The 62,103-nt window shown below is 35.4% G+C and overlaps 2 protein-coding genes and 1 non-coding gene across 5 annotated transcripts; all 3 read left to right on the plus strand.

The window, feature by feature from the left end:
• The first annotated feature begins 3,691 nt into the window (after positions 1–3,691).
• LOC126703573 (uncharacterized) lies at positions 3,692–10,130 on the plus strand. 3 transcript variants are annotated; one of them, XR_007648130.1, is made up of 8 exons: positions 3,692–3,918; positions 5,890–7,721; positions 7,813–7,894; positions 8,069–8,135; positions 8,778–8,963; positions 9,093–9,153; positions 9,453–9,765; positions 9,921–10,130. XR_007648130.1 is itself a non-coding variant. In XM_050402528.1 (7 exons), exons 2-7 carry the CDS (start codon positions 6,254–6,256, stop codon positions 9,647–9,649), a joined length of 2,061 nt encoding a protein of 686 aa, XP_050258485.1. In that variant the 5' UTR covers positions 3,692–3,918; positions 5,890–6,253; the 3' UTR covers positions 9,650–10,035. The 3 variants fall into 3 exon arrangements, 2 of the variants coding, with proteins under 2 accessions (XP_050258485.1, XP_050258486.1); XM_050402528.1 differs by having other exon boundaries at positions 9,453–10,035; XM_050402529.1 differs by having other exon boundaries at positions 5,898–7,721; positions 9,453–10,035.
• A 30,230-nt stretch (positions 10,131–40,360) lies between these two features.
• LOC126703655 (protein LONGIFOLIA 1) lies at positions 40,361–46,921 on the plus strand. Its single transcript, XM_050402684.1, has 5 exons — positions 40,361–41,576; positions 42,205–42,275; positions 42,700–44,826; positions 44,927–45,077; positions 45,872–46,921. Exons 1-5 carry the CDS (start codon positions 41,432–41,434, stop codon positions 46,705–46,707), a joined length of 3,330 nt encoding a protein of 1,109 aa, XP_050258641.1. The 5' UTR covers positions 40,361–41,431; the 3' UTR covers positions 46,708–46,921.
• Positions 46,922–50,138: 3,217 nt separating this feature from the next.
• Positions 50,139–50,210, plus strand: TRNAT-CGU (transfer RNA threonine (anticodon CGU)). Its single transcript has one exon. It is a non-coding gene; the product is annotated as a tRNA-Thr (tRNA).
• The last annotated feature ends 11,893 nt before the right edge of the window (positions 50,211–62,103 follow it).

Below are 62,103 nucleotides of genomic sequence, written 5' to 3' on the forward strand. Positions count from 1 at the left end.
TAACTGGAACCCATCACTTATGGGGTTTTAATTACATGTTTGTATGATCAATTTGAAGAATTTATAATTGGAATATAAAGACCCCCAAATTAAGCTTAAACCTTAACCCTAAAGTTGAACTCCCTTAAGTTTCTACCAGCCCAAGGCACTTAATATTTAGTAAAATTGACATCAAATATTGAAATAATGGATGTTTTACTTTTATTTTTTTACATACTAGGATGGGTTCAATGAATCCACTCAAAAGATTTAAAAAAAAAAAAAAAAACTTAGAATCAAATATTGAAATAATGGATGTTTTACTTTTACTGTTTTACATACTAAAATGGGTTCAATGAATCCACTCAAAAGATAAGAAAAAACCTAGAATCAGTCATGAGAGAATAAGCATAATTAGAAGAGATTTGGTTGGAATTATGGCAGCACGCTGTCCGAAGGCTTTAAATTAAACTAAAGTGATCAAAGTTTTAAACCCTTCAAGTCTTTATTGAGTTTTTGATCCCATTTGGAAACTTTGAAAAGATCTTTCAAGCGGATACTAAAAAGTTAGGTTTGAAAATAAATATGCATTTGATTCAAAATTTAGATGTTAATTGAATTTAAAATACATAAAATAACAACAATTTTATTTATTTATAATAATGTTGTCTTCTGTTATTTCTCATATTTAAAACTCCATTAAATTTTTTTTTTAAATAATTTTTTATCAAATTGGTTACCATCGCGGCGTAAAAACTTTAAGATACTTTATGACTATAGTTTGCCAAGTGGTAACTATTAAAGATATCAAGACCTAATCCTACTAAAGGCCCAAGCTGTTATATAACTTAATCCAGATTCATTGTATCTAATTCTACTTATTTGATTAAAAATAAAGTAATTATAATCTTATTTGGAGTGCAAACAAATAATTATGTTCTTATTTGTTTTGTCAAGAGCTTTGCTGCTTAATTGACACATTTTCATACACAAAGTATTTAAGGGTTTACGTGGAAAAGGGTTGAGTTAATTTTTGTTAGTCTAGGATTAAAATTATTATAAAGGAATATTATTTAACGAGCTCATTGAAAAATATAGATCTTGATAGGAAAAGTGTAGCCATCAAGCATTTTTCTCAATGGATTTATCTCCAAAATCGAATCAGACCAATTCACATTAGTTCATTGTGTTCTCTCTCTGGTCTCTGCCTTCTTTATTTAATGATTATTTTTTCATATTTTCTCATATACCTTGTTATCATATCATAACTATGTCTTGTCTTTTCTTACCAGGAAAGAACCACTTTGAGATAATAGGGGGAAGTGGCTAGAGAGATATCTGAGCGGTGAAAGAAGGAAGGGTTTTATTTTATTTTATTTAAATTATTATATAGGTGATTGTATCTTTGGTAGCAAGGATATTTTTCTGTAGCCAAAATGTAGAAAGGATTATGTATTTTGTTATTATTATATAGGTTATTGTAATTAGGTAAATATTAATATTTTGAAATTTTACGTAATGGATTTGAATTATAATGTATGTCAATTTTTATTTATACAATTTATTTATAAGAAACCATTCACTTTTTGTTTCTATATTTATACTATTAAAATTTAGTTTAATGTAAAAAAAAAAAAGCATTTTACAATTATTCAAATCAAACACAATTTTATTAAACGTAATTGCTTTTTAATAAAATTTTCAACATAATAACTGTAGGGGTGATAGGCCCAAGAGTACATATCTATGTATATATTGAGCCAGGGACCCAACTCGAGGACATGAATAGTCCGAGGACGAGCAAACACCTTCTTAAGAATCCATATTGGTAGGTAAAGAGGTGAGGTCCGATCATAACCATCCGAGAAGGCTGTCTGAGGAGGAATAATTCTTCGACGAAGGAATAATTCCTCGACTGAGCAAAGCCGAGGTTCGAAGGTGTGGTTTGACTCCGAGAGCAACGTTTCAGGCGATTTCACTGATGAGGATAAGTATCCAAAAGGAATAGGATAGAGGAAGACTATGAAATATCTCAAGGGAAAGCTGCTACCACCGCATCAAATGCTCTGCAGCTAACTTTCTGGCTGCATTAATGTGGAGAAGACCCCTGAACAGTGCTGCATTGGCTGCCCCAACGCACAGAGGGCCTGAGAGGGTGTTCGATGGGACAAACACTCAAGTAGTGGCTTAGATGATCAACAAATGGAGGGTCAAGATCGTCTAAAGAGAACTATATAATGTAAGAGACCCTCCATGGAAAAGAGATCGAGAAGTTAAGAGAAAAACACTGTAGCAATCAAGAATTGAACTTGTAATCAAACTTAAGCATCAATATATAAGAACAGATCTCCTCGGACTGTGCCAATGATGATTTTCTTTTAGTTTAAACTTGTCTATCTTCATTTTCTTGTTATCAAGATCTACTTTACTTGTCGTTTGATTCATTAAACCCCAATTTTCCAACTCACTCCTTACAAATTCATTATTTTGGGTTGTTTGGGCCTAAGTCCATCCACCTTTTGGGCTAGAGACTCAAATCTGGTCCTTACAATAACAAACTCAATATTTTAGAAAAAAATCATTTTGTCATAATAAACTTTATTTTGCTTGAAAGCATTACAACAAAATGTACTCTCCAAGTTGGAGTGACAAACACAATCTTAACAACTTAAAAAAAATCTTCAAATTTTAAACCTCAAGCTTATCTTGTACCCCCAAAATTTTTATTTTTATTTTTGGGATTAAAAGATAGAAAATGTTGTACCCCGAACTTAAGGTAAGGATAAAGATACACTTTTTCACAATTTTTGTTACAATTAATTGAAATAGTTGACTATAAGTAATGAATAAACATTTTCACATAAACCAACAACTTTTTATCAACTTCTTAGTTCTTACATCAATTATATTAAAGCCGTGGGAAAAGTTACTAAACAAAATTTGAGTCCATAAACTTTCAAATTAGAAAAATGAGTAATTCTAATACTATACCCTTTTATCGCAAGTAATTATTAGGTATTTTCGGAGTATAGTGATATGTAATGCTCCTTCCTTTTACATTTATGATAGATCTTACTAATTAAATTTATGGTGAGATTTATCATGAATGTGAGACGAGAAAGTACCACATCATTGTCCTTCAAGAATACCTAATAATTTTTCATTTTATCAATTTTCACAACTATTTTATATGACAAATTGTGACTAGTTGCCTATATCATTTTGACATAAATTCAAAACAAAAAAAAATTTGGTAAGTAATTTTTTTTTACTATTCATATTTTGTTATATTAGAATTATGAAAAAGTTGCGACAGAAAATGGTGTGTCATATATTTTATTTTCAAGAAAAATCTCCAAAAAACCAATTTATCACAAATGTGAGAAGAAGAAGTACTATGTCACTCTACTTAAGAAAGCTCTAATAATTTTTTCTTTTGTCGATTTTTATAACTATTTTATTTGACAAATTGTGACAAATTGCCTATATTATTTTTCATAACTATATTATTTTTTACAGTCATATTTTATTACATTAGAATTTTGATAAAGTTGTGGCAGAAAATGGTGAGTCATGTATTTTGTTTTTAAGAAAAATCCCCAAAAACCAATCAATCTTGGAGTTCGAACCCAGAGTTCGAACCCACTAGAAACTGTAAAATGGAAACTCTCATCCACAAGTAACCATATTACCTGGCCGTCATATATATATATTATTGCTTTGCTCTCTCTCTCTCTCTCTGTACTGTCTATGTTGTGCTATTGCTTTGCTTGCAAGTTGCAACTATCAACAAGCTCAGATAAAAGCAACCAAAAAGTCTCCGACCCTTTGTCTCTCTCTCTTTCTCTCTCATTCATTTCCAAAGTCTTCTTTTTCTTCTCCTGATCTAATCACAGCGAGTGCCCTGTACTTATCTGCTTCCCAAAGCTCTTCTACGAGGTTCACTCTCTCTCTCTCTCTCTCTCTCTCTCTCTCTCTCTCTGTGTAACTTTGTCTAGTACTATGATTCTTGTACAGAAAACCCAGTTTGCTAAAGTTTTAGGACATGGGTATTGGATTACTTTATGTGTTTTGGTTGAGATTTGCTTTTTTAAGAGAGTTTAAGTGTTTTTTTCGTCGTTTACAATGATGGGTTTTGTTGGGTTTCGCGTGTTGTCTTCTATTCTTAAATTTTTTTTCATTAATTCTCTGTTTGGGAGCTGAGAAAAAAAGAAAAGAAAAGTGAAGCAAAAGTAGAAGGAAGCACTATTCAAATTAGAAAATGAGATGAAATGGCTCGCTTAAATAAGGCGGTTATTGTGTTGTGAGAAAATTTTGTTTTTAGTGGACATTTATTGTAGTTTGTTTTGTTTGTTTGTTGTTTTTTTTAGCAATGAAACAGTGATATTAGATTGCTTAGATAGTTTAGGATTCTTTGCTTTTATGGAATTCGGTTAATGTTAAGAATTACCTAGGAATGAAATTTGGAAACTAAGTTAATAAAGCCAAATCATGGGTGTAGTACTAGTGCTAGAGCAATTAGATTTATGTTGCCTTCTGTAATTTTTTTTTGATAAGTATTGCCTGCTGTAATTTTTGTTTTGGTAGCACGCGTAAACATGTGTTACGGACTAGTAGGCAATGGGATCTAGCTCAAATTGCACAATCTCTTGTACTTATCAAAAAAAAAATTGCACAATCTCTTGTAAGAATAAGATGAAGGTTGAGGGTGTGGGTTTACAATGAACCAGGTGTGTGTATAATATACCAATAAAAAAAAGCATGTCACCGATATGGACTTTAGAATATTGGTTATTGTGGTACATTTCTTTGGCACTACCCTCCCACCTCTCTGTGCGTGTTTATAAGATATACTTTAGTACTTGGATGTCAATGCTGTTTTAAGTATTCGAAGTAGATTTATGAAAAAACATCAATGACCCCCTAGGTACATTAGCCCATTGGAAGTATTTTTCTTTACCTTGATGTTAGAGAGAGAAATATGTTCTCTTTTGTGCTGAAAAAATCATTTACTATTTCAAATGGTTGAAGTGATTCTGTAAATAGGGAGAGGGGGCTGGTGGGGTTTTGAATCCCAGTGCCTAAGCACCACAATAGATGCTGGAACCATAGGGGTATCGGTCAAATTCCATTGAACAATTAGAAATTACTTCCAGCTTTCCCAAGTATGTTTTTTGCAAAACATTGTGCATTTCTAACATGATTGGAGACTGTGTTTTCCTTATTAGGGAAAAAAAAAAGTAGGAATGAAGGTTCATGATTGGGTTTAATGCTTATTATACTGTAAGTATGGTAAGTGTGGTTTTTTTAGGAAGGTCTTCCATGTCTATATTTTGCATTAGTATATTTAAACTATTATTGATGGCATGAGTGCCTTTTGCTGCATCAAATAGTAGCTTAAAAATGTTTTATAAAACTGTTTCATGCTTACAGTACTTGGGTGATTGGATCTGATTTGTTGTATTCCACTCTATCATTAATGTGTAGTTTTAAATGGTAATTGTTTGAATTGTAAACAAGGAGGGGAAAGGAAGAGAAACTTGCATCTATTTAACTTGTGGCCGTGGCGATCTATATGTGAAGGGGTTGTTTTTGTTTTATGGTGGCGTCACTCATGTTTTTCCTGTCTTTTCTAGTCGTGTAGTAATCTTGTGTTATACCTTCATCCGGATATAATTTATTGGTTTGTAAAGAAACCTAAGATCTTTTTCTATGAGAAATTTTGAGCTACTGCTTTTGGATTGTTGCTTATTTGCATATCTTAAATATAGCGTGCATGATTTTTTTTTTTTTTTTTGGATAAATAAAATACTTGGTCAATTAAATTTAGTGTGTGCGAGACATCTATATACCTATAGTAATCTCTTATACTATTTGATGCTTATTGTTTCTCTTATACTATAAATAAAGGAACACAGAATAAAAGAAATAGATTGTACCTCTTCTCAAACTCACGGGGAAGTGGCCTAAGAGGAGATATTGTTGTGGATATCAATTTGAATGAAAATGGATGGATGAGAGGAAGAATGGTGGGAGAAGAGAAGTAGAATTTCTTCAACGAAGAGATTCATATATATGGCTTCTAATCACTTTTAGCTAAAGATAGATGTGGTGACTGCATAGGAGAGTTCATGTGCAGAAGAGAAGTGTATGAAGAAGATTAGGATTTAGGAATCATGATGTTATTCACAATAATTATGATGCAGTTAAAGAATTTCTAGAGGGGAGTTCTTTATTGAAGCATACTCTTCCACAGCCTTCTGTCAATGTTAGTATGGACTTGGATCAATCAAGGGCCGAAGTTCATGCCATTATGAATCAGTCACAAAAATATAAAAGGAGGTGTTCTAAGAAGTGTGACCACTCTATGAAAATAAATGATGATGGTCTTGATTGTCAGCAGGGTTCTTCTTCAATGAAAACGACTGCTGACAGCGTTTTGTTTGAAGATTCTTCAGTTGCTATTGGTGGAATGACAGAATCCGGAATACCCCAAAGTAATTCAGAGTCAAAGAGGAGAAAGAAGCAGAATGGGGTGCAAAATTTGCTTGAAAATAAAGGTAAAGATTGTGATCGTCCAGAAGGTTCCTCCTTGTTGAATGTGACTCCGCCAGAAATAGATCCATCTTTACAGCTTCCGGTCAAATCCTGTTTAAAGTTGGAGGGAGAAATGGCACAATCTTGTATGGAAGTAAGTTGTTCTCAAGTAAAGATTAAGAGAAGGGAGCAGAACAAGAAGTGTAGTGCCTCAGAAATTAATGATAGAGAGTGTGATCTCCAAGAAAGTGGCACAGATGTTAAGCTTCTTGAGAAAGATGATAATTCTGTTTTGCAACTTTCAAAGATGAAAACAAATGCGAAGGATAACTCTGTCATCCTTGGGGAGGAAATTAAATTTGTGAAGAGTGCAAATACTGTTTTGATGGAGAAACATGATGATGACCTAAATAATAAACATGATTCACTTGACGAGAAGAATCTTAAAACCTATAAGAGGAAATCTGTCAGAAAAAGCAGTAGGAGAAGTGAAAAGTCCTCTGCCTCCTTTAGCAATAGTTCAGAATCCATCGAAGATGGTATGGGTCCTTTGTTTCATTGTTCTGATGAAGAAGTACCTACAGCTGGATTACTGGAGAAGTCAGATGGAGAACTTTTAGGGGAGCATGCTACCCCAGCACAGGTTGTGGATGACGTTTTGATGGAGGAAGCCTCGTTTAACTGTGCAGATGGTGCATCCAGGGACTGCAAGGTGACAAGTGAAATGAAGACTTTTGAAAAGAATTTTTGTGAACTTAGTTTTGTAAATGATGTTTCTGTGCCAGACAAACTAAAAGAGCACTTAGAACAGAAAAATGGGGGAATGAACTGTAAGATCCAAATTGCAGGACGGGATTTGTCTCGTGTAAATGAAGATTTTGATGAACCTGCATTTTCTGGTGAGATAAACACTGCTGATAATATATCTGGAAGTTCTTGCAAGCACCTTAAAAAGGTGGATGTTGAGAGAGAAACCAAGATGAAAGGAAGTGCCTCATCATGCTTAGTAAAAGATGATGCTTATTTGGATGTTATTGACAAAGAGGGAAGTCTTTCTCAAATATCAGACCCTTCTCCAGAAAGAGCTCTTATGGATTCTTCTAGGAAAAAGCTTCTCATCCTTGATGTGAATGGTCTGCTTCTTGATATTGTTCCTTATGCTCCCAGTGGATATGTATCAGATGCAACTATATCAAATAAACCAGGTGAAACTTGACACTTAAACATTGGTTTAGAGTGTGGCATTCAACAGCTCAATTCTAACTTGACTGTTTCTCTGTGTCTTTTCTCCCCCAGTTTTTAAGAGGCCTTTTTGTGATGGTTTTCTACAGTTCTGTTTTGACAGATTTGTTGTGGGTGTTTGGTCATCAAGAACCAAGTAAGATTCACTCTTTGACTGATTAGTACTCTCTTTCTCTCCTTATTTTGATTTTCTTTTTAAAGGGCATTTCGTTTTAAAGATGTAAGCCCTTTACATTAGTGGATCAAAAAATTAGCTTCACTTTATGATGAATCTTGTGCCTTGACCATGTTGCTTATTATCATCTTGTAGAAGGAACATGGACAGGCTGATTGACTTTCTTATGGGAGATTCCAAAAATAAGTTGGCCTTCTGTTGGGTAATTTCCATTTCAAATCTATATTTTCTTTTCAGTAAACTCCCTTTCAACTTGCATGGAAAAAATTGACCGTGGGTATCACTTTCCAAGTTTGATGTTTGTTTGACTGGTACTAAGGTGGTCAAAGTTTTCTTCTTACGCATATATGATCTGCTTCCAAGTTTCAGTCTTCCCTACCATTCACAATTTAATATAACTTTCATTTGTTGTAATTGGTTGCATTTTATGAAGTTCTTGTACCTACTCTTGGAAGCTGTCATTTTGGTAACTTATGGAGTTTGTGAATTCTTTAATTTTTTCCTTTTGGTTTTTGTTTCAATGTTATGAAGCAAATAAAAACTATAAAATTATTGCCCCTCCACACTCCCTCTTAGTGGCACGCCCAAGGCACTTATCCTTTCCCTAAGAGCCACAATACTTTGTCTTTGTGATCGGGTATCCCAGCTAGTTCATAGAATAGGCTTTTTCAAAATTGTGAACAAAGAGCATTTTTAAACTTGCTGTTGGTGCCAGTGTCTTTTGTGAAGGCTGTGACCAGTTAAAATAATTTCTTTCTAGAAAATTATCGTACTGTACATATTATTATTATTATTATTATTATTATTATTATTATTATTATCTATATTGATTGGTTTTCTGCAGGACCAATCACATTGTACCAGTACTGGATTCAATACTATTGAGAATAGAGAAAAGCCTCTGCTTTTGAAGGAACTTAGAAAATTATGGGAAAAGCTTGAGCCTAATCTTCCTTGGGAAAAGGGGGACTATAATGAAGCAAACACATTATTGTTGGATGATTCACCATACAAGGCTTTAGTTAATCCGGTTAGCCAATCAATCCTATTTTCATTTGTTTGTGTCACTTGGGAATTATGACTTGTTTTAAGATGCTGGATTATATCCCAACACTGATATTGTTTATTTTTTGAACTTTGCATGTTGTCATTATTTTAGGTCAACACAGCAATATTTCCACATACATATCGGTATACTGATATTAATGACACATCATTAGGTGAGCCACTCTTTAGAGTTGATAGAAAATTTTTGTTCTTCTTTTTCTAGTACAGATTATTTTCAGATTATGGCCGATTTTAAAGTTCCTTCTGTGTTCTTTACATTTTTGCTGCGGGAAATTGTATAATGTTGCCTTTGTAATTGAATAGTGGGTGCGTCACTTTGTTCGTCTTGGGATGTTAATTGTTGCACTAGTTTACTGTTACATTGATTAACTTGTTGGTCATGTTTGTTCATTTTTATGAATAATACTCCTTAAACAATAACCTGTTAGTTTTGAACATGCTTTTGCCACAGGACCCAGAGGCGATCTTCGAGTTTATCTGGGAAGGTTAGCTATGGCAGAGAATGTTCAAAAATATGTTGAGAAGAACCCATTTGGTCAACGTGCCATTACAAAATGGAACCCATCTTGGGGATTCTATCGTAAGGTCATAGACGCAATTGCATTCTCAACTCAAGATGATGCCAGTAAATCTTTGAGTTGCTCATAGTGATTAGTGATGCACTGCATGTAATCTACCAAGACAAATCACAACATGATTTTTGTTCTAATTACTGTTATTGGAGTACCTTACAGGGATGCTGGAGATGCTAGTGGGTATACTAGGTGATACCATGCTTCAGCTTAGCTCTTTTGTAATTGTCTAGTACCTTGGTATCATTGACCTGTGATTTTTTGCTTCCTAACCACATAATGTTTCAAGATTTAGTCAAGTATAATTAAAAGGTCATTCTCTGTGTTTGTTTGTTTTTTGGTTGTAGAAAGCAAAGAATGAATTAGTGCAAGCATGAAACAACCATTGTCATCAAAATCTTGTGAATTAGACATTATTATTATTGGGTGGCGCTCTGGACATGGCTGACTGTTGTCCACATCTATTTTCTTCCCCAATTTATACACAAATCCTTTTGTACGTGCATCCTCCACAATGAAGGAAAAAAAAAAAAACCTCCCTAGTCTCTCTCTCTCCCTCTCTCATTTATTGAGTTAATTTTATTTTTTATTCATAGTTTTAGCCTTAAATATTTATTATATATACATTTGAAGTTGTAATTTTTAATTCATAAATTGTTTATCATATTTCACATTTCGTTATCAAATTCACAATTTCTTATTAATGAAATTGTAAATCTATTTCAATATATGCAACTAGCCTTACTTTCTTATAGAAATTATATGACTTAGAAAAAATAATTATAGTATATATATAGAGAGAGAGAGAGAGTGTGTCATACATGTGTCTAGCTACTTTGCCATTTCCTATGTATAATATTTAAAAATAAATAAAAATACACATATTCAAGGATTTTTTAATAAAAAAATTACATTTAATGTATGCCATTTTTTTTTTCTTCTGTTTATTAAAAAAAAAAAAAAAAAAAAAAAAAAAAAAAAATCTAGGGGGACCAAGGCCCTAATGGTGCTCGGCAAATTATTATATCTCAATTTCCTAAGCTAAGTGTAAAAGAAAAATATGGATTTTTAACATCTCAATTTTGGAGTCAAGAGAACCAAACCACGTTAATCTTGTTTAATTTAATTTAAATATTTTAATTAATTGAAAACTTAAAAGAGTTAGAATAAGATTGTGAGTGGTGGGTTATAGAAGAAGGTTTAAGACTTTTTCTAGGCCAAAATGGCCCATTAGCATTAATTTTTGAAATATTTAGCAACAGAGCACTGTTTCGGAAATAATTAGGGAAATATCACTTTTTCTGGTACTCGAGCTTGGTGAGCTCGAGTACCATGTTTTTTTAATCCACTGTCGCCCCATATTCAAGGAGCCCTATAGTGGTGTTTTTAAGCCCTATAGTGACGTTTTTGGGCCCTATAGCGGTGTTTTCCTGCAAATTTTTTTTTATAAGTCCCTATAACAGGTTCAAGGGGCCCTATAGTGGCGTTTTTAATTCCTATAGTGACGTTTTTGGGCCCTATAGCGGCGTTTTCCTGCAAAATTTTTTATAAGTCCCCATAACAAGTTCAAGGGGCCCTATAGTGGCGTTTTTAAGCCCTATAGTGACGTTTTCGGGCCCTATAGCGGCGTTTTTTTTGAGAAGATGTTTGACCAATGAAAAGATGGTACTCGAGCTCACCATGCTCGAGTACCAGAAAAAGTGGTATTTCCCTAATTATTTCCGAAACAGTGCTCTATTGCTAAATATTTCAAAAATTAATGCTAATGGGCCATTTTGGCCCTTTTTCTAAATAATTTTTTTTCAACTTTGGGAGGGTGGGGAGAAGGGGCCCATGGCATTCTAATTCCTTTAATAATTTCACCGTTAAGGTCTACTACACAAAATTTATAGGAGACTTTTTTAAACTTTGGGGGGCTGATTTTATTAGCCAGATTTAGTTGGTTTAGATGATTTAGGTGCATGTCTTTTTAAATGATTGGATATGTATATTTTAGAGAATTTGATGAATTTTCTTTAGAGAAATTTCATTAACTTGATGATAGAAAAAGTGTGCATGTCCAATTATATATATATATATATATATATATATATATATATATATATATATTTATATATTCTAAATTGGATAGTTAATTATGTACCAATGTTTGAGTGGTTGGAATAGAGAATATGAGAAAGATAATGAAACTCTTTTACACGGAATAAAAGAGAGAGAGAAGTTGTTGGAGCTTGCAAAGGTGTATCTACAGAAATGGTTAATAAAAGGAATAATAATCACGTTAGAGACATGATATTGTTCACAACTTATGGGTGTCAAGTTATAAGTAAAGCACCATCTCTTACCCACAGTATATGATTTTAAATTATGTATTAATTACAACATGTTATTACTTGAACTATCATGAAAAAACATTAGTGTGAATTTTTGTGTCTTGATTTTATTCACATCATTAGTGTATTGATACTATCAGTTTGCAGCTCTGGATTTTGTTATAAATATATTTCCTCTTGCTTTTAAGGTATTTTATTTAATTAAGAACAAAGTTTAGTTACAAAATTGGTTGTAACTTAGGGCTACAATCTTAGTCAATATTTTTTTATTGTAGGTAAATTTTGACAAATTTACCACTAAATTACATCTTCTTATTATATCCACCATGTTTGCAAATTTTTTAGAAAATTAAATATCAATAGTTATATAATTAATAAATTGTTTAAATTGTAAGTTTTTATAGTTTAAAATTATACATAAAATATAAGTGTAGGGGTAAAGTCCCCAGATCAAGCAATGGGCCTTGAGCCCCATATAGAGTCTAGCTACGTCCGAGGAGAAAGCAGGGCGCCAAAAGGGCTCCCGGCACAATTCTTATGGGCCCAAATTTATTTAAAAGGAGGTCCGAGGAGGAATGTCTCCTCGGATGTGCCAAGTATGGCTTAAATATGCATCCTACCAGTAATAAAGAATCACCCCAACGAGTATTGGTGGTAGCAGGGATGAGCCCCACAAGCCCGGGAGAGGGAAGATAGTATAGGATGTCAAGGGAGAGATTATAGCTGCCGCATTAAATGCAGGGAAGCTACTTTTCTGGCCGCATTAATGTGGAGAGGACAGGTGAACAATGTTACCTTGGCCACTACAACTCACAGAAAGATAAGGGAGGTGTCCGATGGGACGGGCACTCAAGTGAAGGTCCAGAAAATTAAAAAAGTGTAAGGTTCTAATGACTTCAAGGAGGCTATATAAGAAAAGGGAATCCCCATGAAGAGTGGATCGGCAGAAAAGGGAAAAAAGAACAGAAGAAAGAGAGAAAGACCATAGCCTTTGATCAGGAACAGAAGTGCACCCACACGTCTCCTCAGATTGGGCATCCAGTGGACATGAAGGAGATATTCTTATGTTCAATTGTTGCATGACCCAAAGTTAACTAACACTCACTTCGTTAGGGCCTAGTTCTGTAACCTGCTCTCTACAAATTCATTGTCTAGGGCTCCTTGGGCCAGAATCACCTACCTACTGGGCCTGGGCCCCAAAAATTGACCCTACAATTGGCGCCGTCCGTGGGAAGAACTTGTGCCACGATAAGTGAAACCGTTAGAAATGGAAGGATCAGGTCCACGCCAAACCGGACACGCAGACTCCCAACGGCAAGACAACTTTTTGAACCTCGAACGGGAGAAAGATCAAGACAAGCAGCGAGAGGGTAGTGTAAACACCTCCCACACGAGCAGAAGTCGCTCGAAAGGGAAAGGTCACGCGTCCCATAAGTGAAATGACCACAGGGCCTTACAGCAAGAAATCGATGACTTAAAGAAGAAGTTACGCCGAGCGCAACGAAAACGTCCTTCACCCGGCTCAGACACTAGCGATGAGGAGGACAATGAATACAGGCGGAGATCAAGAACCCCTCCAAGTGAAACTTTTTCCTATAAGGAAGAGCAACCTCGCAAACGCGGCCACAAAAGCCCATCTTACCAAGGCCTGGCTAACGACGCCATGAGTAAGGCCCTGGACCGCATCTCCCAGTTGCCTTTCACGCGTAGGATAGAGGGGGCTGAGCTTCCTCGGTGGTTCCACCAACCAACCTTTGCCATATATAATGGTCGGACGGACCCAGTAGAGCATGTAAGCCAGTTTAATCAAAGGATGGCCGTCCATTCCAGGGACGAGGCGTTGATGTGCAAAGTGTTTCCGTCCAGCTTGGGACCTATGGCGATAGATGGTTTGATGGCCTCAAGCCAAATTCCATAAATTCCTTTAAGCAGCTGACACAGGCCTTTGGTTCCCGCTTTATCACTAGCAGCAGAGTCCCTCGGCCCCTAGATTCCTTCCTATCCTTATCCATGCGAGAAGGAGAGACACTGAAGGCCTATTCAGACAAGTACTGGGAAATGTATAATGAGATAGAGGGAAATTACGATGACATTGCCATTAGCACATTCAAGAGGGGCCTGCTGACAGAGCATGGTTTAAGAAAGTCCTTGACTGGGAAGCCGGTTACTAGTGTGCGCCAACTCATGGACAGAATTGACAAGTACAAAAGGGTTGAGGAAGACCAACAGACGGGGAAGGGCAAAGCGAAGGTTGCCCCTCAGGAGAGGAGGGACTTCAGGTCGGACCGCTTTAACAACAGTAATAGGCCAAGAAGGGATTACTTGGAACAGTCTGGATCCACTGGGGCATAGGCAGTCCATGCTGTGTTCCGAGAACCATTACATAAGATCCTAGAGAAGGTGAAGAACGAACCGTTCTTTCAATGACCAAGTAGGATGGCAGGTGACCCCTCGAAATGTAACCAGAATCTGTATTGCGCATATCACCAAGAGCCGGGACACACCACCGATGATTGCAGGAATCTGAAAAACCACTTGGACCGGCTTGTCCGAGAGGGGAAGTTGAGACATCTATTACATCACCCTGTTAGATGGCAGGAGCAGTCAAACGTCGAAACCAGGCCAAGCACATTGAGGCCACCCATTGGCACAATAAATGTCATTCTCGCCGCACCAGGAAGGACCGGCTCCAATCCTTTCAGAGTAATGTCGGTGGGCAAGCTCCCGGCTGAAGCTGACGATAGGGAATCCAAAAGGGCTAGAGGGATGGCCACGCTCTTAATCGGATTCTCGGATAAGGACAAACTGGGAACCCTTCAACCCCACGAAGATGCCCTGGTCGTCACGCTCAGAATTGGAGGATACGATGTGAAGAGGGTGCTAGTTGACCAAGGCAGCGCCGTGGAAGTAATGTATCCCGACTTGTATAAGGGATTGAAGTTGAAGCTAGAGGACCTGACGGCATACGACTCCCCTTTGGTCAGTTTTGAAGGAAAAACCGTCACCCCGAAAGGCATGATTAAGCTGCCTATACAAACGGACTCGGACGTGGTGGAGGTGGACTTCATTGTGGTAGATGCATACTCCCCCTACACTGCCATCGTGGCCCGACCGTGGCTTCATACCCTAGGGGCTGTGTTATCAACCTTACACCAAAAAGTGAAGTATCTGTCAGGAGGTCGAGTGAAAGAAGTAATAGGGAACCAGGCGATGGCCCGGCAATGCATAGTGTCAGCAATCTCGCGACGACTGAATGGTGAACCCTCCACCTCAGCCGAGAACGGTTTATAGCAATTAACGACCCCGGCCCCAGCCTCCGGTAGTGGGGGACCAACCATGGAAGCAAGTTGCGAGGATTTGGAGAAAGTACTTGTCAAATCAGACCCAGAGAGGTTTTTTTCAGGTCGGCTCAGAATTACCGCCCCAAGAGAAGGAGATGCTAATTGATTTTCTCAGACAAAATGTGGACGTGTTTTCCTGGGACGCCTACGAGGCCCCTGGGGTTGACCCAGATTTCATTTGCCATCATCTTAATGTTAGCCCGGCCGTAACGCCTAAGAAGCAGCCTCCTCGGCGACTGTCGAAAGAGCATGCAGACGCCGTAAGAGAGGAGGTCACAAAATTGAAGAAAGTAGGGGCTATCAAGGAGGTATTGTACCCCGAATGGTTGGCCAACACAGTCGTGGTAAAAAAGAAGAGTGGGAAATGGCGGGTCTGCGTAGACTTCACGGACCTAAATAAGGCCTTCCCGAAGGATCCCTTCCCCATGTCGCGGATAGACCGATTGGTGGATTCGATTGTGGGACACCCTCGAATGAGTTTTTTGGACGCCTTCCAAGGCTACCATTAGATACCCCTGGCTGCCGAGGACCAAGAAAAAATGGCTTTTGTCACCCCCGTCAGAAATTATCATTATAAAGTAATGCCCTTTGGCTTAAAGAATGCCGAGGTCAACCTACCAAAAGATGATGACCAGGATGTTTGAACAGCATATGGGTAAGAGCATCGAAGTTTATATAGACGACATGGTGGTAAAAAGCAAATTAGTGCCCAACCACGTTAGAGACCTCGGCGATATCTTTCGAATTCTGAGAAAGTACAAGCTGCGCCTAAACGCGTCCAAGTGCTCATTTGGGGTGGGATCAGGGAAATTCTTAGGTTACATGGTGACCCACAGAGGCATCGAAGTCAGCCTTGACCAAATTAGAGCAATCCATAGCCTGCAGCCTCCTTAGAATCCCAAAGAGGTCCAAAAGCTCACTGGCATGATTGCCGCTTTAAACCGTTTCATTTCCCACTCAGCAGACAGATGTAGGCCTTTCTTCCTCCTATTAAACAAGTGGAAAGGCTTCCAGTGGACTGAAGAGTGCGCTTTAGCTTTCCAGCAGCTTAAGGAATACCTGACCCGGCCACCAATTATGTCCAGTCCTGAGGCCAATGAGATGCTATTCGCCTACATTGTTGTAGCCTCTCACGCAGTGAGCTTAGTGCTGATCCGAGAAGACAACGGCACACAACGGCCCGTCTACTACGTAAGCAAATCGCTGCACGAGGCAGAGATCCGTTACCTCCCCCTCGAAAAGGCCGTCTTGGCAATCGTACAAGCCACGTGAAAGCTCACCCATTATTTCCAGGCACATACTATTATTGTACTAACCCAACTTCCGCTGAGATCCATACTTCGGAGCGCCGACTACACGGGTAGAATAGCAAAATGGGGGACGATTTTGGGCGCCTTCGACATTAGGTACATGCCTCGCACCGCTGTGAAGGGTCAGGTTCTCGCGGATCTAGTAGCTGAATTCGCAGAGCCCACACCAGAAGGAGGGGGAAGGACACTAAACCCTGACGGGAAACTGATCAGCGCAATCTCTCAGCAAGAGCCCAGTTGGTGGAAAGCACACATTGACGGCGAGGCCAACCAAAGTGGGGCTCATTTTGGTCTCCTCCGAGGGGATCACCATCGAAAAATCGTTGAGACTTGGTTTCTCGGCCACGAATAACGAAGCAGAGTATGAGGCACTATTGAAAGGAATGTCAATGATCCAGAAACTGGGTGGAAAATCCGTGAACATGTTCTCGGACTCAAGACTCGTTGTGGGACAAGTAAATGGGGAACTGGAGGTGAGGGATGAAAGAATGCAAAAGTACCTAGTCCAAGTCAAGCGCTTGCAGACCCATTTCTGTCACTTCAATCTAGTGCACGTGTCCAGGAGCGGGAACACCCATGCTGATTCTCTTGCAACGCTTGCCACCTCCTCGGCTCAGCCACTTCCTCGGGTTATCCTCGTAGAAGATCTCTACCGCCTAACGACGGCGAGGACCAACCCAGTACGGGTTCACAGCATCAGGGCAGGGCCTGGCTGGATGGATCCTCTAGTACTATTCTTAAAGCACGACACCTTACCAGAAGATAAGAACGAGGCCGACAAGATTAGAAGAAAGGCTTCTCGATTCTGGTTGTCCGAGGACTCCAAACTGTACAGGTGCTCATTCTCAAGACCGTACCTGCTGTGTGTGCACCCGGATGCCACTGAACTCATCCTGGAGGAATTACACGAAGGGATTTGCGGAAGTCATACGGGGGGTAGGTCCCTGTCCCATAGGGCCATAACGCAAGGTTATTGGTGGCCGAGCATACAGAAAGAGGCGCAAGAATTTGTAAAGAAGTGCGACCAGTGCCAAAGGTTTGCCCCGAATATACATCAACCAGGCGGAACCCTTAACTCGCTGTCCAGCCCTTGGCCATTCGCACAGTGGGGCCTAGACATCCTAGGACCATTTCCTAAAGCAGCAAGGAACAAAAGATTTCTTCTTGTTGGCACGAATTATTTCACAAAATGGGTCGAAGCTGAGCCGCTGGCAAACATTAGAGACGTTGATGCCAAGAAATTTGTTTGGAAAAATATCGTCACTAGATTCGGAATCCTTCACACCCTGATCTCGGACAACGGTCTCCAATTTGATAGTAAAACTTTCAGAAGATATTGTAGCGAGTTGGGAATTACCAATAGATACTCCACATCGGCTTACCCGTAGGGTAATGGGTAGGCTGAAGCCATCAATAAAACCATAGTGAATGAGTTGAAAAAGAGGTTAGACGACGCGAAGGGAAGATGGGTAGAAGAGTTGCCCCATGTCTTGTGGACGTACCGCACCACGCCTCGCAGGTCCACAAGGGAAACCCCCTTTTCGATGACCTATGGGGCCGAGGCTGTTATTCCTCTGGAGATAAACTTCCCAACACAGAGGACCACCGCATTCTGCCCCAGTGTTAACAACGGACTTCTGGAAAAGAGCTTGGACCTCATCGAGGAAAGAAGGGAGAGCGCAATGGTCCAGCTTGCCTACTATTAGCAAAAGCTCAAGCAAGGTTATGATGCCAAGGTGAAGCTAAGGCCCCTGGCACCCGGGGATCTGGTATTGAGGAAGGTCCTGGGCACTGCGAGAAATCTTGCGTGGGGAAAACTCGGACCAAATTGGGAAGACCCATATCGTATCACCTCCGTAGCTGGTATAGGGGCCTACTTTTTAGAAGATTTGGATGAACGTGTAGTGCCCCGCCCTTGGAATGTAAATAACCTGAAAATGTACTATTATTAATGAAAGAAGCAATTCTTGGCGCCACACTACTATGCAACTACTTCAACTAAGTGTTAAACAGAACCCAAGTCTTGCCTGACTCCTCGGACCACAGGCTTGGGGAAAATTAACAACTGTGCGATTTTCAACTAAGTGTTAAATAGAACCCAAGTCCTGCCTGACTCCTCGGACCACAGGCTTGGGAGAAATTAATAACTGTGCGATTTTCAACTAAGTGTTAAACAGAACCTAAATCCTGCCTGGCTCCTCGGACCACAAACTTGGGGGAAATTAACTAGAATGCAACTTCAACTAAGTGTTAAACAGAACCCAAGTCCTGCCTGGCTCCTCAGACCACAGGCTTGGGGGAAATTAACAACTGTACGATTTTCAACTAAGTGTTAAACAGAACCTAAGTCTTGCCTGGCTCCTCGGACCAAAGACTTGGGGGAAATTAACTAGAATGCAACTTCAACTAAGTGTTAAACAGAACCCAAGTCTTGCCTGGCTCCTCGGACCACAGGCTTGGGGGAAATTAACAACTGTGCAATTTTCAACTAAGTGTTAAACAGAACCCAAGTCCTGCCTGGATCCTCGGACCACAGACTTGGGGGAAATTAACTAGAATGCAACTTCAACTAAGTGTTAAACAGAACCCAAGTCCTGCCTGGCTCCTCGGACCACAGGCTTGGGGGAAATTAACAACTGTGCGATTTTCAACTAAGTGTTAAACAGAACCCAAGTCCTGCCTGGCTTCTCGGACCACAGGTTTGGGGGAAATTAACAACTATGTGATTTTCAACTAAGTGTTAAACAGAACCCAAGTCTTGTCTGGCTTCTTGGACCACAGACTTGGGGGAAATTAACTAGAATGCAACTTCAACTAAGTTTTAAACAGAACCCAAGTTCTGCCTGGCTCCTCGAACCACAGACTTGGGGGAAATTAACAACTTTGCGATTTTCAACTAAGTGTTAAACAGAACCCAAGTCTTACTTGGTTCCTCGGACCACAGGCTTAGAGGAAATTAATCTCAAAGCAGTCTTATCTAATTATTAACTATCATTTTTCTTACACGTTCATTCATGCTTGACCACATTGTTTAAAGCTCGAATAACGTTTGGTTCTCAACAGTCAGTAGAATAACAGAAACTCATTCATAGTGAAAGCAGAAAAGGAAGCAGTGCAACAAAATTCAAAGGAAAATGACATCATTCATTGAAGTCCAAAAAGCGTTCTTTTACAAGCTTTAGCAGAACAAAATGTAAAAGATAAAAAAGGCAGTTACAAATAAAGTCCTACACTAATGTCCTAAGGCCTGGTCCTGAGTAGAACTTTTTGCAGGGGCTGATGGCTCAGGTTGATCATCTGCAGCCTGGGGCTCGGGAACAGCCTCCTTGGCTTGTGCGACAACATCCCTAATTATGAGAGTGTCCTCGGGAGACTTGTCCTTTACAACTGGATGCACCTCCTCAGCTTTAGGTATATGGGAATCTGAGGTTGTGACCTTCGCAAGGAGGGGCTCCTCAGGAGGAATCTCACGAATATCTTCCAGGAAGAAGATATTCTCGACTTTCCTGAGATCGGAGTCCGCCGGAACTGCCGCTCGGTCCAAGGCCACCCCCCAAGACACTGTAATGTAATCCCTACATACTGTAGCCACCTCCTCGGTCAGCCTAGCCTCGGTGTCCGTTACTCCACGTTTATTTGAGGTTACCACCGCAGCCTCGGCCGCCTCCCTGGCCATGCGAGCCGCCTCTTTGGCCTTTGATAGCTCGGCCTTGAGGTCTGAAACCATCTGCTTCTCAGTCGCGAGGTTTATCTCGGATAGATGAAGCTATTGGCGCAGATCCTCAGCCTGCTTGGTAATGGTCTTGAGTCCGGCCTCGGCGCTAGCGCGAGCTTTTTGCGCCTCCTTCACTTCGTTATTCAGGCGATCCCTTTCCAGCCTAAGGACGCCAGTAGCCTTCTCCGCAGTGTTGTGAGACTGAACCTCAACGTGCAAGTCTTCACGAGCCTTCTTGGCCCACTCCTCGGCTACAAAAATTTGTTGAGTGACCTGCATCGGAGTAAGGGAAAATTGATTAAAAGAAAATAATAAATAGGTAGATGCAGTAGGAAGAAGTTGAGTAGGAAAGAGTCTTGGCTCACCATGGCCATATCTCTCTTCAGCGACATAAAGAGATTTGTCTGCCAAGTCTCCCGGAGCCCCTTCATGTCACGGGGCAGGAGAAGGGGCTGCTGTAAAGCCTCAGCCAGATAAGACGCCTGTCCTCGTTGGGACTCCCACAGAGTCGCGTCCCATGAGATAGGAGCGCCATCCAACTCCAGGCGTGGGGAGCAAGTCCGTTGCTCCCTCTTCAGAGCCGCCTCGTCTCAGCTGTCAATAGATTTTGTTCTTTTCTCTTTGGGCTCTTTGCCTTTCTTCTGCTGCTTGGCCTTCTCGGGGCTGACCTCGCCCTCTTCCAGCTCTTCCACTGGCCTCTTCCGTCTCAAATTGGGAAGAGGTTGTAGCGCTGGGTCGGTTGTGGAGGGGGGAGGAGGGGGAAGCTTGGATGTAGCCTACTCCTTGGGGGCATCCCTGAAAGATTGCCCCTTATTTCTGTTCGACAGGAGGCCCCTGAGACAAGACCTTGGTTTCAAATCCATGCCTTCTTCCTCGATCTCTTGGCTAGTATCAACTTGTGCAATTACTAAACCAAGGTTGGGAGCCGCCGAAGCACAGTCTATATCCGAATCGGAGTCCGAGAGCTCTACAAGCTTGGCCGATGCCTCTCCCTCCTCGGAGAAGTGGAATTGGTCAATCTGAACCTCAAGGGATGAGTGCGAGGAATCAGCTCTTTCTCTTGGGACAACTTCTGCGGGAAGAACACACTGAGCAGGAAACTGGACGGGAGGTAGATCTCTTCAAGCAAGAAAACCCGGTATAGAGACATCGATGCGTGCTAATCGGGGACTTCCAGCCCTGATGGCTTGACCGACGTCCACTACAGCGCGCGAGAGAGGCTCGTAGTCCAAGATTAGAGGAGCAGCACGCAGTTGCCCGACCTCGCTCACAAAGATTTTAGACCTTAGGAGGAAATTGAGTGCCTGAACGTTGACCAAACTTAGCCGAGGAGTTGTTCGCTCCTTGTCTGCAAAGCCCAAAGGGAAGGTTAAGTTAGTCCGAGGAGGCAAGTAAGCAAAACCAAAACTGAAACAAAGAAAGGAAAACTTGAGACTAAGATCCCCTCCAAGGAATCTGACCCTACAATGCCCCACCTGGTGTTCCTGCCCTAAATGGGCAGTGAATACTGTCGTGCCATGCTCCAGAGACGATCAAAAGGTCGTCCTTCAAGCTTTTGTTGGACTTGGGAAGGCAGGATATCAGCCTCACCTCGTCGGACCTGGATTTCAGGTAATATGACTCATTGAGGCTATGGCATTCATATAGGTGAACTACGTCGTGCCATGAGAGGCCGAGGTTCATCTGTTCGTTCAGAGCGTCTATGCACCCCAGGATCCGGAACATGTTCGCAGCGCACTGGTGGGAGGCCAACCTATGACCACGCAAATAATCCCTAGTTATTCTCCCCATAGGGATCGTCATTCCTCCCTCCACAAAGGCTATCATTGGAATGGCGACCTGCCATGTCTTTCTCTTGATCAAGATTTCTTCCAAAGAGCAATACTCTAGACCTACGCTCGGCGGAATACGGTATTTAGCCCTGAAGCCTTCCATATCGGCCGGAGAGTTTACCAGTTTCTCAAGCTTACCCATCCCACTAACCCTAGGTGACGCGAAGAAGATTTACTTAAGGAAGAATGCCGGGAAAGGCAACGGAAGGGAAATGAGCACTTACGGGTGAGGAACTCGCTGGGAATCTTCGAGGGAGTGTATGTGGAGTTTCAAATGCTGTGCAAAAGGGGATGCCGGAGTATTCTGGGACGCTTGAATGCTTTTTCAAAAAATGGAAGCAAGTCTCTCCGGAAATCTTATATAGCAGGGAGAAACTAAACGGGCTCGCTCCCGCACAGAGAAATGGAAAAATATCAACCGTTGATGTAGCGCCCCACCGTTGGATTAGAAGGACTTAAAGTCGTCAAGTGCAATAATTAGCGCCTCGTGAGTTACGAAGCGCCATTAACAGTAACGAGGCATGTGGGGCCATACCTCCACACGGGTGAAACAAGAATTTAAAATAAATGACCCCATAAATGTCAAAATCCCGCCTTTTCTCCTCGAATGAGAGGGAAAGAACCGGAATTTTGAGGGGCTATTGTAGGGGTAAAGTCCCCAGATCAAGCAATGGGCCTTGAGCCCCATATAGAGTCCAGCTAAGTCCGAGGAGAAAGCAGGGCGCCAAAAGGGCTCTCGGCCCAATTCTTATGGGCCCAAACTTATTTAAAAGGAGGTCCGAGAAAGAATGTCTCCTCGGACGTGCCAAGTATGGCTTAAACATGCATCCTACCAGTAATAAAGAATCACCCTAACGAGTATTAGTAGTAGGGATGAGCCCCACAAGCCCAGGAGAGGGAAGAGAGTATAAGATATCAAGGGAGAGATTACAGCTGCCGCATTAAATGCAGGGAAGCTACTTTTCTGGCTGCATTAATGTGGAGAGTACAGGTGAACAGTGTTACCTTGGCCACTACAACTCACAAAAAGATAAGGGAGGTGTCCGATGGGACGGGCACTCAAGTGAAGGTCCAGATGATCAACAAGTGTAAGGTTCTGATGACTTCAAGGAGGCTATATAAGAGAAGGGAATCCCCATGAAGAGTGGATCGGCAGAAAAGGGAAAAAAGAACAGAAGAAAGAGAGAAAGACCATAGCCTTTGATCAGGAACAGAAGTGCACCCACACGTCTCCTCAGACCGGGCATCCAGTGGACATGAAGGAGATATTCTTACGTTCAATTGTTGCATGACCCAAAGTTAACTAACACTCACTTCGTTAGGGCCTAGTTCTGTAACCTGCTCTCTACAAATTCATTGTCTAGGACTCCTTGGGCCAGAATCACCTACCTACTGGGCCTGGGCCCCAAAAATTGACCCTACAATTGGCGCCGTCCGTGGGAAGAACTTGTGCCTCGACAAGTGAAACCGTTAGAAATGGAAGGATCAGGTCCACGCCAAACCAGACACATAGACTCCCAACGGCAAGATGTGAGTTTTCATGATACACAATAAACCAAAGGGGTTTATGGTTCCTGTACAAGAAAACAAAGTGTGTAGACTTGTTAAATCTTTATATAGATTGAAGCAAGTTTCAATGCAATGACATGACATGAGAAATTTGACAATGAGATGATGCCAAATGAGTTTAGATTTAATGTGACTAGTGTGTGATGTGAAATATGTCACAAGAGGCCATGTCGTTGTAGGATATGCTCGCGTATGTAGCAATAATAATAGCTACCAAGATGATGTCGACCAATAATTTCAACTCCAAAGATACAGATGTTGTAGATGTGATACAAGAAATGAAAATTTCTAATACATTTGATGGACTTGTCTCAATCACATGAGAGATGTGACACAGTCTAGTGAGAACACCTTATATAAAGAGCATATGTATTTTTTGGGAAGCCTTTATAAATCTAAAAAAACATGCATTGTTGGATACTTGTGCCCAAGTTACTGTATCGGGAGAGGTGGCTTTTGGTTTTGAACTTTCCTTTGTTAAAGACTATCGGATATACTGGCTAATCAGTGAACACAATGTTTTTGAACTGTCAGTCGTTTGTGTATACCAAGACAATAGAATTCACACAGTTCCATTTCAAACATATTTCGTTCTTATAGTTGTGTTCATTTCGGCCTTGAACATATCTTGGTAAATTCATGAAATGCTTTAGAGAATTCAGCCTTAAAACTTTCGTGGAAGTGGCCCACTTCATACTCATATAGGTGACTCTAATTAAGAATATCTTATTATTATTCACTTGGATTTCCAAGATATAAGAATCACTAAAAGCAAATCTTACCCTAAACATCGCTTGTAGGAATCACTATTTCATCATAGGAATTGGTGGGAGATATTATCTCCATAGTGTTAAAAACTAGTTTCCATGATTTGGTTGTCCCTTTGAACCTAGATCTTGGGATCTCTAGTTAGCTAGGTTGGGTTGCCATCCCGGAGACTTTTAGGTTATAGGATTTAACCCAATTCCCCTCGATGAGCAATTTACTTGCTCTCCACTCAAACAACTGATTACGGATCTGTTTTATAATCTGGAACTATTTCCATTTGAGAGCAACTATCTCATGGTATTATATCTCTGACGAATATGTCAAGACCTACCATAACTCTGTGTACTACCAAAATACTAATTGGTAATTACACATTTAGAAATAGGTGTCACATTTCTCATGTCATTGCTTTGTAGCACGAACAAAACCCCCTTTCAATTTAAACCTTTTTTTTTTAAAGATTATACTCAACTTTATTTTGTGTTAAAAAAACACTTCTAATGCCTCATTTTGATACTTGGCAAGTACACATGGCTTACTCTTAGGCATATCAAAGAATTTGACATGTCTAGTATGTTCAACTTAAACATTTAGGCCAATTTTATATCAATGCAAACTCTATCACAAAAATAAATTATGAAATCAAAACTCTGCTTTAAGATTATTGATATATAAACAACAATTTTAAATCTTTGTGATTGTAGAACTTGAATGTATCAGCGTGAATCTTTGATATATTGTTCTATATTTATATAATATTTTAGATACTGTTTTGTTGGTAGTGTGTGTGGTATACATATATTGTAAACTACCATTTTTGTGTCTTTTGATATCTCAGAGTGATGTGCTTTGAAGTTTATTGTTTAATTGGCTTATTATATAACGTATGTTAATTAGTTATAGAGGTATAATTGGACTTGTTTGTACTGTGTTATATTTTTTAGATTGTTTTGTAATATATATATATATGTGTGTGTGCGTGTGTGTGTGTATATATATATGTGTGTGTATAGACTTTGGTTGAATTTTGAGAATTCAATTTGATTGAGTTTTATTTGATAGAAATGTCGAATGAAACTGTTATGAATCTTGTCACGATGCTTGTTGTTGCCCCTATTACTGTTCCTATTAACCATGAAGAAAAACCAGAAAAATTCAATGGAACTGAGTTTAAGAGATGACAACAAAATATGCTATTCTATCTCACAACAGTGAATTTGGCAAAATTCCTATATGAGAATGCTCCAAATCTTAAGGAAAATGAGATGGATAAGCAAGTGGTTGCTACTATGGAAGCATGGAAACATGCTGACTTCCTGTGCAAAAACTATATTCCTAATGGATTGTACAACACATTGTACAATGTGTATAGTTTAGTCAAGACATCAAAAGAGTTGTGGGATTCCTTGGACTAGAAATACAAGACAGAAGATGCTGGAACTGAAAAGTTCATTCTGGGCAAACTTTTGGATTACAAAATGGTGGATTCCAAAACTGTGCTTAGTCAAGTGCAAGAGATACAATTGATCATGCATAAAATTCATGCTGAAGGTATGTTTGTAAGTGAATCATTTCAAGTGGGTACTATCATTGAGAAACTGCCTTCATCTTGGAAAAGATTTCAAAAATTACTTGAAGTATAAGCGCAAGGACATGTGGCTAGAAGGACAATCGTTCTTCAGAAAAAAAAAAACCGTAGGGAATCACTACATGGAATCTAAAATTGTGGAGCATAATAAGAATAAGAGGATAAGCCCATATTCTCTATCATTTCCTATGTGGGATTCAAGGATTCTCAACACTTTAATATCATGTTCAAGTGGACATATTAGGAGTCAATTTCTTATTCACTCCATACTATTTTTCCAACAATCCCTCACATGAATGGAAATTGATAAAATTCAATGCAAATGATGATGCATACATAGAGAGAGTAGAAGAAAAGTTACTGTATCGGGAGAAGTAGCTTTTGGCTTTGAATTTTCCTTTGTGAAAGACTATTAGATATACTGGCTAACTAGTGAACATGATGCCTTGAACTGTTTAGCCGTTTGTGTATACCAAGACAATAGAATTCACACAATTCTTTTTCAAATATATTTTGTTCTTATAGTTGTGTTCATTTCGGCCTTGAACATATCTTGGTAAATTCATGAAGTGCTTTAGAGAATTTAGCCTTAAAACTCTCATTAAAGCGGCCCACTTCACACTCATATAGGTGACTCTTATTAAGAATATCCTGCTATACCCCACTTGGATTTCCAAGATATAAGAATCATTAAAAGCAAAGTTTACCCTGAACATTGCTTACAGGCATCCCTATTTCATCATAGGAATGGGTGGGAGATGTTATCTCCATAGTGATAAAACTAGTCTCCACGATTCGGTTATCCTTTTGAACCTAGATCTTGGGATCTCTAGTTAGTTAGGTTGGGTTGCCATCCTGGAAACTTTTAGGACATAGGTTTTAACCCCATTCCCCTTGATGAATGCACAGTTTATTTACTCTCTACTCAAACAATTGATTTTGGATTCATTTTATAATCTGGAAGTACTTCCATTTGAGAGCAACTATCTCATGATATTGTGTCTCTAACAAATATGTAAAGATCTACCATAACTTTGTGCCATACCAATATATACAAATAGGAGGCACAAGTATCCAACAATGCATGTTTGTTTAGATTTATAAAGACTTTCTAAAAAATACATATGCTCTTCATATAAGGTGTTCTCACTAGACTGTCGTCACATCTCTCATGTGATTGAGACAAGTCCATCAGATGTATTAGAAATTTTCATTTTATGTATCACATCTACAACACCTATATCTTTCGAGTTGAAATTATTGGTCGACATCATCTTGGTAGCTTTTATTATTGCAACATACACGAGCATATTCCACAACGACATAGTCTCTTGTGACATATTTCACATCACAAACTAGTTCATTGAATCTAAACTCATTTGACATCATCTTATTGTCAAATTTCTCATGTCATTGCATTGAAACTTGTTTCAATCTATACAAAGATTTAACAAGTCTACAAACTTTTTTTCCTTGTACAAGAACCATAAATCTCTTTGGTTTATTGTGTATCATGAAAACTCACATCTTCCTTTGTTTGTAGCCTTCTACAACAAGTCTCGCCTTGTAATAGTAAAAAATTCCATCAACTCTCAAATTCCCAAGTGGTGGATCTACCAACTAATATGCATAGATTTCTAAGATGGATTTATTCCACTATTGACAATCTCTTTTCCAAGAAGGATATTGCTTCTTTGAAGCTTTAAGTTCATCTTCTAACATATAAATTAGAAAATCTAGACCAAACGAATATGACATTTGTCCTTTTACTACACTTAGGCTCAACCTCTCTTTTATCAACTTTTGATCATGAGAGATACTAAACGTAGACTTAAACTTTCTTTTAAGAAAGTTTAACACTTGAAATATATTCTAATTAATTTTCATGCATATAAGAATAATAGATTCATAAATTAGAAAGCATTATGCATTACTGTTATGACCATAACTAATGAAAACACAATCAATGGTTTACTCTTAGGCATATCAAAGAATTTGACAAGTCTAAGATGTTCAACTAAAACATCCAGGCCAATTTTATATTTCCTTTTCCATCGGTAATATGCCAACAAAACTTTTCTAATGGCAGTCAAATAAAAAGAAAGGTTGCCAAAGAATCATATGCTAAGATAATATTAATCCGTAAAAAATAAATTTATTCTATATTATATGACATTAATTACAAATGAGTCTTTTGAAGTGTTCTTTTAACACAAAATGAAGTTGAGTATAATCTGAAAAAAAGAAGGTTTAAGTTGTGGAGGGAAGATATTCCTTATGTGTGTAAGGAAGAGTTCCTTTTTTCAGATTATATTCTCAACTAGTTGCCTAAAAAAAAAAAGGGTAAGACACTATGAATTATGGAAATGTCAAATAACTTTCTTATAAATTCTTTAAATGTGGGTTTTTTTATTTTTTATTTTTTTTAAGTGGTAGGACTAAGACTCATGTGAAGGCTTATTGAAAGGGGGGTTTTGTTCATACTACAAAGCAATGACATGATAAATGTGCCACCTAGTTTTGGTAGTACACATAGTTATGGTAAGTCTTGACATATTCGTCAGAGAGATAATACCATGAGACAGTTTCTCTCAAATGGAAGTAGTTCCAGATTATAAAACAGATTCATAATAAGTTGTTTGAGTGGAGAGTAAGTAAATTGCTCATCAAGGGGAATTGGGTTAAAGCCGATAACCTAAAAGTCTCCGGGATGGCAACCCAACCTAGCTTGATTGGTGATCCCAAGATCTAGGTTCAAAGGGACAACCGAATCATGGTGACTAGTTTTTATCACTATGGAGATAATATCTCCCTCCAATTCCTATGATGAAATAATGATTCCTGCAAGCGATGTTTAGGGTAAACTTTGTTTTTAATGATCCGAAAGAGACAAAATAGCCTAATATTATATAATATAAATAAAGAAGATGGAAAGTCCTTGAATAATCAATACCAACAGTAGTATCAAAAATTCAACTGTCAAACACGAAATCAACGTTATCAAAAAGCTAAAGATCACAAATTAACTTTATAATATAGACAAGAAGATATTTGCAATAAATGAGAAGCCCACAAATTCAAACCTCAGTTTTTTAAAAATTAATATAGAGTGATTTTGTATTATCACAAGTGTGTGGATATGGTTTGTAATAATTTAAGTGTGATATTGTAGTTGTGTGATATTTTAGTTGTGTGATACAGAGGTGACTTATATATTATATTGTTTGTAATTTTATATACTTTTGTATTGAAAAAATATATAGAACACTTCACGAGAAACTCTACCAGAGAGAAAATATTTTGTGAATTAGCATTTGAGTTAAAGAGAGAGAAAAAGACAAATTATTTCGCAGAGCACGGACCTTGTATACTTCTTCTCTGTGTTGTAGATCATTTTATCCTCGAAGGCAGATGTCAGTGAGTCTCAAAGCACCATAGATTGTGTGAGGGGTGAAATATGCTTGATCTGTATCATTCATCCTTCATGCATTTGGTCTATGAATTTTTAATTATTTTGTAGATTTCTTCTTATGTATACAATATTTATTTATTGTTTTTGCCTATCACAGTTATTTGTGTTATTATTTATTATTAGATTTGTATGTTGTTCATTTTTTTTTTAATCACAAAAGTAAATTGTTGAAATATATCCAACAATCTTAAAGCAATATTTAACATTTTAAGAATTACTAGCAATTACACGAGTATCTAGGCACTTGAATACAAAATAAAATATAATATTATAACCATGGCCAAGGAACTCATCTGTTCCTCATAATGAACAGGTAATAACAAATATAATATACAATAATCAAAAGACAGTATGCTTGTATATCCAAAATAATCACAACAAACAAATAGTTTTTAAAAATTCTTGATGCTTAGTAACCAAGGAAATCTATGAAGCGGTGCAAATATTGTATACAATCTCCTTAAAGCATATTTCGCCCCTCACACAATCTGTGGTGCTTTGAGACTCACAGACATTTGCCTCCTAGGATAAAATAATCTTTAGCAGGGAGAAGAAGCACACAAAGTCCGTGCTCTGCGAACTAATCTATGTTTCTTTCTCTATCTTTGACTCAAATGAATGCACAAAATATTTTCTCTCTGGAAGAGTTTCTCAAAAGTTTTTTTTTTTTCATGAATAAGGGACTATGAATATATACATTACTAAACAAATACACTGTTTTAGAAAAAACTGTTGTAAACAGACTTACTAACTCAAGAAATGAAATAATAAAATATTATTATTATTTGGACAAGAGGGCCCAATCTACACATGACCAAAACCCAACCCAATGTCCAATCCATGAACATATAAACCCATGTTCTCTATCATTTCTTATGTGGGACTCAAGAATTCTCACCGATCATTAGCCGTAAGGCCCGTAACGATCATTAACATTATCATTTGCGTATCGATTAACACAAACCGTAACAGGCAATACAACAAACCACCAAAAACAAGTTAATGATGGCAGCGTAATTTGACCTATTATTTACAAAACTTTTCGTAGAATCGCAAAAATAAATTAAGAAAATAATAAATCTGCTTTAAGATTGTTATTAATAATCAACAACATGCCAATCCAGTCAGTAAACAAATTACTTTGACACACGATTATTAAAGCAATGTTGCACTGAAACACAATTACAACACTACAACAATAATAGGAATAATAGATTCATAAATTAGAAAGCACTATGCACTACTGTTATGACCATAACCAATGAAAACACAATCAATGGTTCTTTATCCTTTCGAATAGGAACCACCACCTTCATCAAAGACCCACACATTTAAAAAATTTATATAAAGGCGATCACTCTTTCCATAATTCACAAGGTGTCTTAGTGGTTTTCTTTTAAGGCATCTCAATGAAAAAATAAATAGTGGAAATAATAGCTTCCCCCCACAAGTTCAATGGTAATCGAGAACTTATTGCATTCATTGAGTTATTTCTCAACTTTATTCTTATAATGAATGAACATCTCTAATGCCTCATCCTTGCTTACTTAATAAGCACTCATAACAGGCTCTTATGCATTCCAAATTTGACAATTTAAGCATGTCAATCAAGGCATGTTCCATATATTTCATCCAAAGAAATATTACAAATATATGTATATATATATATATATGTATATATTTATATATATTGGAATTGAACAGATTAATATCCAATCAAGTTCACATATTTCCTTTTCGTACATATTTTGTTCTTATAGTTGTGTTCATTTTGGCCCTAAATTCATGAAGTGTTTTAGAGAATTCAATCTTCAAACTCTAATGGAAGTGGCTCACTTCACACTCATATAGGTGACTTTTATTAAGAATATCCTCTTGGATTTCCAAGATATAAGAATCATTAATAGCAAAGCTTACCTTGAACATCGCTTACAGGCATCCCTATTTCATCATAGGAATGGGTGGGAGATGTTATCTCCATAGTGATAAAACTAGTCTTCACGATTCGGTTATCCCTTTGAACCTAGATCTTGAGATCTCCAATCAGCTAGGTTGGGTTGCCATCTCGGAGACTTTTAGGCTTTAACCTCATTTCTATCGATGAACGCACTGTTTATTTGCTCTTCACTCAAACAATTGATTTTAGATTCATTTTATAATCTGGAAGTACTTCCATTTGAGAGCAACTGCCTTATGGTATTGTTTCCAACAAATATGTAGAGACCTACCATAACTTTGCGCCCTACCAATATATACAAATAGGAGGCACAAGTATCCAACAATGCATGTTTGTTTAGATTTATGAAGACTTCCCAAAAAATACATATGCTCTTCATATAAGGTGTTCTCGCTAGATTGTCATCACATCTCTCATGTGATTGAGACAAGTCCATCAGATGTACTAGAAATTTTCATTTCTTGTATCACATCTACAACACCTATATCTTTCGAGTTGAAATTATTGGTCAACATCATCTTGGTAGCTTTTATTATTGCTACATATACGAGCATATCCCACGACATAGCCTCTTGTGAATATTTCACATCACACTTTGACATCATCTCATTGTCAAATTCTCATGTCATTGCATTAAAACTTGCTTCAATCTATACAAAGATTTAACAAGTCTACACACTTTGTTACCTTGTACGGGAATCATAAACCTCTTTGGTTTATTGTGTATCATGAAAACTCACATCTTCCTTTGTTTGCAGCCTTCTACAACAAGTCTTGCCTTTTATTAGTCAAAAGCTACTTCTCCCGATACAATTACTTTTCTTCTACTCTCTGTGTGTCTGCATCATCATTTGCATTGTGTTTTATCAATTTCCATTTATGTGGGGGATTGTTGGAAATATAGTATGGAGTGAATAAGAAATTGACTCCTAATGTATCCACTTGAACATGATATTGAAGTGGCGAGAATCCTTGAGTCTAACATAGGAAATGATAGAGAATATGGGTCTATATGCTCATGGGTTGGACATTGGGTTGGACTTTAGATATGTGTAGACTAGGCTCTCTTGTCTAAATAATAATAATATTTTATTATTTTATTTCTTGAGTTAGTAAGGCTGTATACATCAATTTTTTCTGAAATATTGGCTATTTAGTAATGTATATATTCATAGTCCCTTAGTTATGAAAAAATAACTTTTGAGAAACTCTTCCAAAGGGAAAATATTTTGTGTATTCTTTTGAGTCAAAGAGAGAGAAAGAGACATAGATTAGTTCGCAGAGTACGGATCTTATGTGCTTCTTTTTCGTGCTGTAGATCATTTTATCCTGAGAGACAAACGTCTGTGAATATCAAAGCACCACAGATTATGTGGGGCGAAACCTGTTTTAAGGAGATTGTATCAAATACAAGATTTGATCTATATTATTCATCCTTCATACATTTGGTTTGTGAGTTTTTAATTATTTTGCAGATTTCTTCTTATGTATACAACATTTATTTATTGTTTTTGTCTATCATATCTGTTTGTGTTATTACTTATTATAATTAGATCTGTATGTTCATTTTTTTTGTTTAATCACAAAAATAAATTGTTGAAATATATCCAATATTACTTTATTCTCTACTAATTATGATAAGCCATGTGTCCGATATATATATATATATATATTAAAACTTTAATATTTTATAAGATAGTGAAAATAATGCATGGCAAGTGGCAAGTTGTAATTTATAAAATGGGAACAAAAAAAATGATATTCTTTTAATGTATCTTATGCATAGCTTAAAATACAATTATTTTTTTTCTCACTTTTCCAAGTGTTTTTTTTAAAAAAAAAAGAAGATTTGGAAGAATTCTCCAAATGTTTATTATACTTTCTCATCAGTGTTATTGGAAACATGTTCGCTCTTTGACTAGCAAGAGAAAAATGAAACAGTAGCTTTCTTTACACTTATACCGATAAAATATATCATATAAAGCTGATTTTCAAATCGAAGATCACTTTTCTTACAACCGAAGCTTATAGTTAGATCTGTTTATAGTTTTGGATATCTCTTATCACTCATTATTTTTTCAATCTCAATCGAGAAAGATACTGAAAAGGACCCAAACTTTACCCTAGTTCGATAGGCCCTCAACAAGGAACTCATAGCTCATTTCATGTTCACTCAATATAAGACACTTTTTTGGAAACTATAACTTATTCTCTCTCTCTCTCTCTCTCTCAAATCATGACTTTATGCTATTGATTGGATAAACGTTAGGGTTTGATCCCACCATTTTTATTATAATTCTCTAACTCATTGAAATGTCTGTGACTCTATGCACATGATGGATCTTGGTGGGGATGAAGTTATTTGAAAAGTAAGGAATAATATGGCAATCAAAGGGAAGAAGAATCAGTAATGTTCCTTGGAACGTGGGTTTAGATGATTGAGATAGGTTAGTTGGTGTTGCCTAATAGAGTTCAGGCACACCACATGTAAATTTCCTTCTCATTATTTCATGTGGGGTTTCATTTCTTTCCTAATCCCTTCCTTCTGTCCCAGTGTGTATCACTATCTCCTTTTCAATTGCTTGCAGATAAAGGCATTGCTGTGTGCCTTTAGCGTGACAAAATCAAATGCATGCATTCTCAATTATCATGCGTAGCACTCTCTCTATTATCATTTTTTTTAGTGCATGTTTCTATTATCATCTCCCAAAACACTTATTTTCTTACTCTTTTACCTCTCATTACCATCCCTCCCTTTTCTTTTTCATCACTACATTATTAATGTCAAAGCTACCATATTCAAGATGATCACAAACAACTTCCAACCCGTCTTGCATGGGGTTTCCTTGCTTTGAAGAGGGGACGGGACATCCTTGATTCTATTTTGTCACGTTCTCTTACCATCCCTTTAATATATGTGTGGTAGTGTGTTTTAGTAAGCTCAACCATATATTAATTTTTGTATGTTGTGGTGCTTGCTAGCTATTTTATTATTTTTCTTATATTTCACAACAATAAACTATCACATAATAATACCCAAAGTTTACACCATATTTTTTATCACATAAAAATTTTTCAAATTAAGGCCTCCATCAATCTCTGTTATACATTTCTAATATTTTGGGCAATAACAAAGCAAACAAAAGTGGAAAACTAGTAATTAAACTATGTGTTTCACCTAAGCTTTGTTAATAAATGAATTTATTAAAAAGAGAGATAGAGGGAAAAAAAACTTTGCTTAGAGTGAAAAAGTGATTGTGAAAAAATTGAAATTGATTATATAAATATTCCTTTTTATCATATAATATATAAGAATAAGGTGGGCCTTTGTAGGCAATTTCGTTTGAATGGTAGGCAGGCCACGTTTACCAATATGCATTTGAGCAATCATTTTCCCAAGTCAATGTCATTAGCATAATTATGAAAAGTTTGGATATATTCTTTTGTCACTTTTTAAGAAAAGATGCAAGGATCATTTCTCATTCAACAACTTTCATGAGGATGTCATACACCTCTCTACAATAGCATTATTCCACAGTTTCCACTAGTTATATAAGAAAATATACAAAGATCATACTAACATTCACAACTTTTGCTGAATGAAAAAAGTTGTGAACGTTGGTATGATCTTTGTGTATATATATATATATATATATATATATTTTTTTTTTTTCATTCAGCAAAAAAAAAAAAAAAAAATCACAAAATACCCACCAATTAGTATCTTCTCTCTCTCTCTGAAATTAAAGCCAACATTTTTGTTGCCTTTAAGATAAAAAGGCTATCACGATGGAAAAAGCTAAAAATATAATATTGATTTTAATGCAAAGTATCTTAAAATAAACAAACCGACAAGACAATTAAGAATTAAGATAACCACTGCCACGTCAATAGCATAAATATATATATTTTTTTAAATTTGACATGCACAGCACTATATGAAATTTATATAGTATGCTTAAAAATAAAATAAAATTTATGTAATAAAATTAGTAATAACTAATAACTCTAGTACTACTTTATCATAATTCGTAAGTCATAACCACCATTTTTATGTACTCTCTTTTGTCTTTAATTATTTATTTACATTGTCTAATGCATTTTTTTTAACTACAAAGTTATTCATGTTTAGAAAACACTGAATTTAAACTTAAATAAAGGAAATAAGAAAGATAACTTCTGAAAATTATGAATATCATGTGTATTGACTTGTTCAAACTTCAAAATAGACAATATCTGAAGCATTTCAAAACGAAATTATAGACACTTATTTATTGAATGCTTGGCAAAAAACAAGAAAAAAAAATTCTGGTAACTTGATTATGAATGAATACTTTTATTAAGCACAAAAGAAGCACTTATTTGAAATGGTTGTGTTTAAAGAGCTAATAATTCTGTTATGTGTCAATGATGTATGTTTGTTTGTTATTGGCTGAAGCCAGGTCAATGTTTGTTACCAGCAAGTACAGAGTAAATTTTGTGCTGATTTCATGATCATATACAAGACAAGTCTTAAAGGTGGCTTGAGTTGTTAAGGTGGGCTTTTGTTTAATCACGGTGACATGGCATCTCACAAAAGCTTTTATTTTACATTGAACATTAATAAAGAGTAGTTTTAGGATCATTTTATAATTTTTTTGTCACAAATTCAATGTGACAAATTGTGAATGATTAGCTATTACCTAAATATGAAACCATCATTTTTTTTTATTAATCATATTCTGTCACGTTATAATTATGACAAAAAATTATGTGATCCTAATCTTTTCCATTAATAAAAGATGAAATGTGTTGTTGATGTTGCAAAAACAGACATCATATATAAATGTACCCAAAAAGAAAAAAAAAAATACAACAGTGTTAAAGTTGTTTGACTATGCACCATACTCCATGCTTTTATTTAGTGCTGCAGAGAGAGACAGAGAGAGAATTAATAGGTGAATGGTGAAATACCAGCAGAATTTGACAAAGCAGTAATGGGTGTGGGGGGGCCATTGTGCTTAAGGAACCTGACATAACAGTAGCACTGAATTACAACCCTTTTTTATTTATTTATTTTGTCATCCCTCAAACACAGGACTGCAAGGAGGCATCCAAAGAATAATAAATATCAATATTTGAAACTTCTGGATTTTCTAAAATAAGCTTACTGCTTGAAATTATCAACATTTCTCTGAATTCATTTTTGATAAAGAGTGGAAGGTATTTTTATGAATGAAATGTAACTTTTATGTTATAGCTTCCATAAGGAAGTTGAGCCCCTCTTCTGGTCACAAACTCCATCAACTCCTGCCAAGCAGGCTCCAATTCTGTAGGTGCCAAGGTGGAAAAGATACTCTTGAAATAGGCAAAGGTTATTTCCTCAACTTTAGTAGCATCCAAATGTCACTGTCTAGTGAGGTCTTTTAAGTGAGGTCTTTTAGTTCCATTTTGGAATATTCATATGTGGAAAAGAAGGATAAGAATGAGTGATTAATAGTTTTATGGTCTTTTGAAATACAAAATTACTAATTAAGTTTTTATATTAGATTTTGTTAACATATAATTTTCAATTATAATATGATGAATCACATAATGTTATTGTAATATAATCAATTAAAAATATAATTATTTTTTTTTTAAAAATTTAATTTACTTTGGGTAAAGTGATGTATGGTAAAGGAAAGTTAAAATTTTAATTTTTAATTTTGATTTTGGTGTTAAGAAAGAGAGAAATTGATTGGTGTGCAGACAAATGGGAGATTAGATGATAAAAGTTGACAATTTATTGTGCTTGAGACTTGTTCACAATTTATAGTTAAAACTTAAAACAATTATTTTAAAAACATTTTAAAATTTTAATTAGGTTAGAATTCTATTTATCCACAATTTTAGAGGCTTTATTGGGGTGAGAAAGAAAAAATAAGATTACTTTCTCAGTTATTAAACTAAAATATGGGGGCCTTAGCCCTTAAGTAATGACATAGTCAGCTGGCTCCTATTATAAAGGCACCACTTTTTTGAGAAGAAGATTGTAGATAAAGGCACCCCTTAACTTAACAGTTAAGCTAATGAGTTTGAACACCTAACTAGTCAAGTTATAATTGGAGTTCTCATCATCACTTATATACATAAGATCTCCCCCTAAAAATTTAATGTGAGATTCAGCATATACCCATGCAACATGTACGTTTTTTTTGTTTTTGTTTTTTTGTTTTTGAGTTAAGTACTCATACAATCAAACTTACACAATTTAGAACATCATACAGTAACATAGTACTTCTGAGAGGGTTAGTTTATGCCAGATGTTTTTTTTTTTAAGAGAATAGAGAAAAGAACAGGAATAACCCAACTACTAGTTTTGAGTCTTGTGACTGTTAGGGGAAAACTTTGTACTCAGACAAGACTTTAACTCCTATTGCCAGAAAGTCTTTAAATATCCCAACTACTTAGAGTTTAAATATAGAGCAAATACAAAACAAAGGAATTCTGCAAACATCAACAAAGAAAAGAAGACACCTCCTTTATAACTGCCCTTTTGTAAGAGTTGACAAACTAATCACTTTCCACGTTTTTAGTTTCATTATTTTAAACCTTCCCTATCGCTTGGTAAAAAAAAAAAAACACAAAAAACACAAAAAACAAAACAAGAATAAGAATGTTTTCTTTTAAACCTTGATTATTGTACCACTAACACCCCTTATAATATCTCTTTAGCATTACTAATTTCATAATATAATGAAAAGTAGGTCAACATTTATTCCTCTACCTCATACAATAACTTTTTTATTTTGTGGGAAACAATTGCTTCAGTGTCTATAACCCAATAGTAAACCAAACCGAAAATAATGAGGCACCTAGGTTTACATTATTGGAGCTCATTGTCACCTTTTTTTTTTTTTTTTGAGGCTATTTATAGGCCAATTATTTTCCTAAATAGAGATGAAAAAGTTGCTACTTCAACAAATTATTAACTACTCTAAAAAAAAAAAGTTTTACTAATGCATGTTCTTAGAACATATATTAATAAACCATTTAAAATTTTTTTCATGAGAAAGTAAAAAAGTGATTTAACTTTTTTTTGACAATTTTTTAATTTTTCATAATTTTTTTAAAAAAAAAACAAATTATTAATATATGCCAGAGCATATTGGACCAAAAAAAAAAAAAATACTACTTCTGCTTGTGGTAGTAGGCTAGTAGCCTTCACACCTATAGCACTTCCCCTGAACTTAATTATTACTCTATAATGTAAATTTCCATTACTTCCTACCTACCTAAAGTTACCCACCATCAATATACAATGTGTTCAATCTGTCAGATTGGTACATTTTTTGGTCATTGTGGATGAATCTCATTTTGTCAAGGCCATCCCAACGACCTTATCAAGTTATTATACCTGTGATGTGAATGGCTCAGGTATCCACGATTGTACTAGACTATGGTGTATTTATGTGTGCTTTGTCTTTTGGTTTGTTTTATTTGTGGGTTTTTAATAACCTCCTACATGTGCAACAAGTTGTATTATTTGATTTTCAGTATAATAAATAAGTGGATACTAGCTGCTACTTATCAGTCATCAAGGAGTAGTTTATTCATCTTCTACCATTATTGAATTATTGCTATCTCTCTCTGCTTTTTATTTTTTTATTTTTAATTTTGTCTCTTAAGATGGTCAATATGAAAGTCTGACCATTGAATAATTAGAGGGCAATATGGTGAATCAGTATCTGACAACTGTGAAAAAATTGCCCCTTACTTTTTTTTTTCTTTTTTTTTTTTTTTTTTTTTATAACACACAAATATATAACAACATGCCAGCTCAAAAGCTGCTATCGGCAGTTAAAGCATAGCAGTGGTTTTAGTTAATTTTCTCTCTAAAATCTATATTGTGGAAAAAAATGAAATCTATTTTTGTGTGTTTTAATTTTTAATCAACTATTTTTCAAAATATTCATATCATATTCTCTAATTTATACTCTATTTTTCTTTCTTTTTTTTGCTCACACAAATCCATATTCTCCTTTCCCATTTTGTCAAATCAACCAGCAACTAAATCGCAGTCCAAAAATTGTACAAATTCTTGTAGAAAATCCAAAAATGGCAAACCTAATGGGCGAGGTTCACTAGTGCAGTTTTGCTCACTAGGTTGAGAGAGAGAGAGAGAGAGAGAGCTTAGGAACCAAGAGGAAAAATTATTAAAAATACTTAATTGCCTAAGTTACAATGTTATCCATCTTTGGAGGAGCACTATAACAAAATTTCATTTTAGCTAATAAGTTGGTAAATCCAATGTGGGTGCTATTTTGGGTTTATTAGGCATATGTGTTGAAATACTATTTTAGCTAACCAAATGTGAATGCTCTAAGAAGAATTATTATCATCCTCATTGGTCAATTTAGTGGTTCTTAAAACTTAAAAAAAAAAAAAAAAGTAAAATCTCATGAGATTCAATGGGGGGTTTGGATTAAAAAAATTTAACCAACATCTTGGCATGGTTTTACAAACTGGATTGAACTGGTTAGTTCACTAGAGCCGAATCTTAAACTAATTCAATAAAAGGCCAAAATTAGTAGTTTAGCTTGTAAAAATTAAAAATTCAATTATTTGACCTTTTTGATTTTTAAAATCATACATTTTAGAGCCTTCAAAGAATTTCTCTTTGAAATTACCTGAATTACAAATCCGAGAAAATGGCCAGATTAGTAAAAAAGAATTTCTGTACACTCGTGAGAGAGAGAGAGAGAGATATGATTTTATTTTCCTCTATCCAATTTTCCATTACATAAATCCACTCACATTTCTCTCTCTCTCTCCTGACAAATTCACATGCACATGCAGACAGCTCTAGACCCACTCACATACTCAACCCACGTGGATGTATGAGATGGAGCCTGGAAGGATATGTCCCACCACACCACACACACACAAACACAAACACAAACACATTCTCTCTCTGAAAATAAAAAAAATTGCTAATGGTTTAGAAACTCATACCAGATTGGATTTACACATTTTCATGATAAACAACAAACCTTCCTCTCTTTTCTGGCTGTCTTTCCACTTGTTCCTCTGTGGAAAAAATCCCTTCTTGGATCTGCAAAGATTCCTTTACAGTTTGCATTCCTATTACTTGTTGTTTTTGTTTTTGTTTTTTAGACAGTTCCAAGGTAATGTTGCTCATTCTATTGCTGATAACTCTGAGTATTGTGTGAATATTGTAATGGGTGTTGACTGTTAGGTTCTTTTGGCACTTTTCTGGTTACCACACAAGGCATTGTCTGCTTTGTTCTGCAAAGATCAATAAGGTTTTTTTTGTTTTCTTTTTTGACAATACTGGCTTTCAATGTGTTTTTTGTCAACAATTTGAGATTTTGGAGAAAACCCAGAAGGTGTATTGTATTTACTGATGTATTAGGAAGTTTTTCTGGGCTTGGACTTTTTTGATTGCAAAAGGACAAATGTGTGGTGGGTATTCATTTGAAGCCAAACTTTGTTTTTTGAGCTGTTGTTAGCTGGAGTAAAGTGGGTTCTAAGAGAGATTTTATGTGGCATTGTTGATAAGCAAGAAGAAGTAATTTGATACGTTTGGTAATTTCCCTTTTTGGAATGCTGCCATTGGAATTTCATGAATGAGGAAAGTGCCTTGTTCTCCTATGGTCACTAAGGGTTGAAAACAAGTTAAATTCTCCTTTGTTTTCTGCACATTGTGAAGGAGGAAAGAAGAAGGAAGATAAGGTTTAGATCTTGTAAAACTTGGGTCTTTGAGGTGTCCAAAATCCCTGATTCTAAACTGGGTCACCAGAGATTTTGTTAGATATCTGATAAATTGTGAACTGCAAGCACTGGTTGCAACATGTTTGAAGAGTTTTAGATTCAAATTACATGAAGGAGACTAAAATTGATGCAATTCTCTCATTTGGAGAAAGAACGATGGAGGTCTAAGAAGTAAGTGTATTTTAACTGTGTTAATAGTTGAGGAGAGGAGGTGGAGATGGCTGCAAAACTCTTGCATTCTTTAGCAGATGACAATCAAGACTTGCAGAAGCAAATAGGATGCATGACTGGGATACTTCAACTCTTTGATCGTCCCAATGCCCTCACTGGTAGGCGCATTAGCCACAAGAGGCTTCCTCCAGGTATTCCTCTAACTTGATATTGCTTAATAATTACTACTGTTTGTTATTTCATATGTGGGTATTGTTGAATCTCTTAGCTTTTGGTAAAATATGACTTTACACTGATTGCATCAGTATATATGGAGCTGCTCTATGTCTCTGTTGTTTTATTTGATTCATGTGTAGCATCTGAACAATTAAGTCTTCATTTGTTTTCCCTCGTTTTAATCTAATTAAAATGTCATGTTACTTGTCATTGATTTCTGCTCTTTGTGTGTATGTGTGTGTGTGCCTAATCACACATCATACATGATGGATTTATGTAGACATGTAGTATTCAAGGATTTTTAAAACGTGGTCATTGGCTAATGGTCTAGTTAATAGTCCTGATTTCATCTGTTATTAGCTGTATACAAATGAATGCAAATTGATATCTCACAAATGTTTATCTCATGAAGCTTATGAAAGTTAATATTATAATTTATAAACAAACTTATGTAGACCAAATCTAAAGAACGGCATGTTCCTGTAGTTTTAGGTTCCTGATCATGTGTGTTAAAACCAATTTTCCTTGTATTTTATCCTACTGAGCATATCTTTTATGGTTTTCTGGAAACTCAAAAAGTTAATGCTTCTGTGTCTTTTATAGGTAATTCCCACTTCAACAGTGGAAGCCTGGAAAGAGAGTCTAATAATGTATACCATCGACAGGCAGCAACCGTAAGTGGTTTTTTCTTCTTTATCTTTTATTCCACTTCATGATTCAACCTGTAATTGAACAATTTTTAGTTTAGAAGTTCTATTGTTGGAGTTCAGGACTCAAGTCTATATTTTCTTTTCTATTATTTTGTATTCCTTAACTCAGGAAAGTGGATCTTTTACATGTTAATATTTCTTAGAATTAGTTAACATCTTGTCCTAACTGCCGTGCTTTGGCTGCTTGTGTCACACTTTTTCTTCTTCTCACTGATCTATTCTAAACAGAAAAATTGTTTCTGGCTCTGAATTATTTGCATGTGTTTTTTTTTTTTTTAAAGAACTAAACAAATAGATTTGCTAGTCTTTAATATTTATCTAGCATTCATCAGTTCTGCATGGTGCTATGATTTGTTGTGTTAACATGCAATACGATTTGTGATTGCAGGAAATGAATTTAAACAAGAATATGAATGAGAGACAAAGAATTTCCACAGAATCCTCAAGAGTCTCCTTCTCATCCTCTTGTTCATCCAACTTATCCTCTCTGGACTGTAACAAAACAGCTCAACTAGAAACTTCTTCCTTTGATCAAATCATTTTTCCTGAAACTCCCTCAAGGGACCCAGAAATTAACCAACCAAGTAACTCTCCACATTTAGGGCAGCAGCCCCTCAATCTTCGTGATGTTGTCAAGGATTCTATGTATAGGGAATCCAAAGGGCTATCAATTAAAACTACAACCAGAGAGGAAGCAGTTGGTCGTGCTGTAAAGCATAGAAACTCTCCAAGGCCTTTACAGCTGTCCAAATCTGTGGATGGATCTCGTGGAGTTGGGGTTAACATGAAGCAAAATGCACCTGTTGATCTCAAGGAGTCTCTTCAAGTACTTGCTAAACTTCAAGAAGAACCTTGGTACCACAATGAAGCTAAAGAAGTTCCAATATCATCACATGAAGCAAAATATGGGTCATGGTCTTCAGTTTCAAGGGATGCTCCCAGGTTTTCTTATGATGGGAGAGAGATAAATCGTTTATCCTTTGAATCACGAGAAAACCTCAAATCGACCATAAAGCTTAAAGAGCTGCCTAGACTTTCACTTGACAGCAGGGAAGGTTCATTCAGGGGTTCCAACTCTGATTCAAAACCAAATCGCCTCTCCAAAAACTTCCAGAATGGTGGCAACTCAAATGATGAAGCCCATAATCCACAGCAATCATCAGGAACTGGAACTCAGAAGCGGCCTACTAGTGTTGTAGCAAAGTTGATGGGCTTAGAAACCTTGCCAGACTCTGCATTGGCTGGTGATAATCAGTTGGGTGTGATCAAAACATGTTCAGTTGAAGGTACTAGTGATCCCTTCTCCAAATCATCAAAAACAAATGAACTTAATAGGGCAATCAGAATGCCAAAGTCCCCCAGAAACTCATCAAAAGACCCTACATCCCCACGCTGGAGGAATTCTGATTTTGTCATGAAACCCATTCCAAGTTCAAGGCCTCCAATTGAACCAGCTCCATGGAAGCAGCTCCATGGAAATCGAGGTTCTCAGAAACCAGCTTTCAGGCCTGCCAAAATTCCACCAAGGGCATCAAACTCCTTCAGTTCTGTTTATAATGAGATTGAGAAGAGGTTGAATGATCTTGAATTTCAACAATCTGGAAAGGATCTCAGAGCTCTTAAACAGATCCTGGAAGCAATGCAAGCAAAGGGGCTGTTAGAAACCGGAAAAGAAGAACAAGGTTCGAACTTTGGAATTCAAAGAGACTGTGAACCAATATGCACGAGTTCCAATCAAAATTCTAGATCACTAAGCCAACGAAACTTGCAGAGCAACCATGTTATTACTTCTCCTAGTAGGGGATCTAACTCTTCAAGGTCTTTTGAGTCCCCTATTGTGATCATAAAACCAGCTAAACTTGTTGAAGGATCTGGTATACCTGACTCATCAGCTATTCCAATTGATCGGATTTCGGGTCTGCATAAGATCCAGAGTGGTGGATCTACAGAGGCAAAAAAGGCTTCAATTAACAGCCAGACAACTAAAGATCAGTCTCCTAAAAACGGTCGCCGGAACTCTGATGTTAGTTCCACTGACAAAAAAGTTAGTGGCAGGAATATGAAATCAACACAGTCTTCGTCAAGGTCTCCACAATTACCAAAAGAAAACACCACAAGTTCAGTAAAGAGCTCTGGTTCTGGGAGCCCAAGACTGCAACAGAAGAAGCTTGAGTTGGAGAAGCGATCTCGTCCACCTACTCATCCATCTGATTCAAACAAACCCAGAAGGCAGTCCAACCGGCATGTGAAAGATTCAGGCTCCCCAGGTGGAAAAACCAGACCAAAATCTTCTAACTCGCAGCTAAGTGATGACCAGTTGAGTGAGATAAGTAACGAATCAAGAAGTTTGAGTTGCCAAGGAGATGACATGTCTGTGCAATCGGACAGTAATATTGTCTTGGATTCAAAGATAGACATTGAAGTCACCAGTACTGCAGAATCTATCGAGATCGATGGCACCCAGAGTCCATCCATGAAGGCTGTCAAGTTCTTGGCTTCTGGCTCAATGCAGAAAGTTGGTGCTTTTGATCTTCTCTTCCATTTAAAGTATTTTAATAATTTACATGTAAATTGTTTTTCTTCAGATGAATGATGTCATGTTTTGCTTATTTCAGAAATCAACTCCAAGGATGGATGAAGATGGGTTGTTGGCAGAACTTGCTACTGCTGCCCCAGAACATCCAAGTCCTGTCTCTGTTCTTGATGCCTCAGTATATAGAGATGATGCACCATCTCCTGTGAAGCAGATACCAAATGCCCTTAAAGGTGAAGTTTCTGTCACCCAAAAATTTCACTTGGATATGGCACAACTAAATTGATTAAAAATTGGGCACCGGGCAATCTAATGACTAAATCCCACTTGCTGACTGTGATGGAATCTTAGGACTCATGCTTCTCTTTTCTTTTCCTTTAAACTAATAATTCGTCTATCTAAGGGGTTGTTTTGAAATTTGAAAAATCAGTTATGGTTTTTGGTGGTCCTATTCAAAGAAACAAAGAACAGCTAGGAACATAGTTTTGCATGATTCACTTCAAGTCCAATGAAAAATTCAGAAGATTCCCTATCATGCAGTTTGATACTAAATTTTGGTCTGATGAGTTCCTGTTTGCTAACAAATTATGTATTCTGGCACTGGCAGACAGACCCGAGGTTATGTTTGCATAGCATGTATGAAAATATTTGTTATAGATTAGGGCAAGTTAGTCATGGGTAAAGTTTATATGGCATTCAGGTAGACAATAATGGGAAATCCTAAAAAAGTTACAGGATGAAATGCAGGCATGTGTGGGAGTGACATTTGCATGTATATTTTTGTGGCACATTATTTTCTTACTTTTTTAGTTTGAGAGGAAAAATATATTGGAAAAGAATAAAGAAAAATGACAATGGAAAAGATTGAAAAGAGCAGGTACACAAAAGTTGTAGTAGGAAGTAGAGATCATATAAACAAAAGATAAATAATAGTTCTCTTAATGTCATTGTTGCTTATATTTAATTAAAAGATAGAAAGGCTTCTTTCATCTACCAAATCTCATTTTAATATTCATTCATGCTGCAGGTGATGGTGCTCAAGATTCTAATGACAGTCAAAGTGAAGATCAATGGAACCCTACAGGTAACTTCTTATCTAACAGCATGGGATCTGGTCTTTCCTCGGAGATCAATCGCAAGAAATTACAGAACATTGAACATTTAGTTCAGAAGCTTAGGCAACTGAACTCCAATCATGATGAAGCCAGAACAGATTACATAGCATCACTCTGTGAGAATACAAATCCAGACCACAGATACATATCTGAAATTTTATTAGCTTCAGGCCTCCTACTCAGAGACCTTGGCTCTGACTTAACTACATTTCAGCTCCACCCATCGGGCTACCCTATCAACCCTGAGTTATTCTTTGTTTTGGAGCAAACCAAGGCAAGCAGTTTGCCCTCAAAAGAAGATAGAGGTCATGTAAAGGCTGCCAATTCAAAGCCAGAGCAGGAGAAATTTCACCGAAAACTCATTTTTGATGCTGTTAATGAGATTCTTGTTGAAAAGTTAGCTTTAGTTGGCAAGTGCTCTGAGTCGTGGTCGAAGCCTGACAGACTGGCAAGGAGGACCCTTAGTGCACAGAAGCTCTTGAAAGAATTGTGCATTGAGATAGAGGAGTTTCAAACCAAGAAGTCGGTGGGCAGCTTGTACAACGAAGAGGATGATTTGAAAAGTATCTTATGGGAGGATGTGATGCATCAGTCAGGGAGTTGGACAGATTTCTGGAGTGAGACCTCAGGGGTAGTATTAGATGTTGAGCGGTTAATTTTTAAGGACTTAGTTGATGACATTGTGATTGGTGAGGCAGGTAGTTTGCGAGCAAAGTCAGGTAGGCGTAGGCTGCTGTTTGCAAAGTAGTGTCTTCTAATTCTTCTTCCTTTCCACTTCTTCTTTTTCTTTTCTCTTTTCTTTTTATATTATTAACTGTGATTTATATTTTTTGTGTCAAAGCATAATAATATATGGGTAAGTACTGCAGTTCTCTGCTGGGCTGTAAAGGAAGTAATCTCTCAAAGTTGTACAACATACATATTCTTAAGTGTCAATATATGTGACCCTTTTTACCTGCACACTTTCACGCTGCTTTGCTTTCAATTTTACATAGAAGTTCTTTACGTTTCTCCTATAATCTTACATATGATAATCATTACAAGTTCCCCCCAACTCATTGAAACAGCAGGAATCAAAGGGTAAGGCTTATAAACTGTAGGAGCTAGTGAATGATAAAAAGGATGGTTTTACTTAAATTTGATTCAACTACAGCACATCATGTAGCTGAACAAGGATTTGCTGAGCAAGTAGTCTACTGATACACCTGATAAGCAATCTTACAATTCTGTTATAAGATTAAATGTCCATTGAAGCAATAAATCTATAAAAGAAAAGGAAGAGAAGGGAAGAAATAGATTTCTAAACTGAAAATCAACTATCCAAGTCCAAGTCTTGTGGATGTGATATCCAAAGCCAGCATAACTTCCATGTGAAAAATGCAATACTGAGATGTCAAATTCTGCAACATAGTGACTCTGGGACTCCCATCGTATCCCATTATGGTTTCTTTCATTTTTAAGAAGCGTTAATACTTGATCATGAAAGATTTCCCCATAAACAGTTCCATAACATCTATGCCACAATAAATAAGATGCCTTAAATTCAGGCCGTCTTGCAATAGCTTCTGCTAAATATTTACTTGAAAAATAGTTTTTCCCATCAAGATAGGCAGCAAAGAGAAACACTAACAGCCAAGCAAGTTTCTGCAGGTTTTCTCTTCATTCCCCTCAGAATTAGCTTTGCCTGCCTTTCTCTAACATTGTTGTAAACAGGTCAGACTCTCCAAAACCTGATGCTCAAAAGCTCAAAATCAATGGTTTTCTTGACGACTAGTCCAAACTTGTAAATGAACAGCAGGGGTGTGGCCTTGAAGAGCAAAATTCCTCTCACCATCTCCATGACAAACCAATAATCCAGTACTTAAGTCATTTTCCAGTGCAGAGGTATTTCAGTATCAATAGCCAATTTTCCACAACACTTAACCAGCAAGTTAAGCTTCTGAGTGCGATTCTCTTCCCCTAAGCTGCAAGAAAGTTCTTACCAATAGACTACTCTACTGCCATGTCTCTTCACATTAGTTCCCCAAACACACCACAACTCATCCAGAATTGATCATGTTTGAGATGATTTTTTTTTTCCTTCAAATTTTTCTGTATTGATGCTACGGTTATGTATTGATAAACTTTCCCAAGTCTTGTGACCATTCTTAAGATCTTAGTTTTATGATGACTTCATATTCAAAAGGATGGGATTCAGCAATGCCTCAATAAAGAGAACTTTTTATCTATCGATGCTAATGTTGTTAGACATTCTACATTGATTATCGAGAAAAATGCTAAGTGACAACAATCGATGGAGAGCAATGAGTTACAATTTAAAAGATTTATCAAACTACAAGTGTATGGAAAGTTAAGAATTCAAAGAGTTATCAAAGTATGATGCTACCAGGCTGTATCAATGAAAAACAATAAATGGTAATTGAACTAAGGACTTTAAAGATTTATGAGTTAACAACTAGAAACTTGCTAAACTTCTGTAATATAGATAAATACACTTAAAAGAACAAAAAAGCACCAAACCATCAAGAGAGCAATCTAAAGCAACATACCACTAATTCTCAAAAGCAACCGGTCTAATTATCTATATTGAGTAGTTTCTAGTTTGTCATGAGGTTTGAGTGTCCTTATTCTAAAAAAAAAAAAAAAAAAAAAAAACTTATTTTGGGAAATGAAGGGCATTTGGATTGATGAAATCTGAGTTATATAACTCAATTTTCATCCTCCAAAACTCAAAAAACATGAGCCTTACTGAAAATCAAATTGTTTGAATTTATTCTTGAGTTGAGTTTCCATAACTCAAAACTCAAAATTTTGAGTTTGGGTTACGGGAATTAAATACAAACTTTGGATGTTTCCAAATATTGAGTTAAGTGTTGTTTCAATGACACTATTGTAAATAATTCAGTCATAATAAGGTTCACGTCAGTGTATTGTCAAATCAAATGTCAAATCAAACCAGTGTGTGATCGTTGGAAGTTAGCTCTTTACTCTCTTTTTTTTTCCCATTTCTAGATAACTTCTCTTCTTTAAGTGGGCCCCACTACTTTATGCATTATTCAAGTTTTAGACATGAGATGTGCATCCAAGATATGAAACCAAACAAATATTTTCTAAAGTGAGTGAAAAAGTAGAGTTAGAGATATGAGTTATGGAAATTGAGTTATAAGTGATGCTCAAACCAAACATCCAAGTAGTTCTCTATTTATACTTGAGTCTCTGACAGTTATCGATGGATAGTAGTAGTTATTGACAGTTCTTTCTCTTCACAAGACATCTTTTCCTTGCACTTTGATGACACTTGTCCTCAATTCCACGCACTATTCAAAATTTGATAATTGTCATTATCTTCTTGAGTAATGCTACAACTACAAATCATTTTACAAATTATTAATGTGGCAAATTTTTATTAGTTTTAATATGAGTCCACTACTAACATTACATTTATGTTTATCAATGATCATTTGAAAATTACTAAAGCCACATCAGCAGTTTGTAAAAATGTTGTAAATTAATTTGTGCTTGTAGCATTATTATTTATTAACATATTTGAATTGCATCTTTCAGCCTTGTCATTGTACATATGTCACACCATTATATCAACATTTGTATCTACATAGCTAATTGGAAAAGTTTTAAATACTTATCCAAAATTGGAAACATGTCATACATCTTCAAAATATTGCAATGCCATAATAATGTCAAAAGAAAAAGAAAAAATTACAATGCATTTTATGGGCAAAATTAACGTTAAGAGTTTTAAGACTACAAATCAGGAAAAAGTAATGTTACATACACAAACTATTTTATAACATTTTTACAAACTACTGATGTGACTTTAGTAATTTTCAAATAATCATTGATAAACATAAATATGATGTTAGTGGTGAACTCATATTAGAACTAATAAGAATTTACCATATTAATAATTTATAAAAATATTATAAAATAATTTGTAATTAAAACGTTACTCATCGTGAAATACTTGATTTGGAATTAACTGAAATTTTTTTTTTTTAATAATAATGAGATTTCCAAGTTCCAACGTTTGCATTGAATTTTTGACTTTTCGAAATTGACTTCAGCAGGGAATAGTTCCCCTGGGTCATGGGTGAGAAAAAGTAAAGGAAGAGTGTAGTGTTTTAATATATTTACGGCTTATTGTCAGTTATGACAATCGAAGCCTCCGTAGCATAGTGGTAGTGCGTTCGCTTCGTAAGCGAAAGGTCACGAGTTCGATCCTCGTCGGGGGCTCATTTTTATTTCGAACTTTATTTTCACTTTCTGTTCTAATTCCTAATAAGGCTTCGGCGCCAAATTGACTCGAACCTAACTGGGCTCCAATGTGGCCCATTTACGTTTCAAGCCTATTTCTGAAAAGATTTACATTTAACTGGAGCCGCTTTATTTTTTGGGCTCTTGGGCCTAAATTGTTGTTGAACTCTTTCATATTGTTTCAGTTACTCTTTCATAATGACTACTTTAGTACCTGCCTTCACTTCAAGCCATTACCATAATTAAAATAGAATAAAAATTTATATATTTATTGGTTCAACTACAAACCCTAGTAGTGTTTGAATCTCTACCCAAACCACCTCCACCCAAAAAAGAGTCAATACCATAATTAAAATAGAATAAAAGTTATATATTTATTGGTTCAACTACAAACCCTAGTAGTGTTTGAATCTCTACCCAAACCACCTCCACCCAACAAAAATTCGATAAAATGCATGATTTTAAAAACCAAAACGGGCAAAAAAAATCAAAAAATGATTTGATTTCCAGTTTTTACCAATTAAATCAACGATTTTTACAATTTAAACCATTGGTTTTTACTGTTTTTATCAGACCAGTTGAGGATTTAGTATTAGCCGATTCAGTCCAATTTTTAAAACTATGACAATATGATTTTCCGTAGTTTTTGTCAATTAATTTTTATTGAGGTACGAAAAATAAGAGATAAAGACAAACCCCATTAAATATAATCCCAACAAGTCACCTTAAATTGAATACTCGAACTTCAAAAATTACTAAACTTCTTGAAAAACATCACCACCCTTTAGTCTGATATCATATGAATCACATGTGATCTCTTTTGTGAAGTAGCAGGGTAGTAGTACAGGACCACCAATGCCCATAGCCATAAACTTTGTGGTAGGACTACCTATTAGCATGCCGGCCCATTCTAGAATCCTCTTCCACGCTCTTAATCCTGCGTGGGAGTGGGACTTTTTGTTTTTTCTTTTTTTTCTTCATAAAACCTTGTATAGCTTCCATGAATTTTATAATAGGATTCAAAGTTAAAAATATGGTAAGTACGTCTCAATGATTAGAGAAATGAAATATTTTGATCTCAATTAGAATCAATATACCATCTAGGAATGAAACATTTCTCAATTAGAAAGCACTTCTATAGCTTCAATTGAAATGCAATTATTTTCCTGATAGAGGGGATGTTAAATTCTAAACGTCATAGTTGGAAATACTATGAGGTATCAATTAAGCTACAAGTCTTTTTTTTTTTTTTTTTTTTTTCATAATTTGATACCAATTGAAACAACTTGTATAGATTGAATATAATTTGAAATTTTAAAGGGTTAAGCTTAAGTGTTTTAGAGTAATAGCTAGTGGTATGCAATGGAAGAGCCTTTTTTTTTTTTTTTTTTTTTTTTTTTTTTTTTTTTTTAAGGAAGACAAGTTAAATATATCAAGAAGTCTTAAATCTAAAAAATAACATATTTTATTTTTATATGGTATTTATATATAAAACATGTCTATAACATGATTTAACACATGTTATTTTCTAATATATAACCAACAAAATATTTACAATACTGAAAACAATTTCTCCATCAAGTCATTTTGTAAATTGTTAACTATCTTTCAAATCATATTTATCGCAATTAATATCTTTAGATATTTTAGATCAAGATTTTTATTGTTAAATAAATTAGAGACTACATAGTCACACACAATACTAATTGTTTTAAAATTTATGAAATTTAAACAATAAACGTCATTTTACATTCCTAAGCATATATAATTCAATATAATATATAAGAATATAAAAATACACCAATAAAAATACATATTCTTTTTCTTAAATGACAAATTCAATAAAGATTTCTAACTTCTAACCACAAAAATTGCAATTGTTTCTTATTAAAAAAAAAAAAAAATCCCCATCTATTCTCCAAATGCAAAATAAAATGGTTTTTGTGTGTGTGTGTGGAAATTATAGTCCCTTATCCCACACACTTTGGACCATTGGTTAAAGGTTTTGAATCTAGGATTTCATGAATCTCATAAAGTCATGAGACCTTAAAAACTATTAGGCCAATCCCTTTGGATTACATAAACATCTAAATTTTGAACACATACATGTATGTGTGTGTGTGAATTTAATAAGCTCAATACAGCATAAGAATAATAAGTAGTGGATTCAAGTTAGTTTCAACTTTTAAAGTCATAGAAGATTTGGGTTTAAAATTTTGCCCACACCAAAAAAAAAAAAAAAAAATGGTCTCATGATTTGATAAATAAAAACCATCATGAACATGGACATGAAGTGGACATACATCATCATAGGTTCAAATCCAATAATACTATAATAATACATATGTGTGTAGTTTCCTTATCCCACACACACTAGATAATTATAAAGAAAATTTCTTGGGATGACCCCAGGATATTGATAATAAGAAGTTTTGAACCTAAGGCTTCATGGATTTCATGAAATTTTGGGAACTACAAAACAAACCCCTTGAGATTATATGTAGAATATATATATATTTTTTTAAATTGGCCATTAATTTGATTTTTTATGTAAGTTTTATTTTTATAAGAATATACATAGGTAGAAGAGGGGAGGAAAAAACAAAAACCAACAACAACAACGATGAAGGGTCATTGCCTCCTTCCCTCTCAAAGTTAGTGTGAGGTAGTGTTACATGTAACTGTAGTATGCAACATCTCTCTCATGAAACAATTTCTTCTTCATTTTATGATTCAAATTTTATTTCTGGGATTTGATTGCATATAGAGTGACACATCATTTAAAATTTTAAATGACATTACTTGATTCACCTTTAAATTTGTAACATTTAGTTTGAATCATGAAATGAACTACGGAAATAAAGTCTCTCACTCACTCTTAATATTTCTCTCACAAAATGAGATAGAATCCCATGCTCCACATAAATGTGAAAAGGATGTTGTACGTAATTCTTACAAAAATAATAAATCATACCCTCTACTACAATATGGTACATTATTTATAACTAGGATTATTTATGGACAAAGTTTTCTTCCAAACCAATTCAGATGAATCTCCTATTGCCTATATGGTGATTCATATGACAATCAACATGTATTATTTAAACAAGTTACATACTTCTTAAAAAAAGTCATGTGACTAAAAGTACACATGAATCGTTTTTTCAATTACTACATAGTAGGTTTGAGAAATTTCCCTACAAATATATTTAGATGTAAATTTTTTTTATTATCTATTGGCAAGGGTAAAAGTACACCGACACTGGCTAGAATTACAAAAATAAGGTCTCCCATTCCCACCACACTCTTAACACCGCATGGGACTAATATTTTGCTTGCACATGTACACCTTATCACGATTGAGATCATATGCATGCGAAATTTTTCTCAATGGCTGAGATTGAGAGTTTAAAAAAATAAAAAATAAAAAATAAAAAACTTTCAATCTCAACATTTGAATAAAAAATTTTGAAAAAAAAATTAAAAATTAAAAAGTTAAAAAAAAAAAAGTCTTGTGACTAAAATGGGGGGGGGGGGGGGAGGGGGGGTGGTGGGGTAATCGCACCCCACCCCATAGAATGCCTAAGAGGAATTGCATGGGATTCTAATCCTTCTTATCATATGCCTGCCAGCCCTAGCCATAAATTTATTTTTCTTTCCTTTTCACTACTTGGACCACAATTTCTGCTTTTAAAGCCATTTTGCTTGATATCACTTTTAAAAGGGGGCCAGGCCAACTGCAACAACTGCTGGAGTGCTGGGCTGTATTATAATGTTTCTTGGATCTTGCTACACATTGTTGAGAGACAGTGCACAGAGGTAAAGTCTCAAATTCAGTCTTTCTCTGCCTGTTGGTTTATGCTACATCCTTTTCATTCTCAGAGGAACTGCAGGTTCTAAAGCTTTTCTTCTTGAGTGGACTCTTCCATTACAGGCTTATTGTGGAGTGCTGAGATAATGGGTAATTGAACTTTGGGCTAGCTCTTATATATATATATATATATAAAGGTACTCAAAAATGGCAAAAGGTAACGTTATTATGAATAATAATATATAACACTGAAACTTATGAGCTGTAGCCTGCACTCTGTAATCATTTCTTCTAGGGTGGGATTTAGAGTTAAAAAGTATGCATGCATGGTCAATAAGCTGTTCATATATATATATGGGTAAATGTAATGATGTTAATTGGTACTCAAAGGGAGAGTGTATAACCATACTAAAACCTAGTTTCCTCACGTGGTTTCCTGCAAATATATATGTGGCATGCATTGCTGCATGCGCATGAGAGAGAGAGAGAACACTACTTTTATAGGGCTGCCAAAAGTCATGCCAAACCTAACTAGTTTGCCCAAAACTATGGGACATAATCTCATTTGAAGATTTTTTTTTTAATTTTTATTTTTTTTACATAAATGAGGACACAAAAGTGTTAAAATTGGAAATCTCGAGTTAAGCAAGCATGATTGTTTGGCTTAAATCTAATATAGTTTTTTTTTTTTAATTTTTTAATTTTTATAAATTAGTTAAAATTTTAATCTACGATGTCCATTTTATGGTGATTATTTTTTAATATGTATATGTTAAAATTAAATTAATGTAGAGCTTGTTATTTTTAAGACTTTACCGGAGTGAATTGGAACCCATCAATATAGTTTTTTTTACTATGAATTAAATTAAATTAACATGGTTAATTAGTTTTTTAATATGTAATGTGGAAATTATTCTCTCTTTTTTTGGGTAGGTGTCATAGAGAATAGAATTATATATGTACAGATGTACTATACATATAGTATGACAATTAAGCCAATAATTAGATTAGTCTATAATAATGTAGTAATTAATCTGTGTACAATATCTATAACAAATTATCTTTCACAGACGAATCCCTTCCATTTTTATAATATATTGTTGCTAATAATCATCTTTTCTAAATTCTGCAGTGATCATGGTATCTATAATGCCTAATTATACCACTAATGACACAAGGCCACTTGAACATATAATCTTCCCTACGTACTCTTAACACTATAATTGATTTTAAAAGCAAAGAATATTTGGAACGTAATATGATTTTTTATTTCTTATTTTTATTTTAGTGTTTCGATGATTTATATACATAAAGGATGAAATGAGAAAAATATATAGTTTATAATTCACATTTTATTTTATTTTAATTTTTTCAAAATATGGACAAAACTAGTATTTTATCTCTCTTCCATTAAAGAAATTAGTGCTCTTCTTACCGAGGAATGTTTCGAAGGGCTTACCTCCTATAAGTCCCAACCATTTTATTAATTCTTTATTAAACTCTCAAATATAGAAAAATGTATGTAATTTTCTTATATAATCCATAGGTAATTGGTAGTTTGAAAACTACTTGAAGAGCCCAAATTCAACCCCTTTTTTGAGGAAATTTCTTTGGTATATCTTATTAAGTCACATAGGGTCCAAAGGAAATCGTTAGTTATAGAGGAGGGCTCTGGTTTGTTGAAAATTATATTTAGGCAAAAATATAAGTTTGGTCTCCCAAATTTGGATCATGTTCAATTTAAATCCCTAATTTTTTTTTTTTTAAGTTATATAATCCTCAATTTTTTTAAAAGAATCGTTTTTTTGTTTACGTGCCTTTAGAATCGTTTCTTATGTGCCTATCAAAATGCATGCATAGCAAATTTTAGTGATGTGAATAGTGAAACTTGGGCTTGGATAGTTGGAGAGCATGTGAATAAGAGAAGACCACAATAGACGTTCCCTTCGTTTGCTTGCTGAGGAAACTCAAGAAAACAATAATTAAAAAATAACCATTTCACTTAATTTTCTCAACAAACAAACAGGCTCTGCTCATTTTTTGTAACCCCTTTTTCCTTATGTTTGGTTGTTGAAAAAAAAAAAAAAAAAAAAAAAAAAAACCTCTTACTCATGTTACAATGATAATCTCATTGTGACTTTCCCCCTCGAGGCCAAACCTGTAATTTCTTGCAGAGTAAATTGGGCACAAGAGCTTGAAGAACCTTTGAATTGCACCCTTAGCTGTGCCTGCATTGTCAGGCTTAAGCTTGGGCGCCTCTCATTGTTGACTTCGTCATCTGTAGTCCAAAGAGTGAAAGAAGAGAGGAGAAGGAGACCAACTTTGTCGGCCTAACCCTAGAGTTTAAAGAATTAATGGCGCTTACACTAGGTAGCCATATATTAAGAAAGTTATATTATATAAAATTTAATAAAAAGATAATTTGAACATATCGTCATCACAAAAAAAAAGTGTGTAAAGTTTTACAATTTCATTTTTCGAGTTTTCATATTTTGAATCGTTTTGCATGATTGTTTTATTATTAATGCTACAATTGCAAAGTCAAGGAAAGCACGGCTGCCAATATTGTCAAGAAAATTAAGACTCATGGCTAGAATATTTCACTTGCTACCTTTTTTTAGGAAAAATAAAATTTGGGAATTTTTTTTTTTAATTTTTTTATGAAATAGTTTGAACGAGTTACAAATCTAAATGATTAGGTTTCTCCCAAAAAAAAATGATTAGGGATTTTTTTTAATGCACTTAGTTTGGCCTAATTTTGTTGTTGTTTGAGTTATTTTTACTATTAATTGGTCTACTTTTTATTGTTGTTATTTGATTTTTTTTTTTTTTTTTTTTTTTTTTTTTTTTTTTTGGTTTTGAGGGGGTCAAAATAAAGTCTACATTTTTTTTTAGAGAGTGCCAACCTATGTTGTCTGCTTCGATGATAGCTCTTTATCATCAGATCAAGACACAAATTAGTTTTTAATATAGACTGGAATTGAACTCCAAATCTCTTATTCAACCATCAGAAACTTTACCAATTGAACTAACTGGAACCCATGATTTTTTTTTTTTTGGTTTAAGGAGTTAAAGATATGTTTGGGGGGGCCAAGATTATATTTAGAGTACTAATGCTATGGATACAACATAAAGCTACTGCAAAAATTTATTGGAGATTGCGGCGATCCCTTTTAGGAATGTTGTGAACTTCTTGTGGTTTTTTGTTGTGTCTTAGTATTATTTTTATTTTTATTGAACCCAAATTCTTGGGATTCTTAGTGTTCAATATTTTTGCTTCGGATAGACAAAACAAGTTAATTAAAAAATAATTATATATATGTATATATTGCAAGTTAGGGTGTTCATAAAGCCCCTCAGTTGGTGTGCTTAGGTGGGTTGGGGAACGTGAGGTCGGTGTACGAGTAACAAGGGTTAAAGGTTGAGGTTGGCAATACCAATTGCGATTTCAAAACTTTGGGGATTTGGGGACCAATGGTTGTGTTAGAGATTTAGATATTTGGGGTTCGACATATGATGTGGTTATCTCTTGCCCACGCATTGCCTATCCAAGTCCAAGTGCCACATTATTAAAAATGTGTCATGTATGCATTCTCTTAATCACATAAGCAATTATTCTACTGTTACATATATGGAATCAGTAATTTAGAGGTATTTAAAAATAAATGAGGACTGAAACCAAACTTTCTAAATTTCAAGAATTTAAATAGAACTTGACCCAATTAGTTGGGGTAACAAACCAATATTTTTGCATTATTTAATATTTATATACACCCCCCTTGCTGGTCATATTTCATATAGTTAACTGAAGTACTTAAAAATTCCAGCCCTTCGTTTTTAAGTTTCAACACCCATAACCCCTATATGCAGCATAATTGATTGTAGATCAACTACTTAAGCCCAAGTCTTTAGTTAGATTGTAGAGTAAACAATTAAGTCAAGCACGTGAGTTCCCAAGATAAGTACTTAGCAAAGCAAGCTTCAAGTTCAAGGACAATAAATCAACCTGTACAGGGTCAGAAATAATTGAGGCAATGAGAGATATGTACCTCTGATACCATTAATGCCAATAGAGAATACCTACTCACTGAAAAATTGTACATATGCTTTAATATAGTGGGTATGGCGCAGAATTGATCTGCAAGGTTTTGATATATATATATATATATATAGTGCTATTTGCAATCATTGAAGCTTCTCATATCCATAATAATTGTTGGAGTTCAAATGACAAATTGCCTCAACTTAGAAGAGGAGCTTTTTGTCACACTACTAAGTTCAAACATACTTGGCCAACCTCTTACCCATCTGACAAAGCCTGACTCCTAGGCCCAAAAGTGTGACATCCCCATATAACCATATATGACCCTTTTTTTTTTAATATCGATCTCCAAAACCTATATGAGCGCCAATATCCACACCTTGCTTCACCTCCCTCATTGAACTTTCTCTATAGACTATGGTTCTATACAACACATCTAATTTCCATCGAGTAATGCATCATTTGCAAGCTCCTCACAATTCTTAATTGATCTCTCTCTTAACCTATTCCTCATTATTCATGTTAGGGAAGTTCTAGGTTAAGGATAATTTTTAGCCAATTCTATTTTATTTCCTTCCATTCTCCCTCCCCCCAATCCAGACAAGAGACAGGAGAGGAACCATAAACGAATAATGGAAAGGATGATCCAGTTTGAGATGCTTAAGGGGCACCTCGACTGTCTGAGATCTTCCTTGAATAGTCAGATTTCTAGCAATAAAATCATCTCACAACCGTTTTCAACCACCATCCACCAGCCAAACTTGTCTTGGGACCTCCCATTATGGGTTAAACCAAAAACAACATACAAATTAATTGGGGGTTCAGGCCCAACAAGCCTTAAGTTGTTGTGAGTTGTCCTGCCACAATATATATATTTATGTGTGTGCCTGCAATCTCTTATTTACTCTTATTGCATACCATCTCTAATTTATTTGTTTAATTTTTTGTTCATACCTCAAGCCCTTAGGTTTTTTTTTTTTTTTTTTTTTGAGAAACTTTTGAGATAGGTAGATAGTTGGGGGAGATGGAGATGATATTTGAATTAGGGAAAATACAAAGGATGTCATTACCACTGAACTCTTATTTCTTAAACCCTGTTCTTTACTTAGATAATTAAATTCTATTTTAATTTAGTATTTAGTTGGTAGTTAGTCATTGAATTTTCTCGTGTTAGTTTTCTCTAGGTATATGCAATCACTCATGATATATGCAATTAGATATTATATTGCTTCAGTTAAAACTTAAAAACTAATATGCAAGATCTGAAGTTAGCCATAACCGATGACCATTGTTCTTATTGTCTTAGGAGATTAAACTCAATCAGGATTTGTTAAAAAATTTGTAACTCAATTGGTACCTTCTGATATTTTTAATGGAAAAGTTCATGATTCAAATCCCCATTCCCTTAACTATCAAATTATCCACACACACACACAAAAAAAAAAAAAAAATCAATCCGGATTTAGTTTTAACTCCTTAATTGCACCCATCAATAAAACATTGACAATTAATTTTTTTTTAAGAGAAAAAGAAGTATTACTGGCCTGCACAATGTCCTCTCCCTCCAATGAAAAGCTACATCAATTAAAATCCCTAACTCAACAAATCATTACCTTCACCATTAGCTTCCTCCACCCACCATTGTGATTTTCTCATATTCCCAACGACTCTATCTCCAAAAATTAGTGTTTCGCTCCACACCTAGTGCACTTTATCTCATTTTTAACACCAAATTCTTATTGTAATTTTTTTTTTTGTGTGGAGGTTTAAATCCTTATTGAATTTAACCTCTTTTCGTAATGTTTTTTTTTTTTAAACAACTTATTTCTTTATCTCTTTATTTTATTATTATTATTATTTTTAGAATGTCTCTTTAGTTTATTTAATTATATATAACTTTTTAAAAACTCACATTTTCTATATATAATTATACTTTTATCAACTTTTAGCAAATAAGCTTTTGACAAGAGGGGCAAACTAAATATATTAATAATTTTTAATCCACAAAAATAACACACACGTATATGTGTTGGTAATTTATATATAAAACATGTTTTTAGCATGATTCATTTTTTTTTCTTGTATATAAGATATTTCATCAAGTGAGCTTCATATAATTCCTCATAAATATTTCCTTTCCTCATTGTATAATTATATCAATCATAATTAATATTATTTAAAAGTTATAAATCAAGGCTTTTTTGTTAAATAAATTAAAGGTTACACATTATAGTATATATAATAATAGTTTTAGAAAACAGAAAAGGTATACAAATCAATTAATTTCAGAAAAATTAAATAATAAATGTGTTTTTATATTCCTTAACATCTAAAATATTTTTCTAAAAAAAATATCTAAAATATAATATACAAGAAATATATTAATGCTAAATTAAAAAAAAAATTATTTATTTATGGGTGATAAAATACAATATATCCTAAACTTTTAACTATAAAAATCATAGTATCTTTTCGTTTGATGGGAAAAGGCAGAAAGAGTTAGTTTTTTTTTTTTTTGGGGGGGGGGGGGGGGGGGTGTTGGGGGGATTTACTAAATATATTTACTTGTATAATTTTGGCAACATATGCTTAAATGATATTAAAGTTAATGAGTTTTATATCGCAAAAAATTTGAATATTAAAATTAAAAAAATGAGACATTAGCATTTATAAGAAGTGTTTTTACCATTTTTTTTTTTAACAAAAATTGAAGGGAGGCCATTACATAAAATTTGATAATAAAATGAAGGGGAAGGGGAGAATTTGAAAATGGGGGGATGGCCTCCCCTCCCTTCGCCACTAGTTATATCAAAATAACATAGTTTAACAAAAATAAAATAACATAGTTCAACAAAAATATAATATCCTTTGAACTCGCCAAATGTTAAGTATCAATATTGAAATAATTGGAGCAAATAGTAGGCTAATCACAACTATGACTATGATTATCATCCATAGATTCTAGTTTATAAACTATCTCAATAAACCCACTTGCAAGATATGCAGACGATGTCCAACACTAACCAAAAAAACACACGGCACAAGACAAAAGCTACAACCGTGGCCTTAATCAACAATTAATATATCTCATATATTAATAACAGAACATGGGTTCAAAGTATAAAGAAAAAAAAAAACAGTATGCAGAAAAAATTACTGCAAAATTTTGATACACCAAGAAAATGGTTTTCTTTAATTCTAAAACTCACTAAACACATTAGAGAGAGAGTAATAACCAATTTGAGACTTTGAGTTTGAAAATTGGGCGTAAGACTATAAAATAGTAGAGTGAATAGTACGGCTTAAATAAAAAAATAAATTAGATATTTATAAGAAGGTTTAGAGATTTAGGGTTTGTAGGGTTTAGAGACCTAGGTTTTGTAAAATTTCAATTTTCAATTATATCCTTTATTAGTTTTTGTAATTACTCACTTTTCTTTTTAAATTTAAAATATATGTTGGCTATAAAAGGTATTTGACAAATTTAAAATAAAATGAATATTTATTTGTTATACAAGTTAAACGGGTTGTGGTTATTGGGTTATTTCAGGTTGACACAAATAAATTGATGCGTCAAACGTGTCTATTGTGGGTTATGCGAGTTAACCTGCTTATGACACGTTTCTTATTATGTCGCTTTCGGGTTGACCCGTTTATGACCCAAACCTATTAAGGCCCAACCCTAACCTGCAAAAACTCGTATCGAGTTCATGTCGTGTTCGCGTCGTGTTTGTAGGTTAGGTCAAACATGGACACCTCTAATCCAAACGTACTCTTTGGCAATTTGACTAGAATCTCTCATTACTAGTGGCTAGCCGCTTTCTTTGACATTTAGAAATTCACATTTCATAGTTTTTTGTTTTTTCGAGTATAGAAATAAATCCTTTTACCTCACATCATCTAGGCAATCAACATTCTAACGTTTATATTTTATTGACTTCTCTCTTTTAAGTTTTTTCTTCCATTTACCCAACTTATTTAGCATGTAACTTAGATTTGTGATGAAGTACATGTGATTA

This window comes from Quercus robur, chromosome 10 (genome assembly GCF_932294415.1).
Source record: "Quercus robur chromosome 10, dhQueRobu3.1, whole genome shotgun sequence".
Taxonomy (NCBI): Eukaryota; Viridiplantae; Streptophyta; class Magnoliopsida; order Fagales; family Fagaceae; genus Quercus; species Quercus robur.

What these genes read in the sequence shown, in the direction of transcription:
- LOC126703573 (XM_050402528.1), top strand. Translation starts at nt 6,254, where the DNA reads ATGGACTTGGATCAATCAAGGGCCGAAGTTCATGCCATTATGAATCAG. An exon ending in AACTATATCAAATAAACCAG is followed by an intron (nt 7,722 to 7,812) that starts GTGAAACTTGAC and finishes TTTCTCCCCCAG; the next exon opens with TTTTTAAGAGGCCTTTTTGT. An exon ending in ACAAGGCTTTAGTTAATCCG is followed by an intron (nt 8,964 to 9,092) that starts GTTAGCCAATCA and finishes TCATTATTTTAG; the next exon opens with GTCAACACAGCAATATTTCC.
- LOC126703655 (XM_050402684.1), top strand. Translation starts at nt 41,432, where the DNA reads ATGGCTGCAAAACTCTTGCATTCTTTAGCAGATGACAATCAAGACTTG. An exon ending in CCACAAGAGGCTTCCTCCAG is followed by an intron (nt 41,577 to 42,204) that starts GTATTCCTCTAA and finishes TGTCTTTTATAG; the next exon opens with GTAATTCCCACTTCAACAGT. An exon ending in CTTCTGGCTCAATGCAGAAA is followed by an intron (nt 44,827 to 44,926) that starts GTTGGTGCTTTT and finishes TGCTTATTTCAG; the next exon opens with AAATCAACTCCAAGGATGGA.